Source organism: Mus musculus, chromosome Y (assembly GCF_000001635.26).
Source record: "Mus musculus strain C57BL/6J chromosome Y, GRCm38.p6 C57BL/6J".
Classification (NCBI taxonomy): domain Eukaryota; kingdom Metazoa; phylum Chordata; class Mammalia; order Rodentia; family Muridae; genus Mus; species Mus musculus.
The window spans coordinates 35625760-35697848 of record NC_000087.7 but is presented as its reverse complement, the minus strand read 5'-3'; the positions used below and the strand labels follow the sequence as shown (position 1 = coordinate 35697848).

General features: G+C 37.6%; 1 protein-coding gene across 1 annotated transcript; it reads right to left on the bottom strand.

Moving 5' to 3' along the window:
- Positions 1–52992: 52992 nt before the first annotated feature.
- Positions 52993–53676, bottom strand: Gm20798 (predicted gene, 20798). Its single transcript, XM_017318860.1, has one exon. It carries the CDS (start codon positions 53674–53676, stop codon positions 52993–52995), a length of 684 nt encoding a protein of 227 aa, XP_017174349.1.
- Positions 53677–72089: the final 18413 nt, after the last annotated feature.

Genomic DNA, 72089 nt, shown 5'->3' with positions numbered 1-72089 from the left:
AGAGTTCTATCAGACCTTCAAAGAAGATCTAATTCCAGTTCTGCACAAACTATTTCACAAAATAGAAGTAGAAGTTACTCTACCCAACTCATTTTATGAAGCCACTATTACTCTGATACCTAAACCACAGAAAGATCCAACAAAGATAGAGAACTTCAGACCAATTTCTCTTATGATTATCGATGCAAAAATCCTCAATAAAATTCTCGCTAACCGAATCCAAGAACACATTAAAGCACTCATCCATCCTGACCAAGTAGGTTTTATTCCAGGGATGCACGGATGGTTTAATATATGAAAATCCATCAATGTCATCCATTATTTAAACAAACTCAAAGACAAAAACCACATGATCATCTCATTAGATGCAGAAAAAGCATTTGGCAATATCCAACATCCATTCATGATAAAAGTCTTGGAAAGATCAGGAATTCAAGGCCCATACCTAAACATGATAAAAGCAATCTACAGCAAACCAGTAGCCAACATCAAAGTAAATGGAGAGAAGCTTGAAGCAATCCCACTAAAATCAGGGACTAGACAAGGCTGCCCACTTTCTCCCTACCTTTTCAACATAGTACTTGAAGTATTAGCCAGAGCAATTCGACAACAAAAGGAGATCAAGGGGATACAAATTTGAAAAGAGGAAGTCAAAATATCACTTTTTGCAGATGATATGATAGTAAATATAAGTGACCCTAAAAATTCGACCAGAGAACTCCTAAACCTGATAAACAGCTTCGGTGAAGTAGCTGGATATAAAATTAACTCAATCCAGTCAATGGCCTTTCTCTACACAAAGAATAAATAGGCTGAGAAAGAAGTTAGGGAAACAACACCCTTCTCTATAGTCACAAATAATATAAAATATCTCGGCGTGACTCTAACTAAGAAAGTGAATGATCTGTATGATAAAAACTTCAAGTCTCTGAAGAAAGAAATAAAAGAAGATCTCAGAAGATGGAAAGATCTCCCATGCTCATGGATTGGCAGGATCAACATTGTAAAAATGGCTATGTTGCCAAAAGCAATCTACAGATTCAATGCAATCCCCATCAAAATTCCAACTCAATTCTTCAACGGATTAGAAGGAGAAATTTGCAAATTCATCTGGAATAACAAAAAATCCTAGGATTGTAAAAACTCTTCTCAAGGATAACAGAACATCTGGTGGAATCACCATGCCTAACCTAAGCTTTACTACAGAGCAATTGTGATAAAAACTTCATGGTACTGGTATAGAGACAGACACGTAGACCAATGGAACAGAATTGAAGACCCAGAAATGAATCCACACACCTATGGTCACTTGATATTCGACAAGGGAGCTAAAACCTTGCAGTGGAAGAAAGACAGCATTTTCAACAATTGGTGCTGGCACAACTAGTTGTAATCATGTAGAAGAATGTGAATCTATCCATGCTTATCTCCTTGTAATATGGTCAAATCTAAGTGGATCAAGGAACTTCACATAAAACCAGAGGCACTGAAATTTATAGAGGAGAAAGGGGGGAAAATCCTTGAAGATATGGGCACAGGGGAAAAATTCCTGAACAGAACAGAAATGGCTTGTGCTGTAAGATCGAGAATTGACAAATGGGACCTAATGAAACTCCAAAGTTTCTGCTAGGCAAAAGACACCATCAATAAAACAAAAAGACCACCAACAGATCGGGAAAGGATCTTTACCTATCCTAAATCTGATAGGGTACTAATATGCAACATATATAAAGAACTCAAGGTGAACTTCAGAAAATCAAATAACCCCCATACAAAAATGTGGCTCAGAACTGAACAAAGAATTCTCACCTGAGGAATACCGAATGACAGAGAAGCACCTGAAAAAAAAAATGTCCAACATCCTTAATCATCAGAGAATTGCAAATCAAAACAACCCTGAGATTCCACCTCACACCAGTCAGAATGGCTAAGATCAAAAATTCAGGTGACAGCAGATGCTGGCGTGGATGTGGAGAAAGAGGAACACTCCTCCATTGTTGGTGGGATGGCAGGCTTATACAACCACTCTGGAAATCAGTCTGGCAGTTCATCAGAAAATTGTACATAGTAATACCGGAGGATCCAGCAATACATCTCCTGGGCATATATCCAGAAGATACCCCAACTGGTAAGAAGGACACATGCTCCACTATGTTCATAGCATCCTTATTTATAATAGCCAGGGCTGGAAAGAACCCAGATGCCCCTCAACAGAGAAATGGATACAGAAAATATGGTACATCTACACAATGGAGTACTACTCAGCTATTAAAAAGAATGAATTTATGAAATTCCTAGCCAAATGGATGGACCTGGAATGCATCATCCTGAGTGAGGTAACACATTCACAAAGTAACTCACACAATATGTACTCACTGATAAGTGGATATTAACCCAAAACCTAGGATACCTAAGATATAAGATACAATTTTCTAAACACATGAAGCTCAAGAAAAATGAGGACTGAAGTGTGGACACTATGCCCCTCCTTAGAAGTGGGAACAAAACTCCCTTGGAAGGAGTTACAGAAACAAATTTAGAGCTGAGATAAAAGGATGGACCATGTAGAGACTGCCATATCCAGGGATCCACCCCATAATCAGCATCCAAACTTTGACACCATTGCGTACACTAGCAAGATTTTATTGAAAGGACCCAGATGTACCTGTGACTTGTGAGACTATGCCGGGGCCTAGCAAACACTGAAGAGGATGCCCACAGTCAGCTAATGGATGGATCACAGGCCTCCCAATGTAGGAGCTAGAGAAAGTACCCAAGGAGCTAAAGGGATCTGCAACCCTATAGGTGGAACAACATTATGAACTCAACAGTTCCCCGGAGCTCTTGACTCTATCTGCATATGTATCAAAAGATGGCCTAGTCGGCCATCACTGGAAAGAGAGGCTCATTGGACATGCAAACTTTATATGCCCCAGTACAGGGAAACGCCAGGGCCAAAAAGGGGGAGTGGGTGTATAAGGCATTGGGGGTGGGTGGCTATGGGGGACTTTTCGTATAGCATTGGAAATGTAAATGAGCTAAATTTATAATAAAAATGAAAAAGAAAAAAAAAAGAAGAGATGTATATGGCAAACAGTTACCGGGGACAGACTGTCATGATAAGGACAGCATTGGAGGAAACAACAAGTTGATCTGTGGCATTGAGAGCCTGAATGGGCCCTTCTCACATTTGGTTGGATTTAGAAGCCAAGATTTAGTTCAGAACCACCCAGCTCCCTCCATCTTGTCCCAGTGATCTACTTCTGCTAGGGCACAGTCACAAAGATTCCACAACATTTCTAGACAGTTTTCCCAGTTTGAGACAACTGAGAATGTGGGAGATATAACCCCCCCCCCAATCTTAATTAAACTAAGCCACACAAGTGCAAAATATTTTTGAAAACTATTTAATTGCAATTTTGTAAAGAGAACAGAGAGCTCTACTTGAAATGGACTGAATTAGTCTTTAGGTTCCATTGTGCACCCTAAATAAAATATAGTGTAAAAGAATCCATTTTCTATGTAGCAAGTGAGGGCTGAAAACAACACAGTAATGGAGATAAAATGCAAAAAAAAAAACTGGGATATATAGTAACAATTCAAACTGACAGTGTGAAAAACGATGTATTTATACATGTTAACTGTCCTTTTGACCACAGTGTCATTCATCATTGTGTTAGGGGATCCAATCTAGTGATTAATCATCAGGGTTTGACAGTAAAATCTTTAGGCTCAATACACCAGACATTAGCTGGAAAATGATTTACAAGAATGTAATGCCCTTTGGTGTCTTCTCTGTGAATCTGTTGTATGGATGCCTTGTCATTGGTTGTTTTAGTTGTTGGTGTTGTTTTAAAATAGAAATATTGAATGCAAAAGCAAGTGGCAGGAGCCCAAAAGGTCTTTGCATCCTCTCTTTCTCCTTCCCATAACTTTCTAATTTTCCCAATCCCCACATTCATTCAAAAATTCAGAAGTTCAAAAAATACAGAGACTCATTCATCATCTTTACTTTGTGCTTCCATGCTGGTTGCAATTATCTTGTAAGCATTAAAATTCAGGCTAACATACTGCCCATGTTCAATAGGGTTTCATTGATGTGAAGAGATATCATGACTCAGGAAACTCTTATAGAGTCAGTACATTATTATATTGGTAGGAAGCATGGCAGCATCCAGATAGAGGAGGTACTGAGGAAGGAACTAATTGGTCTATATCTTAGACTGAAGGCAACCAGGAGGAAGCTTGTGGCCACAGGTAGCAAGGAAGAGGATCGATTTTCGTCACTGGGCAGACATTGTGCACTACATAAAAGCAAGCCTACACAATGATACACTTCCTCAAACAAGCCATCACCTTGCAATAGTGCCACATCCCATGGGCAAAAGATATTCTAATAAACACACTGCATCATAGGAAAATGGCAGAGAGACATAAAGAAAGATACTGCATGATTGCATTCCTCTGGTCACAAGTGCTACATACCTACATGCTTATATGCACACACAAACACACACATACACACACAAACACACACACACATGCCTATCTGATATGCATAATAATAATGTGCAGTCTAGGGTCCTGCACGATTGGATTGGACCAGGCGCTGTGTTCCACTCACCAGAGGGCTTAGGATCCCATGGAGTATCCTGTATGGGTCCTTGCGGGTGTCCGAAGAATCCCCCGGGCCAGGGACCATGGTGTCCCTTGATCTACTTCTGTTGTCCAATTGCTCTGGCTAGGATTTCAAGTGCTATATTGAATAGATAGGAAGAAAGTGGGCAGCCTTGTCTAGTCCCTGATTTTAGTGGGATTGGTTTTAGTTTCTCTCCATTTAGTTTGATGTTGACTACTGTTTTGCTATATACTGCTTTTATTATGTTTAAGTATGGGCCTTGAATTCCTGGTCTTTCCATGACTTTTATCATGAATGGGTGTTGGATTTCCTTAAATGATTTCTCAGCATCTAAGGAGATGATCATGTGGTTTTTGTTTTTGAGTTTGCTTATATATAGTGGATTATGTTGATGTGTTTCCTTATATTAAAGCATCCCTGCATCCCTGGGATGAAGCCTACTTGATCATTATTGATGATCTTTGTGATATGTTCTTGGATTCAGTTTGCATGGACTTTATTGAATATTTTTTGCATCGGTATTCAGAAGGGAAATTGGTCTGAAGTCCTCTATTTTGTTGGGACTTTATATGGTTTAGTTATCAGAGTAATTGTGGCTTCTATAGAATGAATTGAATAGAGTACGTTCTGTTTCTATTTTGTGAAATAGTCTGAGAAGAGTTGGAATTAGTTCTTTTTTGAAGGTCTGATAGAACTCTACACTAAACCCATGTAGGTGTTCCTGGGCATTATTTGGTTGGGAGAGTATTAGTGACTGCTTCTAATTCTTTAGGGGATATGGGGCTGTTTAGATCTTTATTCTGATCTGTATTTAACTTTGGTACTTGATTTCTGTCTAGAAAATTGTCCATTTTGTCCAAGTTTTCCAGTTTTGTTTAGTATAGCCTTTTGTAGTAGGATGTGATGATGCCTAGGATTTCCTCAGGTTCTGGTCTTATGTCTCCCTTTTCATTTATGATTTTGTTAATTAGCATACTATCCCTGTGCACTCCAGTTCATCATTCTAAGGGTTTATCTATCTTGATACTATTTTCAAAGAACAGGCTCCTGGATTGTTTGATACTTTGAATAGTTCTTTTTGTGCCCACTTGTTTGATTCAAGCCCTGAGTTTGATGATTTTCTGCTATCTACTCACCCTTGTAAATTTGCCTCCTTTTGCTCTAGAGCTTTTAGGTGTGCTGTCAAGCTCTTAGTGTGTGCTCTCTCTGGTTTCTTTTTGGTCGCACTCAGAGCTTTTGGTTTTCTTTGTGGGACTACATTCATTGTGTCCCATAAGTTTGGGTATATTGTCCCTTCATTTTCATTAAACTCTAAAAAGTGTTTAATTTCTTCTTTATTTCTTCCTTGACCAAGTTATCATTGAGTAGAGGGTTGTTCAGCTTTCACGTGAATGTTGGCTTTCTCTTATTTATGTTGTTATTGAAGATCAGCCTTCGTCCATGGTGATGTGATAGGGTGTATGGGATACTTTCAATATTTTTGTTGAGTCCTGTTTTATGACTGATTGTGGTCTATTGTGGAGAAGGGACCATGAGGTGCTAAGAGGAAGTTATAACCTTTTGTTTTAGGGTAAAATGTTCTGTAGATATCTATCAAATCCATTTGTTTCATAAATTCTGTTATCTTCAATGTGTCTCTGTTTAGTTTCTATTTCCAGGATCTTTCTATTGATAGGAGCGGGTTGTTGAAGTCTCCCACTATTATGGTGTGCAGTGCAATGAGTGATTTGAGTTTTACTAAAGTTTCTTTAATGAATGTGGATGCCTGTGCATTTGGAGTATAGATATTCAGAATTGAGGGTTCATCTTGGAAGAGTTTACCTTTCATGAGCCTTAACTGTCCCTTCTTGTCTTTTTTGATAACTTTGGGTTGGAAATTGATTTTATTCTATATTAGAATGGCTACTCCAGCTTATTTCTTCAGACCATTTGCTTGGAAATTTTTTTTCCAGCCTTTTACTATGAGGTAGTATCTGGTTTTGTCCCTGAGGTGGGTTTCTTTTATGCAGCAAAATATTGTGTAGTGTTTATATAGTCAGTCTGTTAGTCTATTTGTTTTTAATGGTGAATTGATTCCAGATTAAGGCAACTTCAGACCAACTTCTCTTATGTATATCAATGCAAAAATACTCAATAAAATTCTCCCCAAACTAAAAGGGCTATTAGGTCATTTTCTGATAGTCAAAACTACAATGAGAACTGCCAGTTTTCCAAGTGTCACTGGATAATTGCTCTTAGATAGTAACCAGACTTTCTCCTACTCAGAGCACATTCCAAGAGGTTGTATAACAATTAACCAAAGGTCATCAGAAGGGAACTAAAGATTTATTATAGGTTCTAGGGTAAAAGATAAAATATTGATTGGGTTTACCTATACAAAACTTCACTAATATCTTAGTTATTGTTTGATACCTTCAGTGAACTTGTTGATCTGAGACAGTTGATGAACTTTGTAGCATGTGGTCATGTATTCTGAAATATGTATAAGTGCTGAGGACAAAGAGACGAGGAAAATCAAGAGAGAAGTTTTTGTTTTTTCTTTTCTCCACTTAGACTTTTTTTTTATTTTTTTTTTCCTTTTCCCCACTTAGAAGAATTTTTCCCTTTCCGCACTTAGGATCTTTCTGCTTTTGCCCTTATATAACTTTCATAGGAAATTTTTTATAACTTAGTAATAACTTCTATAATGACTTCTCTAAATTCCTTCTCTTCCAGTGACATCTGGCTAGTAAGCTCAAAATTAGAGCCCAGTAATTCCTGCTGAGCTAGAAAAAAGTCTGCTTTCCTTAATCCTCCTCTGTTAGGCTACAGGTGTTAATCACCTAACCCAGCCTACCCTCAGAAAGACAAAGTACTTTTTAGAAGTTATCATCAGCATTTCAGTACAATGAGAGAGCTAGAAAGCCCTGGGACACTTAGATTTTAAAGCCATTGCCAGGGTTCTACTCTGTGACTCCACTGTTATCCTGCCTCAGAGCAATCCTGGCCCTCAAACTCTACTATACAGCAAAAGTGATTAAAACAAAACCAAAACAAAACAAAACAAAACAAAACAAAACAAAACAAAACAAAACAAAAAAAAACTACATGGTATTGATACAGAGACTGACAGATGGATCAGTGCACTAGAACAGAATAACCAGAAAGAAAACCACACATTTATGGATACTTGATATTTGACAAAGAAGCAAAATATATATGTATATATATACGATGGAATAAAGAAAGGATTTTCAATAAATTGTGCGGTTCTAATTTGCAGTCTGTATGTTGAAAAAAAAATCCATATTGATCACCTTGCACAAAGCTCAGTTTCAAGTTGAACACGATTATCAACATAAAATAAGATACACTGAATCTAATAGAAGATGAACTCATTGACACAGAGAGGGAAATGTCCTAAAAACCTCTCCCGTGATTCATGCTCTAAGATCAACAATTCATAAATATGACCTCATGAAACTGGAAAGCTTCTGTAAGCAAAGCATATAGGCAATGAGACTAATCATCAACCTACAGACTGGAGAAAAAAATCTTAACTAACCTCACATCCAATAAACGGCTAATATCCAAAATATATAAAGAACTCAAGAAACGAAATAAACCAATCAAATATGGAGTATATATCTAAATAGAGATGTCAAGTCAAAAGAGTCTAAAATGGCTAAGGAGCACTTAAAGATCATAATAGTGCCACTTAAAGATCATAATAGTGCCACATCCCATGGTCAAAAGATATTCTAATCAACACACTGAATCATAGAACATAAAGAAAGATAGTGCATGATTGCATTCCTCTAGTCACAGGTGCTACATACCTACACCCTTATATGCACACACACACACACACACACACACACACACACACGCCTATCGGATATGCATGTGCATACAAATATATATTTTTTTATTTATTTGTTTACATACTTACTTACTTACTTTGTTTTAAATTTGTTGGGTAAAAACATTCTGCATACATATAAATGAGTTTTAGCAAATCCATCCCTATCTTCTCCTCCTTGAATTGTTCCCCATTTCTCCTGTATCACTTTTATCCTTAATTACATTTTCATTTTTATATAGACAGCTGTGTAGTGCCATGTCCCAAGCAATCGCGTGCGTGCCACAAGCAATTGCTGAGAAGAGCTTGCGTGCCACGTGCAATCGCCATTATAAATCAGTATTTACATATTTCCATTGACACCTGCAATGGTGTAATGTTTGCCATACCTTTAACAGGGGAAAAAGCCTCTCATGTTATACAGCACTGCCTAGAAGAGTGGAGTGCTTTGGGCAAGCCCACAATTCTTAAAACGGATAACGGGGCAGCATATACTTCTACTAAATTTCAACAATTTTGTCATCAAATGGATGTCAGTCACTTGACTGGCCTTCCTTATAAACCTCAAGGACAAGGCATTGTGGAATGTGACCACCACACACTCAAGTCTTATCTTATAAAACAAAAAGGGAGAGTTGATGAGACTCTGCCCTCAGTGCCAAGAGTATTGGTATCTATGTCACTCTTTACACTTAATTTTTTGAATCACGACGAGCAGGGATGTTCTGCAGCTGAGCGACATAACTCAGACCCTGATAAACCAAAAGAAATGGTCAAACAGAAGGATGTTTTAACTGGTCTGTGGAAAGGCCCAGATCCTATCTTAATCAGATCCTGGGGAGCTGTTTGTGTTTTTCCACAGAGTGAAGACAACCCATTTTGGCTGCTGGAACGACTCACCCGCAGGATATTCATCAAGGATGGTGCAGAAGATGCTGACATCCCCAGGACTGTTCCTGATCCTGACAATGCTGAACTTGTATCAGTTTTCTAGTATAACAGAGATGGGCTATTCTCTTGACTTTCCCTAAACCAATGTCAGTTCGTCATGATGCTATACTTTTTCCAAAATTCTTTACTACTAATAAAACAGTGGATTTGCCATATTTAACCTATGATCCCACTCGAGCACCATTAGGAGAAAATCACTCCTTACTAGAACAGGGGTCTTTATGTTTTCAAATTAATGGAAAAGAAATTGTATCAACCTCCCAGCCCGAGCTTTAGGGAAGTTTAATGAGCACCGAGGAGGTTGGGTGAGCACAACCCAAGATACTTCCAATGTAGATATAACCTTTATAAATCGGACCTTTTGGCAAGAGGCAATTTGGGTTAATGGTACAATTCTACAACCTAACTTTTCAGAAAAAGAACATCCCCACCAAACAAAAATAGCCCCTCATTGTGTCTTGGAAGATGAAAGGCTGATCCTGTCTTGATCTGATTGTCGATCCTCCATCATTTGTTGGGCAGATCAGAGTAAAACTTTTTCCTTTTCTTCCAACATGACAGATGACCCAGAGAAGGAATTTGTTATGAAAAAGAGATTTGTCATACAGGACTTTAGAATGCATCCCTTTCACAAGTGGTTGCTTTGTGGAGTCAATGGCAGTTGTACAGAACTAAATCCTTTGAATTTTATCCAGGGAGGAACAGTTGTAAAGGCTTCTTTTACTGGCATCTCAAGATTTGCTCAGCATTGGGGAATATATGATGCCTCCCAGGACTCTTATGGACATACTAATATCAGTGTAGAGATCACTGGGTTCAATAAAACTTTGGTAAACCAGATTAATTATACATCTCCCCCAGTCTGTGTTTACCCCCCCTTTCTTGTTTATATTCTTTCAAGTGATTCATTTGAAGTCTGTTCCAATGATTCTTGTTGGATTTCTCAATGTTGGGATGTAACAAAGAACACCCATGCCATGGTGGCACGGATCCCACTTTGGATCCCTGTTCCGGTGGAAACACCCTCCACCTTGAAAGTAAATGGGAAAAATGCAGTAAAGATACATGAAGTACACACTAGATTAGTTGAAAAATGGAAAAATTAGCTGATAAGAGCAACTGCTGTTTGGGCAGTGGTGGTTTATGCCTTTAATCCCATCACTTGGGTGGCAGAGGCCAAGAATTTGGGAGTCCGAGACCAGCTTGGTATACAGAGTGAGTTCCTGGACAGCCAGGTCTACACAGAGTAACCCTCTCTCAAAAAATAATAAAACAAACAAACAAACAAACAAACAAAAAGCACCTTTTCTATGAAGAGGACCGGGCACAATGCTCCCACATAGTGGCTTACAATTTATGCACAGCCAAAGTTTTAGAGAATCACTGCTCTCTTTCAGCCTCTGTAGGCCATAGAGGCATAAGTGAGAGAATAGGCATGAGCACTCTAGCACATAAGGGAGAAAAAGGGGCTGGGCAGCCTAGCACATAATTGAGGGAGAGAGGGCCTGCACATCCTAGCACACTATTGTAAACAAGCTCAGTACTAGGAAGGTGGAGGTGGGAGTTTACCAGGGATTGTAGTGAATCTGGATGTTCTCTTCTGATCTATTAGGACAGCATGGACTCTTCTGTTGTGGGAATGTACATACAGAAAAAGTGCACACATTTTAATTTTTATGCACATAAATAAATAACAAAAAATATTACAGTTGAAATTAGTAGTGCCATTTCCAGTGCTTTCATATGTTACACATTTGTACATGTTTTTCAAGTCTGCAAATGCTTTTCAACCTAGAAATTCGAAATCATTTGTCTTAAAGATGGTAGCTCTTTTCCACCTCCTGAGAACTCCCTTCCAATCAATGGTGCCTGGTACTCCATGACAGCATACACAGGGTATATTCAGCCAAACAGTGAAATCCCTGGATGAGACCTGTTTTCTCCATCTGGCATCACAAAGGCTCCTCAGAGTACTCCATCTGGGTCTCTCCTGATAACGTTTTGTTTGTTTGTTTGTTTGATTGTTTGTTTCTTTTTGTTTTGTTTTGTTTTTCTTTTTCTTTTTGTTTTGTTTTTGTTTTTCTTTTTGTTTTTGTTTTGTTTTTTTCTGTTTTGATTTTGATTTTTTTTGTTTTGTTTTGTTTTTTGTTTTCGTTTTTGTTTTGTTTTTTGCTTAGTTTTTTTGTTTGTTTGTTTGTTTTGTTTTGCTTTGTTTTTTTTGTTGTTGTTTTTGTGTTTTGTTTTGTTTTTTTTTTTTTTTTTTCATTGAGCAGCCAAGCAAGGAAGGGTTCAGTTGTGAAGGTGTTCACTTTTGAATGACCTGCTACTGATAACCAGCTCTGATCAGGGTAATTGGACTATTAACAGATGTGTGACTGGTGGGAAATCTCAGTCTCAGGAGGCCACTCTGTGAGGAAAAGCCTCCCGATCGGCATTTCCTATGGCTTCTGAGGGTAAAATGAAGGAGGAGGATCATATTCATTGCACAGGATTGAACAGGACAGGGGCTTAGAGGATTGAAAACCCTTGGAGGACACAAGCTTGGGGCCTAGGGAGAGGATCAGAGAGCCGGCTGCAGGACTGGGGGTCAGGGGATCAGGGTGCCATTGGTGAGGAGTCTTGGCGATTGTCCTATGTGCTGAAAGAGACCTTAGGGTTGAAATTGGCACTTGTCCTGTGTGTAGTCCAAAATCTATTAAAGACACACTGAGCATTCCTCTACCCTCACTGTCTTCTCTAGTGTGTATTTCTTTGGTAGAGACTGTATGGATACTACAGAAAGGGGAGTGGCATAGGAAGAATAAATGAAAAGAATAAGAGCAGACAATGCAGAAGATTCATAAGTCTTCTAAGATGGATTCTGACCACAGATCCTCCCCTCTCATTCCCCAAGTATTTCTATTAAAGACTTGCACCACGGAGATCAGCCTTTTCTCTCCGTTTTCCTTCTGTAGGATGGGTTCTTCGTTTGTAGCTCAGGCTGTCTTGGTTTGGGCTGGCCTTGGACTTACAATATCCAGATATTTGAAAACCAAGTCTTCCCCAAATCCCTGCTTTCTCCAATAGAAGGTCTTTCTGTGTGGGTGCTGGTGCTGTTGGGTGTTTATTGTAGAGGGAGCTTTGGGTCTTCTCAAATGAATATACAGTTACCATATTCATTCTCTATCTTGATAGCAGTGTGAGTTTATTTAAAGACAGAGACACACTGATAAACAAAATTGCTAATGTTTTGTTTAAAAAGAATCTGTGGGAAATAGGAACAAGAATCAGATGACTCAGAAATTAAATGCAAATACATTTTCCTCATCGTCTTTGGGTAGTTAAGAAGTCTCACATACTCAAGGCTGGCCTTTTTCCCCTTATTTAAACTGGGATCTGACATATTGTTAACTCTGGTTCTAAAGGAGTTTTTTATAGAAGTAAGTTAAAGAAGATTTTAAAACAATGTTGTGAGGGAGAGGGACATAATAAATGGGACACATGGAGGAACTGGAAAGAGGAAGTGCATATAATTATTTCATTTTTGATATTTTTAACTACTTAAATGATACCTTTGGATTCAGATTACTAAGATTTTTTTCCTTGTTTTCCATTTTTTTTAACTAAGAAGACATTACAGTTTTTAAGAGAAGAATGGCTGTTAAGAAAATGATGGTGATTCCAAAGGAGATTACTTATTACTTTTGGACTTTGATGATGAAGAAGATGACATAAATATTTCGGAGGAGTCTCTTTCTGAAGGTTATTGCATATTCAGGGTTGGGTATTAATTGCGTGTCCTGCAGTTCACTAGACTTTTACCTAGTCAGCTGAATTGGAAGAAGTCTTTTCTAAGAGATTTTGTATAATTCATTTGAAATTTTACCTATATCTATATATTCCTATACCAGAGTTTTAGCAACTAATATATAACTATTCTTGGCACTGCAGTCACAATATGTTGATAAAAAATAACTTGTTATTATTTTGCCAACGGAAAATACCTGAACATTGTTCCAATGATATGTTTGTAAAACTTGAATTTATTTCAAGAATACTACGAATAATTTATTTCATTCTTTTTTTTTATTATTTATTTTCTTTTTTCTTTTTTTTTTTTTTTTACATTTCAAATGTTATTCCCTTTACTATTTTCCCCTCCAAAAATCCCAGTCCTCTCCCCTCTCGCCCTGCTCTCCTACACACCCACTCCCAATTCCTGGCCCAGGCATTCCCAAAACTTGGTCATAGGAACTTTACAAGAACAAGTGTCTCTCCTGCTATTGATGACTTACTAGTCCATCCTCTGCTACATATGCAACTTTTGAGGGAAAAGTTCTGTTTTCCATCAGAGCCTGAATTTGCCCATCTAATGGTAAAAAGGCAAGTTGAAGCTCCCTATCAGTAGTAAAGAAATGTGGAAACACTTGTGCACTGTGCATGACAGGCATGGGCAGAGGAAAGGTGGACATAATACCCCAACACAATTTCCCCTATATACTAGGAACCAGGGTCTCCAGTAGAAGGGTCAGTAGCCTTCTTTGTTTCAGTATTCCCTCTTTTGTCCACATCTTCTGAAGGGGAGATCCTTTAGATGAGGCATCCCGGAACGCAAAGAGGATTGTCTTCTTCCTGTGGAAAGACACAAATAACTACCTTGGATCTTATTAAAATAGGATCCGGGCCTCTCCATTTTCCGGTTAAGATATCTTTCCATTTGATCATTTCTCTAGATCTGTTTGGTTCTGAACAGTGATGATCAGCCGCAGTGTGGCCTTGTTCATCAATATTCAAAAAATTAAGAGTAAAGAGTATCATGGAGATGGCCACTCTCAGTGTTAAGGGCAGGCCCTCATCGACTCACCCTTTTAGTTTGATAAGGTAGGTTATAAGAGTGTGGTGGGCATGTTCCACAATGCCTTGTCCCTGTATGGCAAACCAGTTAAATAAGATACATTCATCTGGAGACAGAACTTTTGAAATTTTTGAGAGGTGTAGGCCAGTCCATTATCTGTTCTAAGAAATTTGGGTTGTCCCCAAGCACTCCAAGCTTCAAGGTAACGTTGAATTACATATGAGGCTTTTTCTTAGTAGAGGGATCAGTTTTACTGCCCTCTTTTCTCCATCCCTTCTTTCTGAATCCTGGGGAGGGCCCTTTTTCGTGACGTGTCTTTCTTTTTTCGAGCTCCCTTTCTCTCATTCTGTTAGGTTTCTGACATACTGTCCTGATCCTCTTCTAGTATTCCCTGTCCCTCCACATTGGCTGGTCGGCAGGTTTCATCCTCTAGACAGTTTTTTATCAGCTTCCAAATTGCTTTGGTGCCCAGGCATAAGTCTTCCTCTTCATGCTAATGGTCAAGGTCCCTTCCTAGCTTATTCTATAAGGCTACAGTTAGAGACCCCGAATAGGCATACCAGGGAGAAATGTGATCCACCTCCTTAACAAAGTTCTGCAGCATACGGGAGGCAACCTGCAGGTCACGTTGCTTTAGCACTGACTGTAATGTGGTGATCACTGACTGTGAGGAGCCCATGATAGAGTGAGTGCCTGCGGCTGATCTACACCCGACTTATAGTATTCCTTTTGCAAAGTGAAAGTAAACACAGCACTTTGCTCCCTTATCTATGGAAAGCTTAGAAGATACCTCAGTGCTGCCACTTATCTACATTGGACTGACAACACCTCATTTTTCCGCACCAGCCGCGATTTACCTCAAATTTCAGCACCAGCCTCGATGGACAGAATAAGAAACAGAATGAGGGCCAGGGCAACCAAAACAAGAGCTTCTACTGCCCCTTCCTAAGTTGCATCTAGATTAAGACCGAAATCAAAAGGGATAAGAGGTTCATGATCAGACATACTTCTCCGAACTTACCTTTTCCATGCAGTTCTGAATCCATCCCTTCTTCAGGGGTTCCCCTCAATGCCAGCAATGTTGATCCTGGGTTTCTGGCACCAGATGACCCACGCTACCATCTTGCCAGCAAGAACGCATCTAGGACACTCGGATCTTTCTGTAGTAAAGCTGTAATACATCTCGAGATATAGATGAACAGCTTCAGGACAGGAGACTTAGAAAGCAGAAAACTCCTCCCTTATATTGGCTGCGAAGTATGGTTAGAAGTAAGGTTGGGGATGTGCACCATGGGATTGGCTGCCCACTATCAGCCTGATGACACCATGGGAGAGGCAGGGCTCAGGTAATGGAAAGATATTCTGACACCCGCGCGCACTCACCATGAGCAATGGTGACAATGGTGTTGTCAGCACCATATTGTAATGGCGACCATGAGGGCGGCTTTTCACAGTGGTAGAAGTAATTACAGGGTTTATCTGATCCTGATTTGAATTTGGTACCTGATATCTGTCTAGATAAGTGTCAATTTTATCCAGAATTTTCAGTTTTGTTGAGTACAGCCTTGTATAGTAGGATCTGATGATATTTCAAATTTACTAAATTCCTGTTGTTATTTCTCCCTTTTGATTTCTGGTTTTACTAAATTGGATACTGTTCTTGTGTTCTGTATTCATTCTGTCTAATGGTTTGTCTATCTTGTTGATTGTCTCAAAGAACAAGCTCCCAGTTTGTTTGATTATTTTTGTATTGTTCCTTTGTTTCCACTTGGTTGATTTTAGCACTGAATTTGATTACTTCCTGATTTCAACTCCTTTTGGGTGAATTTGCTTCCTTTTGTTTTATAGTGTTAAAGTGTGATATCAACCTACTCCTATATCCTCTCTCCAGTTTCTTTTTTAGAGGCATTCAGAGAGAGCTATGAGAGTCCATCTTAGGGCTATTTTCATTGTGTCCCATAACTTGCAGTATGTTGTAGCTACATTTTCATTAAACTCTAAAAAGTCTTTAATTTAGTTCTAGATTATTTCCTTGACTGTTTTGTCACTGACAAGATTTTTATACACATTCCACGTGTATGTGGGTTTTCAATTATTCATATTATTGTTGAAGATCAGCCTTAGTCTGTGGTGATCTGTTAGGAAGCATGACATTATTTCAATAATTTTATATCTGTTGAGGCATGTTTTGTGACTGAGTGTATGGTCAATTTTGGAGAAGGCATTGTGAGGTGAGGAGAAGAAGGGACATTCGTTTGTTTTAGGATAAAATGTTCTATAGATATGAACTAAATGTATTTGTTTCATAAATTCTGTGAGTTTCACCATGTATCTTTTTAGTTTTAGTTTCCAGGATCTGTCCATTAATGAAGGAGGGGTGTTGAAGTCTTCCAATATTATTGTGTGTGGTACAATGTGTGTTTTGAGTTTACTAAAGTTTCTTTTATCAATGTGGATGTCATTGCATTTGGAGTATAAATGTTTAGATTTGGGAGTCCATTTTGGTAAATATTAACTTTAATGAATATGAAGTTTCCTTCCTTGACTTTTTTTTATAACTTTGGGTTGAAAGTCAATTTTATTTGATATTAGAATGGCTGCTCCACCTTATTTCTTCGGATCATTTGCTTGGAAAGTTCTTTTCCAGCCTTTTAGTCTGAGGTAATGTCTGACTTTGTCCTTGGTGTTTGTTTCTGGTGTGCTGAATATTGCTTACACATCCATTTTGTTATTCTATGCCTTTTTACTGGTGAACTGAGTCCACTGATATTAAGAGATACTAAGGAAAAATTCTTGTTGCTTCCTGTTATTTTTGTTATTAGAGTTGGAATTTTGTTCATGTAGCTATCTTCTTTTAGGTTTCCTTCAAGTTTAATTTCTTGCTTTTTCTTGAGTGTAATTTCCCTCGTTATATTGGAATTGTCTCTTTATTATCGTTTGAAGTGCTGGATGCATTGGAAGATATTTTGTAAATATGGTTTTGTCACAGAATACCTTGTTGTCTCAAGCTATGTTAAAAGAGTTTTGCTTCATATAGTAGTCTTGGCTGGCATTTTTGCTCTCTTACATTCTGTATGACATCTGCCCTAGATTTTCTGGCTTTCTTAGTCTAAGGGAAAAGTTATGTGTAATCCTGATAGATCTTGCTTTATATATTACTTGACCATTTTCCCTTACTGCTTTTAATATTCTTTCTTTGTTTTGTGCATTTGGTGTTTTGACTATTATGATGGCAAGATTTTTTTTTCTGGTTCAAATAATTTGGCGTTCTGTAGGCTTCTTGTATATTCATGAGCATATCTTTATTTAAGTTAGGGAGGTTTTTTTTCTATAATATTGGTAAAGATATTCAATGGCCCTATAATTTGGAAAACTTACTTCTCATCTATACCTATACCGAATATCATGTATGTAATTACGTCATTTCTCAAAGCTGTTTAAAAAATTCACATTGGCAGTATTTCCTGAGAAATTCAAATCATTAAAACTTTATTCCCTCTACTAATATAGCATATTATGTTTCCATTTTCTGTTGTCCATATAGTACAGAGCCCAGCATTTGACAAAGATGAGAATATATCACCTCAGGTAGAAACAGATGAAGATACAGTACAATATTTTCAATTTTTTCCCATTTCAATAGAGTACTTCAAAAGTGGTGTTTGTGATCCCTTGACTGGAGAAGTCGATTCAGGAAAAAGAGCAATTCAGGGTCAGATGCTCTTATATGTGTAGTTGAAGACCAGATTGTGGTCCTTTAGACCTTGTGATCACAAAAAAATAGCAACGAGTACAATACAACCACCTTCATGAGATGTTTCCATATATACACACAAAGAAAAGGAGAACCATTATAAAAATAAGAGAGGGACCATTTGGGAAGAAGAAGGATCTCAGCAAGGGTAGTACAGTTATGAAGAAGTGCTGTGGGGTGTAAATGTATAAATTGTTTAAAGTAAATATTACAAGTTTTTTGGAATACTACCATGTATTTTATATGGATTTAACATTTGGTTCAAAACAAATATTATATATTTATTATAAATAATTGAAATAATTTTCTGTGTAAAGTTTTGTGTGTTGTAGAAAAAATATCCTACTGGGAGATTCTAACTTAAAGTATATCTCCCAGTAAGGTAAAGCCCCTAGACATTCCCCAAGCTTGTTTTCCCTGATCTATTTAAATACAGCTAGGAAGAAACTCTTTGTTCTCTATAGCCAGCAATAAAGCATTTTTTTTTATACTTTACAACCAGAGATGCCTGCCTTTCTTTGCCAAGGACAAGGAGATAAAAATTCAGAAAGAAGTCACTCCCCAGTTCTGAGGAAGTTCCAGGGATACCTGGAGATCTCCTATCAGGGTGCCAAGTGAGAGTGTGCTCACTCGGCTGTCTGTTTCTGTTACTGGGTGCCAAGTGAGTGTGTGCTCTCTCGGCCATCTTATTGGGGCCTGTTCTTGGTTATTGTAATCTTTTTGTGTGTATATATTGGTTTTTCCCCTGTATGTAACTCTGATGATGGGACCGACTATTAGCATGCCCCTTGGACTGACCCTAGTGCACAGTACTGAAATTAAGACTAAGACTCACATTTTCTCGGTGGATGTCTGAAATAGATTTTAGAGAACTTTGTGCTCTACGGAATGGCCAGCTTTGATGTTAGTTGGCCACTAGAGGGCACCCTTGGTTTGGTTCTGTTTTCAGCTCTTAAAGTTGTTTTACAGAGGGGACCAGGGTCTCAGCCAGATTGAGTGCCCTACATTCTCATCTAGAAAAAATTAGCACAGGATCCCCCCTCTCCTATCGTGTTTAAAGCCTTGGGTTCAAAAGAATAGTCCAGGCTCCCCAGTCCTGGCCCTCTGCCATCCAGAGAGGGAAAATAAAAAGTTAAATCTGGCACCGGTTAAACTGCAGCCATCGGTTTCTCCCAAGATCTATCCAGAGTTAGAAGAACCTCCAAAATGGCACTGCACCCCACCCGCATATTCCCAACTGGTCCCCCCAAGAACTCTCAACAGGGTGCCACTAGATATTTGGGGAGGGACCAGTTGCTAAAGCCCAAGACCAGCGAGCTCAAAGCCCAGAGGGACCAGACTCAACCATCGCACTGCCTTTGTGTACTTATGACCCTCATCCAGCGGACCCCAGACAACTGCAGCCCCTTCAGTAATGGCCTTTTTCCTCCTCTGATCTCTATAACTGGAAGGCAAATCACAATCCCCTTCGTTGAAAACCCCTCTAGCCTTGCTAATCTAAAGGAATCTCTCATATTCTCTCTTCAGCCTATTTGGGATGACTGTCAGCAGCTTTTACAGGTTCTTTCACCACAGAGGAGAAGGAGAGGATTCTGAGAGGAAAGAAAGAGCATACTGGGGGCCAATTGACTACTAATAAAACTTCTGAATGAAATAGATGCAGCCTTCCCTCTGACATGTCCTGATAGGACTGACCATATGGAGCAATTGACAATTTTCTGCTGGGCTCTGATAATAGGACTGAAAGGGGCTGGCAGGTGCCCCACCAATTTGACCAAGGTAAGAGAGATCCTACAAGAGAAAAAGGAGCCCCCAGCAGTGTTTTTAGAGTACCTCTTAAAGGTATAGAAGTGTTACACTACCTTTGACCCTACTTCAGTGTGCCAGCAGGTGACAGGTGTCATGGCTTCTATAGGGCAGTCCTCTTCTGAAATTAGGAAAAGGTTACTGGGTCTAGAGAGTCTGAAAACATTATCTTTACAACATCTGTTTAAGGAGGCAGAGAAAGTGTACCATAAGAGAGAGACTGACAAGCCAGCACAAGGGCACATTGGGCTCGGAGTCTGCAGACACCCCTAAGGTCCCCACAAGACCCTCAATAGGATCATAAGACCTCTGTTGAATGTAACACAACCTCTGCTCCAATCCAATCTCACAGGATCTGAGACTGCATTAATTAGGGAAGCAGAAAAACTGGCCTAAAAATGGTCTCAAGTCCCTCTGATCTGTGCCAGCACCTGGGCAACATATTGGGCAGAGTCTGAGGACAGCCCCAAGGTCCTCACAGAAACATCCATGAGATCTTAAGACCTTTGGTGAGTGGAAAACAACTTCCGCTCCAATCCTATCATGCAGGACTTGTGACTGCATTCATTAGGGAAGCAGAGAAACCGGTATGATCAGGGTCACAAGTCCCTTCCAGTCCATGACAGCATCGGGCACCTTGTGGGCAGAGTCTGTGGACACCCCAAAGGTCCCCACAGGACTCTCCACGGGAACTTAGTACCTCTAGTGAGTGGATCACAACATCTGCCAGGAGGAAGGTTCGAACACCAGATATCTGGGTCCCTTCTCTGCAAGTGGAGATCTTGCCTGCATAGAGTACTCTGAACACTGAAACTCAGGAGAAAACTAGTCTCCCAGGTCTGCTGATAGAGGATTACATAATCATCTGAGGAACAAGATATAACCAGAGACAATTATAACAACTAACTCCAGAGATTACCAGATGATGAAAGGCAAACATAAGAATCTTACTAACAGAAACCAAGACCACTCACCATCATAAGAATTACAGCACTCCCACCTCATCCAGTCCTGGAAACGCAAAAACACCCGAAAAGGTAGTCCCATATTTAAAAGCATATCTCAGGTTGAAGGTAGAGGACATCAAGAAGGACTTTAAAAACTCACTTAAAGAAATACAGGAGAACACTGCTAAATAGGTAGAACCTTAAGAGGAAGCACAAAAAAAAAAAAAAAAAAAAAAAAAAAAAACTTAAAGAATTGAAGGAAAACACGACCAAACAGGTGATGGAATTGAGTAAAACCATCCAAGACCTAAAAAGTGAAGTAGACACAATAAAGAAAACCCAAAGTAAGGCAACACTGGAGATAGAATACCTAGGCAAGAAATCTGGAACCATAGATGCGAGCATCAGCATCAGAATACAAGACATGGAAGAGAGAATGACAGATGCAGAAGATTCCATAGAGAATATTGGAACAACAATCAAATAAAATACAAAATGCAAAAGATGTTATCTCAAATATCCAGGAAATCCAGGACACAATGTGAAGTCCAAACCTACTGGTAATAGGAGTAGATGAGAATGAAGATTTTCAAGTTAAAGGGCCAGCACATATCTTCAAAAAAATTATAGAAGAAAACTTGTCAAACCTAAAGAAACACATGCCCATGAATATAAAAAAAGCCTACAGAATTCCATATAGACTGGACCAGAAAAGAAATTCCTCCTGACACATAATAATCAGAAGAAGAAATGCACTAAATAGAGATATACTGTTAAAAGTAGTAAGGGAAAAAGGTCAGGTAACATATAAAGGCAGGCCTATCAGAATTACACCAGACTTTTCACCAGAGACTATGAAAGACAGAATATCCTGGACAGATGTTATACAGATACTAAGAGAACACAAATGCCAGCCCAGGCTATTAAACCCAGCCAAACTCTCAATTACCACAGATGGAGAAACCAAAGTATTTCACCATAAAAAACAAATTCACACATTAACTTTCCATGAATCCAGCCTTTCAAAGAATAATAACAGAAAAAAAAAAAAACCAATACAAGGACAGGAACAACGCCCTAGAAAAAGCAAGAAAGTAATCCCTCAACAAACCAAAAAGAAGACAGCCACAAGAACAGAATGCAAACTCTAACAACAAAAATAATCGAGGCAACAATTACATTTCCTTAATATCTCTTCATATCAATGGATTCAGTTCCCCAATAAAAAGATATAGACTGGCTATAAAAACAGGACCCAATAGTCTGCTGCTTACAGGAAACCCATCTCAGGGAAAAAGACAGACACTGTCTCAGAGTGAAAGGCTAGAAAATAATTTTCCAAGCAAATGGTCTGAAGAAATCAGCTGGAGTAACCATTCAAATATCGATTAAAATTGATTTCCAACCTAAAGTTATCAAAAAAGACAAAGAAGGACACATACTCATCAAAGTTAAAATCTTCCAAGAGGAACTCTCAATTCTGAATATCTATGCTCCAAATGAAAAGGCAGTCCCATTCATTAAAGAAAGCTCAAAGCACACATTGCAGCTCACACAATAATAGTGGGAGACTTAAAAAACCACTTTTATCAATGGACATACCTTGGAAACAGAAACTAAACAGGGACACAGTGAAACTAAAAGAAGTTATTAAACAAATGGACTTAATAGATATCTACAGAACGTTTTATCCTGAAACAAAAGGATATAACTTTTTCTCAGCACATCATGGTACCTTCTCCAAAATTGACCATATAATTGATCATAAAACAGACCTCAACTGATAAAAAATATTGCAGTTGTCCAAAACATCCTATCAGACCACCAAACACTAAGGATGATTGATCTTCAATAACAACATAAATAATGGAAAGCCAATGTTTACGTTGATAATGAACAATAGTCTTATCAGTGATACCTTGGTCAAGGAGGAATAAAGAAGGAAATTAAAGACATATTAGAGTTTAATGAAAATAAAGCCAGAACATTCCCTAACTTATGAGACTCAATGAAATCATTACTAAAAGGGAAACTCACAGATTTGAGTGCCTCAAAAAGAAACCAGAGAGAGCACATACAAGCAGCTTGAAAACACATAAAAAATCTCCAGAATTAAGGAAGCAAATTAACTCAAGAGGAGAAGATGTAAGGAAATAATAAAACTCAGTGGTGAAATTAACCAAGTGGAAACAAGAACTACTTAAAGAATCAACCAAATAGGAGCTGGTTCTTTGAGAAAATCAACAAGATAGATAAACCCTTAGCTAGCATCCCTTAAGGCACAGAGACAGCATCCTAATTAACAAAATCAGAATTGAAAAGAGAGACATAAAAACAGATCCTGACGAAATCCAAAACACCATCAGATCCTTCTACCACAGGCTATACTCAACAGAACAGGATAACATGGACAAAATGGACAAATTTCTAGACAGATACCAGGTAACAAAGTTAAAACAGGATCAAGTTAACGATATATACAGTCCCATATACCCTAAAGAAATAGAAGGAGGAATTAATAGTCTCCCAATCAAAAAAAAAAAAAGCCCAGGAACAGATGGGTTTAATGCAGAGTTCTGTCAGACCTCCAAAGAATATTTAATTCCAGTTCTGCATGAACAATTCCACAAAATAGCAGTAGAAGATGCACTACCCAACTCATTCTATGAAACCACATTACTCTGATACCTAAACCACAGAAAGATCCAACAAAGATAAAGAACTTCAGAACAATGGCCCTTATGAATATCGAAACAAAAATACTCAGTAAAATTATCCCTAATCATATCCAAGAACACATTAAAAATTTCATTCATCCTTACCAAGTAGGTTTTATACCAGGGATACAGGGATGGTTTAATATATGGCAATCCATCAACATAATCCATTATATAAACAACCTCAAAGACAAAACCACATGATCATCTCATTAGATGCAAATAAATCATTTAAATATATCCAAAACCCGTTCATGATAAAAGTCTTGGAAGGATCAGGAATACAAGGTCCATACATAAACAGGATAAAAGCAATTTACAGTAAACCAGTACCCAACATCAAATGAAATGGTATGAAGCTGGAAGCAATCCCACTAAAATCAGTGACTAGACAAGGCTGCCCACTTTCTCCCTACCTTTTCAACATTGTTCTTGAAGTCCTAGGCAGAGCAATTTGACAACGAAAGGAGTCCAAGGGGATACAAATTGGAAAAGAAGAAATCAAAATATCACTTTTTGTTGGTGACCTTTTTTTCTTATTGAAGGTGTCTTTTGCCTTACAAAAGATTTGCAGGTTTATGAGGTCCCATTTGTCAATTCTAAATCTTACAATACAAGCCATTTGTCTTTTATTCAGGAATTTTCCCCTGTTCCCATATCTTTGAGGCTTTTCCTCATTTTCTCCTCTACAAGTTTCAGTATGATTTTATGTGGAGCTCCTTGGTCATTGATATGTTTGATTAATTGTATATCCAGCTATTTCACTGACGTTGTTTTTCAAGTTTAGGAGTTCTGTGGTGGAATGTTTAGGTTCATTTATATATACTATCATATCATCTGCAAAAAAGTGATATTTTGATTTCTTCTTTTCCAATTTGTATCCCCTTGGACTCCTTTCGTTGTCAAATTGCTCTGCCTAGGACTTCAAGAACAATGTTGAAAAGGTAGGGAGAAAGTGGGCAGCCTTGTCTAGTCACTGATTTTAGTGGGATTGTTTCCAGCTTCATACCATTTCATTTGATGTTGGGTACTGGTTTACTGTAAATTGCTTTTATCCTGTTTATGTATGGACCTTGTATTCCTGATCCTTCCAAGACTTTTATCATGAACGTGTTTTGGATATATTTAAATGATTTATTTGCATCTAATGAGATGATCATGTGGTTTTGTCTTTGAGGTTGTTTATATAATGGATTATGTTGATGGATTGCCATATATTAAACCATCCCTGTATCCCTGGTATAAAACCTACTTGGTAAGGATGAATGAAATTTTTAATGTGTTCTTGGATATGATTAGGGATAATTTTACTGAGTATTTTTGTTTCGATATTCATAAGGTCCATTGTTCTGAAGTTCTTTATCTTTGTTGGATCTTTCTGTGGTTTAGGTATCAGAGTAATGTGGTTTCATAGAATGAGTTGGGTAGTGCATCTTCTACTGCTATTTTGTGGAATTGTTCATGCAGAACTGGAATTAAATATTCTTTGGAGGTCTGACAGAACTCTGCATTAAACGCATCTGTTCCTGGGCTTTTTTTTTTTTTTTTTGATTGGGAGACTATTAATTCCTCCTTCTATTTCTTTAGGGTATATGGGACTGTATATATCGTTAACTTGATCCTGTTTTAACTTTGTTACCTGGTATCTGTCTAGAAATTTGTCCATTTTGTCCATGTTGTCCTGTTCTGTTGAGTATAGCCTGTGGTAGAAGGATCTGATGGTGTTTTGGATTTCGTCAGGATCTGTTTTTATGTCTCTCTTTTCAATTCTGATTTTGTTAATTAGGATGCTGTCTCTGTGCCTTAAGGGATGCTAGCTAAGGGTTTATCTATCTTGTTGATTTTCTCAAAGAACCAGCTCCTATTTGGTTGATTCTTTAAGTAGTTCTTGTTTCCACTTGGTTAATTTCACCACTGAGTTTTATTATTTCCTTACATCTTCTCCTCTTGAGTTAATTTGCTTCCTTAATTCTGGAGATTTTTTATGTGTTTTCAAGCTGCTTGTATGTGCTCTCTCTGGTTTCTTTTTGAGGCACTCAAATCTGTGAGTTTCCCTTTTAGTAATGATTTCATTGAGTCTCATAAGTTAGGGAATGTTCTGGCTTTATTTTCATTAAACTCTAATATGTCTTTAATTTCCTTCTTTATTCCTCCTTGACCAAGGTATCACTGATAAGACTATTGTTCATTATCAACGTAAACATTGGCTTTCCATTATTTATGTTGTTATTGAAGATCAATCATCCTTAGTGTTTGGTGGTCTGATAGGATGTTTTGGACAACTGCAATATTTTTTATCAGTTGAGGTCTGTTTTATGATCAATTATATGGTCAATTTTGGAGAAGGTACCATGATGTGCTGAGAAAAAGTTATATCCTTTTGTTTCAGGATAAAACGTTCTGTAGATATCTATTAAGTCCATTTGTTTAATAACTTCTTTTAGTTTCACTGTGTCCCTGTTTAGTTTCTGTTTCCAAGGTATGTCCATTGATAAAAGTGGTTTTTTAAGTCTCCCACTATTATTGTGTGAGCTGCAATGTGTGCTTTGAGCTTTCTTTAATGAATGGGACTGCCTTTTCATTTGGAGCATAGATATTCAGAATTGAGAGTTCCTCTTGGAAGATTTTAACTTTGATGAGTATGTGTCCTTCTTTGTCTTTTTTGATAACTTTAGGTTGGAAATCAATTTTAATCGATATTTGAATGGTTACTCCAGCTGATTTCTTCAGACCATTTGCTTGGAAAATTATTTTCTAGCCTTTCACTCTGAGACAGTGTCTGTCTTTTTCCCTGAGATGGGTTTCCTGTAAGCAGCAGACTATTGGGTCCTGTTTTTATAGCCAGTCTATATCTTTTTATTGGGGAACTGAATCCATTGATATGAAGAGATATTAAGGAAATGTAATTGTTGCCTCGATTATTTTTGTTGTTAGAGTTTGCATTCTGTTCTTGTGGCTGTCTTCTTTTTGGTTTGTTGAGGGATTACTTTCTTGCTTTTTCTAGGGCGTTGTTCCTGTCCTTTTATTGGTTTTTTTTTTTCTGTTATTATTCTTTGAAAGGCTGGATTCATGGAAAGTTAATGTGTGAATTTGTTTTTTATGGTGAAATACTTTGGTTTCTCCATCTGTGGTAATTGAGAGTTTGGCTGGGTTTAATAGCCTGGGCTGGCATTTGTGTTCTCTTAGTATCTGTATAACATCTGTCCAGGATATTCTGTCTTTCATAGTCTCTGGTGAAAAGTCTGGTGTAATTCTGATAGGCCTGCCTTTATATGTTACCTGACCTTTTTCCCTTACTACTTTTAACAGTATATCTCTATTTAGTGCATTTCTTCTTCTGATTATTATGTGTCAGGAGGAATTTCTTTTCTGGTCCAGTCTATATGGAATTCTGTAGGCTTTTTTTATATTCATGGGCATGTGTTTCTTTAGGTTTGACAAGTTTTCTTCTATAATTTTTTTGAAGATATGTGCTGGCCCTTTAACTTGAAAATCTTCATTCTCATCTACTCCTATTACCAGTAGGTTTGGACTTCACATTGTGTCCTGGATTTCCTGGATATTTGAGATAACATCTTTTGCATTTTGTATTTTATTTGATTGTTGTTCCAATATTCTCTATGGAATCTTCTGCATCTGTCATTCTCTCTTCCATGTCTTGTATTCTGATGCTGATGCTCGCATCTATGGTTCCAGATTTCTTGCCTAGGTATTCTATCTCCAGTGTTGCCTTACTTTGGGTTTTCTTTATTGTGTCTACTTCACTTTTTAGGTCTTGGATGGTTTTACTCAATTCCATCACCTGTTTGGTCGTGTTTTCCTTCAATTCTTTAAGTTTTTTTTTTTTTTTTTTTTGTGCTTCCTCTTAAGGTTCTACCTATTTAGCAGTGTTCTCCTGTATTTCTTTAAGTGAGTTTTTAAAGTCCTTCTTGATGTCCTCTACCTTCAACCTGAGATATGCTTTTAAATATGGGACTACCTTTTCGGGTGTTTTTGCGTTTCCAGGACTGGATGAGGTGGGAGTGCTGTAATTCTTATGATGGTGAGTGGTCTTGGTTTCTGTTAGTAAGATTCTTATGTTTGCCTTTCATCATCTGGTAATCTCTGGAGTTAGTTGTTATAATTGTCTCTGGTTATATCTTGTTCCTCAGATGATTATGTAATCCTCTATCAGCAGACCTGGGAGACTAGTTTTCTCCTGAGTTTCAGTGTTCAGAGAACTCTATGCAGGCAAGATCTCCACTTGCAGAGAAGGGACCCAGATATCTGGTGTTCGAACCTTCCTCCTGGCAGATGTTGTGATCCACTCACTAGAGGTACTAAGTTCCCGTGGAGAGTCCTATGGGGACCTTTGGGGTGTCCACAGACTCTGCCCACAAGGTGCCCGATGCTGTCATGGACTGGAAGGGACTTGTGACCCTGATCATACCGGTTTCTCTGCTTCCCTAATGAATGCAGTCACAAGTCCTGCATGATAGGATTGGAGCGGAAGTTGTTTTCCACTCACCAAAGGTCTTAAGATCTCATGGATGTTTCTGTGAGGACCTTGGGGCTGTCCTCAGACTCTGCCCAATATGTTGCCCAGGTGCTGGCACAGATCAGAGGGACTTGAGACCATTTTTAGGCCAGTTTTTCTGCTTCCCTAATTAATGCAGTCTCAGATCCTGTGAGATTGGATTGGAGCAGAGGTTGTGTTACATTCAACAGAGGTCTTATGATCCTATTGAGGGTCTTGTGGGGACCTTAGGGGTGTCTGCAGACTCCGAGCCCAATGTGCCCTTGTGCTGGCTTGTCAGTCTCTCTCTTATGGTACACTTTCTCTGCCTCCTTAAACAGATGTTGTAAAGATAATGTTTTCAGACTCTCTAGACCCAGTAACCTTTTCCTAATTTCAGAAGAGGACTGCCCTATAGAAGCCATGACACCTGTCACCTGCTGGCACACTGAAGTAGGGTCAAAGGTAGTGTAACACTTCTATACCTTTAAGAGGTACTCTAAAAACACTGCTGGGGGCTCCTTTTTCTCTTGTAGGATCTCTCTTACCTTGGTCAAATTGGTGGGGCACCTGCCAGCCCCTTTCAGTCCTATTATCAGAGCCCAGCAGAAAATTGTCAATTGCTCCATATGGTCAGTCCTATCAGGACATGTCAGAGGGAAGGCTGCATCTATTTCATTCAGAAGTTTTATTAGTAGTCAATTGGCCCCCAGTATGCTCTTTCTTTCCTCTCAGAATCCTCTCCTTCTCCTCTGTGGTGAAAGAACCTGTAAAAGCTGCGGACAGTCATCCCAAATAGGCTGAAGAGAGAATATGAGAGATTCCTTTAGATTAGCAAGGCTAGAGGGGTTTTCAACGAAGGGGATTGTGATTTGCCTTCCAGTTATAGAGATCAGAGGAGGAAAAAGGCCATTACTGAAGGGGCTGCAGTTGTCTGGGGTCCGCTGGATGAGGGTCATAAGTACACAAAGGCAGTGCGATGGTTGAGTCTGGTCCCTCTGGGCTTTGAGCTCGCTGGTCTTGGGCTTTAGCAACTGGTCCCTCCCCAAATATCTAGTGGCACCCTGTTGAGAGTTCTTGGGGGGACCAGTTGGGAATATGCGGGTGGGGTGCAGTGCCATTTTGGAGGTTCTTCTAACTCTGGATAGATCTTGGGAGAAACCGATGGCTGCAGTTTAACCGGTGCCAGATTTAACTTTTTATTTTCCCTCTCTGGATGGCAGAGGGCCAGGACTGGGGAGCCTGGACTATTCTTTTGAACCCAAGGCTTTAAACACGATAGGAGAGGGGGGATCCTGTGCTAATTTTTTCTAGATGAGAATGTAGGGCACTCAATCTGGCTGAGACCCTGGTCCCCTCTGTAAAACAACTTTAAGAGCTGAAAACAGAACCAAACCAAGGGTGCCCTCTAGTGGCCAACTAACATCAAAGCTGGCCATTCCGTAGAGCACAAAGTTCTCTAAAATCTATTTCAGACATCCACCGAGAAAATGTGAGTCTTAGTCTTAATTTCAGTACTGTGCACTAGGGTCAGTCCAAGGGGCATGCTAATAGTCGGTCCCATCATCAGAGTTACATACAGGGGAAAAACCAATATATACACACAAAAAGATTACAATAACCAAGAACAGGCCCCAATAAGATGGCCGAGAGAGCACACACTCACTTGGCACCCAGTAACAGAAACAGACAGCCGAGTGAGCACACTCTCACTTGGCACCCTGATAGGAGATCTCCAGGTATCCCTGGAACTTCCTCAGAACTGGGGAGTGACTTCTTTCTGAATTTTTATCTCCTTGTCCTTGGCAAAGGAAGGCAGGCATCTCTGGTTGTAAAGTATAAAAAAAAATGCTTTATTGCTGGCTATAGAGAACAAAGAGCTTCTTCCTAGCTGTATTTAAATAGATCAGGGAAAACAAGCTTGGGGAATGTCTAGGGGCTTTACCTTACTGGGAGATATACTTTAAGTTAGAATCTCCCAGTAGGATATTTTTTCTACAACACACAAAACTTTACACAGAAAATTATTTCAATTATTTATAATAAATATATAATATTTGTTTTGAACCAAATGTTAAATCCATATAAAATACATGGTAGTATTCCAAAAAACTTGTAATATTTACTTTAAACAATTTATACATTTACACCCCACAGCACTTCTTCATAACTGTACTACCCTTGCTGAGATCCTTCTTCTTCCCAAATGGTCCCTCTCTTATTTTTATAATGGTTCTCCTTTTCTTTGTGTGTATATATGGAAACATCTCATGAAGGTGGTTGTATTGTACTCGTTGCTATTTTTTTGTGATCACAAGGTCTAAAGGACCACAATCTGGTCTTCAACTACACATATAAGAGCATCTGACCCTGAATTGCTCTTTTTCCTGAATCGACTTCTCCAGTCAAGGGATCACAAACACCACTTTTGAAGTACTCTATTGAAATGGGAAAAAATTGAAAATATTGTACTGTATCTTCATCTGTTTCTACCTGAGGTGATATATTCTCATCTTTGTCAAATGCTGGGCTCTGTACTATGTGGACAACAGAAAATGGAAACATAATATGCTATATTAGTAAAAGGGAATAAAGTTTTAATGATTTGAATTTCTCAGGAAATACTGCCAATGTGAATTTTTTAAACAGCTTTGAGAAATGACGTAATTACATACATGATATTCGGTATAGGTATAGATGAGAAGTAAGTTTTCCAAATTATAGGGCCATTGAATATCTTTACCAATATTATAGAAAAAAAAAACCTCCCTAACTTAAATAAAGATATGCTCATGAATATACAAGAAGCCTACAGAACGCCAAATTATTTGAACCAGAAAAAAAAATCTTGCCATCATAATAGTCAAAACACCAAATGCACAAAACAAAGAAAGAATATTAAAAGCAGTAAGGGAAAATGGTCAAGTAATATATAAAGCAAGATCTATCAGGATTACACATAACTTTTCCCTTAGACTAAGAAAGCCAGAAAATCTAGGGCAGATGTCATACAGAATGTAAGAGAGCAAAAATGCCAGCCAAGACTACTATATGAAGCAAAACTCTTTTAACATAGCTTGAGACAACAAGGTATTCTGTGACAAAACCATATTTACAAAATATCTTCCAATGCATCCAGCACTTCAAATGATTATAAAGAGACAATTCCAATATAACGAGGGAAATTACACTCAAGAAAAAGCAAGAAATTAAACTTGAAGGAAACCTAAAAGAAGATAGATACATGAACAAAATTCCAACTCTAATAACAAAAATAACAGGAAGCAACAAGAATTTTTCCTTAGTATCTCTTAATATCAGTGGACTCAGTTCACCAGTAAAAAGGCATAGAATAACAAAATGGATGTGTAAGCAATATTCAGCACACCAGAAACAAACACCAAGGACAAAGTCAGACATTACCTCAGACTAAAAGGCTGGAAAAGAACTTTCCAAGCAAATGATCCGAAGAAATAAGGTGGAGCAGCCATTCTAATATCAAATAAAATTGACTTTCAACCCAAAGTTATAAAAAAAAGTCAAGGAAGGAAACTTCATATTCATTAAAGTTAATATTTACCAAAATGGACTCCCAAATCTAAACATTTATACTCCAAATGCAATGACATCCACATTGATAAAAGAAACTTTAGTAAACTCAAAACACACATTGTACCACACACAATAATATTGGAAGACTTCAACACCCCTCCTTCATTAATGGACAGATCCTGAAAACTAAATCAAGGTCACCAACAGATTGTGAAAGGATCTTTCACTATCCTAAATTAGATAGGGGAGTAATATCAAATATATATAAAGAACTCAGAAGGTGGACTCCAGAAAATCAAATAACTCCATTTAAAAATGGGGCTCAGAGCTAAAGAAAGAATTCTCACCTGAGGAATACCAAATGGCTAAGAAGCACCTGAAACAATGTTCACCATCCTTAATCAGCAGTGAAATGTAAATCAAAACAACCCTGAGATTCCATCTCACACCAGACAGAATGGCTAAGATCAAATATTCAGATGACAGCAGATGCTGGCAAGGATGTGGAGAAAGCAGAAAACTCCTCCATTGTTGTTGGAATTGCAAGTTTTAAATCAACTCTGGAAATCAGAAAATTGGAAATTGTACTACCATAGGCTCACACAATACCTGTCCTGGGCATATATCCAGAAGCTGTTCCAACTAGTAAGACACATGCTCCACTATGTTCAGAGCAGCCTTATTTATAGTAGCCAGAAGCTGGAATGAATCCAGATGCCTGTCAACAGAAAATGTTTACAAAATTGTGGTACATTTACACAATGGAGTACTACTACTAATAGTACAGCTATTGAAAAGAATGAGTTTATGAAATTTATAGGCAAATGGTTGGACCTGGAGAGCATCATCCTGAGTGAGGTAACTCAATCACAAAAGAATGCTAATGATATGTACTCACTAATAAGTGGATATTAGCCCTGAAACCTAGAATAACCCCAAGGTATAAGACACAATTTGCCAAATACATGAAACTCAAGAAGAACGAAAACCAAAGTGTGGACACTTGCCCCTTCTTAGAATTGGAAACAAAACACCCATGGGAGTAGTTACAGAGACAAAGTTTGGAGCATAGACAAAAGGATGGACCTTCTAGAGATTGCAATATGCAGGGATCCATCCACTAATCAGTCTCCAAACACTGACACCACTCCATACACTTGCAAGGTTTTGCTGAGTGGACCCTGATATAGCTGTCTCTTGTGAGATTATACCGGGGCCTAGCAAAGAAGTGGATGCTCACAGTAATCTATTGGATGGATCACATGGCCCCAATGGAGGAGCTAGAGAAAATATCCAAGCAGATAAAGGGATCTGCAATCCTCTAGGTAAAAAAACATTATGAACTAACCAGTACCCCAAAGCTCTTGACTGTAGCTGCATATGTATCAAAAGATTGCCTAGTAGGCCATCCCTGGAAAGAGAGCCCGATTGGGCATGCACACTAATTATGCCCCAGTACAGGGGAACGCCAGTGTCAAAAAGTGGTAGTGAGTGGGTAAGGGAGTGGGGGAGGGGGAGGGTATGCGAGACTTTTGGGATAGTGTTGGAAATTTAGATGAAAAAAATACCTAATAAAATATATTAAAAAGAGATTGAGACTGAAAAAGAAAAAAGACAAATAAAAAAGAGAGAGGCTGAGGAAAGAGAAAATTGACGAGATAGAAGCCTTGAAAAAAATGTAACTAGGTTTGCGGCTGTATTCACAGGTGATAAAGAAGTTTATAGAAAAGGTAGATATCCTTGGTCTGTCTGATCTTCTGGGAGTCAAGTTGCCTTTGGGACCATGAAATCCTGGTGGGACCAAGTTCCTGGGATCCTGAGATCCTCTGCACCTGGCCATGTTAGAACTCTGGGTGTTATGGGGCTGGCTGCTGAGTTTTCTTCCAAGGACTGTTCAGGGCCTTGGCCAAGACAGAATAGAAATAACCCATGCCACTTGTCCGGCACAGTTCCTGCATGCCTGGATCCTTCTGATTCCAGCTACTCCATGTGTTGATGACAGATGTTCTTCCTCCTGTCTGATTATCTGATCCTTAGAATGTTGGAGTACCTTGGATTGAAGCAGCCTCTCGGTGTTGTGGGGCTGCCTTCAGAGTTTGCATGCATGGCCTGCTCAAGGCACTGGCTCCAGAAGTATTTTTAAATGATGCTTCTTGCAAACTTGCCTGTCTCCAAAAATATCTGACATATTTTTATAGGAATGGATTTAATCTTATAAATATATTAAGGAAAAATGACATCTTGATGATTTTAAAATATCCTAACAAGAAAAAATAATGGACCTTCTCCACTAAGTCTAAAATAATTTTGAAGCCACGTGGTGGGGGCACACACATATTTCGAAGTTTTTGGAGGGAGAAGTAGGCAGATCTCAAATTGAGACCAGTCTAGTTTACAAAGTAATTTCCAGGACTAATAGATATACAAAAAAAAAAAATACTTATAATAAAAAACAAACAATACAAAACAAACAAACAAAACAAAAAACAAACAATCAAACAAAAAAGACAGTCCTGGAAAGGAATGATAATTTTATATTATGTGGTTGTTAGCCACATATCCCTGTGCACATATGTAAATACACTTATGTTTTTTTAAATTTTTTTTTAATTTTAGTAGTTATTTTCTCCATTTACATTTCAAATGCTATCATAACAGTCACCTTTAGCCTTTCCCCTCCCTTCCCCCTGCCCTGATCCCCTACCCACTCACTCCCATTTCTTTGTCCTGGAATTCCACTGTACTGGAGCATCAAGTACAATGGGAACAGAGAGTAGGGGCTGGTCCTGGGAAAGAGAAAGGGGCCAATCAGTCATTTTATCCTTCCTCTCAGGTAGCAGTTTATTTTGGTTCAAGAAACAAATATACTTTCTTTCAATGAATTTTATAAGTGAACAGGAAATATTTCCATCTCTCAGAACTGCCTGTGGAAATTTTATTGTGGTTATAGGAGTTTTTTTGGGTCTATTTTCCGAAGAACAATTAAAGCCAGGTATGTTTAAACATACCTGTATTAGCACCAACACGGAATGCTGAACCGCAACACTCTATCACTTCCTAGAGGATACATAACATACTAAGTGCCTACCTCAACACTAAAATGAAGTGAAATAAAATCAAACAAATGTACCTTCGATAATTGTATCTAGGGCATTGGGAAGTTTATAAGATAATGAATCAAAAAATTCAATTATCTTTATGATAAAAATAATTAGAAATGTTAAGAAGGTTAAACAATTACTACAAGAAGGGGGAGGGAGAGACCTGGGTGAGAAACCACACACGGAGGGGAAGAGATGAACTTGATCAAGTACTGTGGGGGGTTGTGAAACAGGAGTGCATTGATGAAGATCAGCAAAAAGAATGTAAACAGGCAACTTTGTGAGGTAGGAGGTGAGAAAACCCTCTAGAATGTACCAGAGACCTGGGAGCTGAGAGACTCACAGGACTCAAAGGGAGTGACCTTAGATGAAATGCCCTCCAGTTGGGAAAGGGGACTTGTAGAGTTCTCCCAGCAGTCCTCTTCTGTATGTGTATTGGAGGCCTCATATGAGCAGGTGAATTCTGTATCTTTGAAGGGTCAGAGTTTCAGACTTCATGGTTGAACAGTTTAAATGAGACTGTGGGTCTTCCTAGAGGGATACCCTTGTTTTTAACATTTTTTAAACTTTGTTAATTCAACAACAAGCGTCAGATGCTCCAGTCCATTAGTTGGTTGCAAATATCTGCAGCTGAATCCTTCACCTGCTAGTTCCTAATGAGGTACATGTCTTAAACTTGTTGTAGTGTATGTACTAGATAATGAATCAAAATAATATCAAAAATATATTGCATATTGTAACTGAGAAATATAACGTTGGTTCTAAGGGACCTATTCACATTCAGTTCAAGATATAGGTAATAAACAGTGTTTCTCAATGTTTCTTAAAATGACTGTGGGTAACCTAAAGAAACAAAGCTAAACCAAACTAAACCAAAAGAAACACCCTCTTCTATACATTGTCTCATCTTCTTCCAATTGACCAGTTCTTAAAAGCCATGCTCTTGAGTGAAACTACACATTGGAAGTGCCCTTCCCCTACTCTGATTCAGAATATCACTTTACATGAGCTCAGATATCTTATTTTGTAATCTGAGTGAATGTGTGACTTTGATATTAGTTGATTGATAATAGAAAGCACAAATTGTGTAGGAATGTGAATGAATGTTACAGATGCCATTCCAATATCATTCCCATTGGAGGGAATAAGATAAAAGAATCATAATTCATAATAAGTATTAGAGAAGTAGAAATTGAGAGAGAGAGAGAGAGAGAGAGAGAGAGACAAACAGACAGACAGACATAGAGATAGAGACAGAGACACAGAGACACAGAGACAGAGAGAAAGAGAAATTTCATCACCTAGAATATAATATTGTAGAGCACTGATAGATATTTCAGTACTTTTATCATCTATTGCTTTTGCAGAATACCTTCTTGCAGTAAGCAACCTCTGCAGTTTTCTGAATTCACACATTTGTAATATTAATACTACCATGACTGTACTTCTTAAGAACTAACAAGTAGGTGAAACAATCAGATGAAGTTGTATGCAACCAACCAACGGACAGAATATGTTGAACCATTGGTTTAATTGGAGAAAAACTGAAGGAGACTGAGGAGGAGATCAACCCTGTAGGAGGACTAGATGTCTCCATTAATATGGACCCAGAATTCTCCCAAATGCTAGACAACCAAAATGGCAGCTTACACCAACTATAGTTAGAAGGTCCCCAAAACATACACAGAAAAAAAAAATTCTTGGTCTCTGTTCAATCAGAAATGATGCAATGATTCTCAAGAACCTAGAGACCCCAGGGTGTTTAGAAATCAGATGGAATGGGTACATGCTCTTGGAGACAGGGGATGGCCAGTCGATATGGCATGTGGAACAGTAGGAGGGTGGACAGGGTTCAATGAATGAATTAATTAATAAATAAAAAAGAATACTGCCAAGTAACCACGCCCCATATACTCTAATTCTTTAATCATAATCCAAGAAAACTCACATGTTCACATAACAGCACACTCAAAAATATAACTAAAAAATACACACACACATATAACTGAAATTCCATGATTTTGAAGTTCATTTTACAAAGAAATACAGTGGAACAGAGTTTTTCTTTTGTTCCATTAATTTACATACATTTGTTCTCCTAATCTACCCAAAATATGGATTGTTCTCCATATAAAAGGCCAAAATCTCCTAACATAGTTTTTATCTGGGAAAATATCCCAACATAATTTTATCTAGATCCACACCAACTATACCTTTCATTAGAATATAATCTGGATTCAGTTAGATATACATTAAATTTATATTTAAACTTCAGTTATTTGTTGTAACATGGATGTAAAGTAGAATATCAGGGTAATGTCTTTTTCATTTCTCTACTGATATGGGCATTGGTTTAAAAGAACAATAACCTGCTGGGCACTGGAAAGAAGGCTCCATGGAGAGAATATATTCTTGGCACCTCTGTAAAATTCCAGGCATTTCTATTCATGTCTGCAACACTGTGGGTGGGAACAGGTAGATATCCCAATAGTGTACTGGCTATTCAAACTCGTCAAAATGGTGGGTGTAATACACTCTGAGAGACCAAACGGTGAGGACATTCTACTCATATCTGAACATATGTGTATGTTCATGGTGTGACCTCACAATTGGGAACAGACACTCCACTCATATGAAGCCAGGAAACCCTCTTGCATACCACACATGAAACCTTGAGTTCAGCAGTTCCATAACCTATGTGTCTCTAAGTATGAAATGGGAAGATTTATATTCTCATTGTCTTGTTAATCCTGTTTTCTCTTAAATTCCAGAAATTAAACCAATGTATTCTCAGATTCAGGATGGTAGAACACAACATTTTGTCTTTCTGGAATAGCATCCAACTATCATCAGAAAGACTTTTCAACTTACCCTCAGGACAATAAGTATCCATTTAGAGGGTTTTAACAGGATAACAAATGTATTTAGTTTTCTATTTGAGAAATAGACTGTCTAGAATGTACAACAATGTACAGGTAAAAAATGAACTTACCTTGGAGCCTGGCAACAGTGAACTGAAAATAATTGTCAGTGGTGTTCTCTGTATATGGAATATGTCAAGGGAATAGATCTTAGAGTGACAGAGACAGAGTGGATATGGACAGAGACAGAGACATAGAGAAATAGAATGGGGTGATGAGATGATGGATGGTCTTGATTTTAAAACGTAAATGAAGAAATTATCTAATGTAATATTGAAAGAAAGAAAAAAAGAATCATTTTTACAATATTTCTTTTCTTCAGAACCCCATGCCTCATACACCAAATTCATACAGTTTCCGTTTGTGAAGCATGCTTGATACATCTAAAAAGAAAATGTGACAAAGAGTTGCAACAGAGAGTTTTGGAAGGGGCTAGACTGAAAGCCTAGCAGTTAATCACTTGCTCCCTACAAAACTAACATAAATGCCCTGTGGATGTAGAAATCATCTATTAGAGGATCACAGAATGCAGGGGAAGGATGCCCAGAGAAACCTGTCTAGAAAGATGACCCATACCAAGAAGCTTTTCCTCTAATTGAGAGACCTTGCCTCAGTGAAAAGATAGACAACACATTAGGGTCATTTCCTGAATCCACTTTGGGCTTCAACAAGTGTCTGCATGCACATGTAGAGGAAAAACCTTCATATATACTGTTCTTTCTCTTATAATTGCCAACACGCATGGTATCTCTTAAACACACACACACACACACACACACACACACACACACACACACACACATAAACACATGCAGAAAAGAAAAAAGTTCTGGAATAGGGAAGACTAGACAGAATGGCTAAAATAAGAAATAACAAAAGCCAATGCCACTGTTGCAGATTCTTGAAGCCACAACCAAAGCTTAGGTACTGCTTTTAATGGATGGCCTGCTGCAGACTGGCCTCAATCAGCCCTCCTCAATCTCTGGGAGAAATCGTTGTCCTGGTATAGGTGGGCAGGAAGCTGACATTTAAGTGTCAATCAGATACAAACACAGAGGGGGTGCTGTATCTGAATGTAATTTCTCAAAGAAATCATCAGATTATTAATATAGAAACAAATAGGGAAGTTGGTTTTCAAATCAGCCAGGTAAATGAGGTTACTGAATTCTTAAAGACTCATGTCCAAAATAGAGCAATAAAAACATAATGACTGGCAGGGACTGAGCAATAAAATAACTGAAATGAATTCTTCTCTAAAGTCAGCTATATTCTTTGAAGCTAGGTTTGAACACTTTATGATCACACCATGCAAATGGATTTCACACTCAAGCCATGGTTCTAATTAGGGAGTTTCTTTCTAGCTAATCTTCTCATGAATAATTCAAAACTGTTGTTCCCCCTCAAACCACAGCACAAGTTATTTCCTAAACCATTGTAAATTCCTGTATATGAGAGGGATTGTATGGGGGAATCTTTCTACTAACAACTAATGTAGCCTGCCATGCATAAGTATAACAAATATTCTAAACATACTTTCCTAAAGTTGTCCTGAGATTTCTAACTCTATGTAGTATATAGCAATGGCTGACACAATCTCTCTTATAATACTAGAGGTAACTCTGGTTGTTACAGGTAACATTCTTACTGAATTCCAAGCCCAGGATCCGCTCAAGGACTACCTAGAATATTGGTGAAGGACAGGGAACAAAGTTGGATATTGCTTAGATATTTGCCAAGTCATTACTTGGAGGCACTTATAATAAAACAACATTGAAAGAAGTCACAAAGTTTCAATCACTTACTAATGTAAGGACAAGTTTGATGCATTTTTTCCAGGATGGTTCCTGAAGACTTAGTTTCCATGAACTTTTTGACTAGGGACTGTGTCTAAATATTTAGATCTGTCACGAGAGTCACTACTGGGGTTTGTGTTCCAATGGCTGGTGTGCGTTTGTGTGTGTGTGGGTGTGTGAGTGCGTGTGTGTTTGTGTGAGTGTTGTGTGTGTTTATGTGTGTGTGTGTGTTTGTGTGTGTTTATGTATGTGTGAGTGTGGGTGAATATGACAACAAGCTAATGTTCATCTCTTAGTGATACTGTGAGCACTCTGCTGCCTATCTTAAATCATCACAGCTGTCAGTGTCTAAAGCTAACTGAATTCCAGAAAGCAATTTAGTAGATTTGATTAATGTCTCCTTACATCACATAGATATTTTTTACAGTGCATATAAGCACATATATTTTAGAATATACTGAAACTTAAAAATGTAAATTAAAAAAAAAAACAAAAACCTCTACCAACTTCAAATTAAAAAACACATTTATTTTAGAATTCTCTAGCATACTCGCAATTTCCTGTATTCCCTACTCATGATGTCCATATGTTAGCATCTTACAAATTTGTATGACAATAATGAGGAGAAAATAAAATTTGTAAGGAAAAAAAAAAGACAGTTTTGTCTTAGACTACTTATTAACAAATGCCTGGGCCACAAACTGTGGCTTATTCCCAGAATAACGTATTTAACACATTCAAAATATTTTATGTTTTGTACATTTTTAGTTACCCCTTTATCTATTTACTTAGCATCTTCCTAAATATCTCCCTTAGCATATGTGCCAGCATCTGTCCCTGAATCTGTTTATTCTCCTAATATTTCATAGAATACTCTCTTTTTGAAAAGTCTCACCTCATATTTTCTTCCTCAGCTCATTTGTCATACACATTATTTAATTGCAGATGATGTTTATAAGAGAGTCTCAAAATTTGGGGCACTAATAACAACTAAATATCTCATTTAAAATATATAAAGTAGGTTTTGTGTATGCCACATGGCTGCAGTACCTGGAATGGCCAGAAGAAGAAGTCAGATCTCCCAGACTTAGAGACAGATGCGAGGGTGCAAAGGGTTCTGAGCCATCTCTCCAGCCCCTCAATAACAAAGTTTTGTCACAGAAAAGATAAAAACGGACATTGCCATTTCTAAATTCTTTCACACTGTAGATATCAGTCCACACTCCTTTTAGTAGTCAAGAGACCTGGAGTATATTATCGTTTTCTTACTCCCACTTTTGAGGGTACTTACACCTGAATTTTCCCTAGTATAAGATTGTGAAGGAATGAATGGCAGATTTTCCAGGCTATTTGCTAACGGTATACCTGTTTTGGTCTACAGAGCTTCCATACACTATCCTGCATGCCCTTAATCTCTGACAACCCCCTTACCTTGTGGATTCTTACCTTTGGACACTGATTTACACTTTTTTTTTGTGCAGCCATCAGTGTTTTGGCACTAACGGATTTTGTTCAGTAGGTGCTATTTAACACATAAAGATCCACTGAATTTTAAAATATTCATTGTTATAATCTAATTTTATACAGATAGTATTAAGATCTCGTATGGAATTCAAATGTTTCAACAAAAATGAATTGAATTTTGGACGTTGTGTAAACTTTTAAACAATCCTCTGGTTTTAAAATTTGGTGTGTATGTGTGTGTGTGTGTGTGTGTGTGTGTGTGTGTGTGTGTGTGTGTGTTTGTGTGTTACTCACCGTGGCTAAGTTTCCATCAACAAAATTTTCACAGACAAATCCAAGAATAGATTGGGGAGACTCAGAAACTTTCACCCCCAACAAAGGAGTTATTGGAAATTAATGGCTTCAGGTGAGAGGGCCAGTTTTCTTCATGGATTTGGCTAGTGAAAGGTTGCCCGTGTTCCAGTATATATTTGTCCCTACCCACACATATGTAGTCAGGACTAAATGGACTCAACTATCTATATAAAAATGCACATGGACTTAAGGATAAGAGTGATACAGGAGAAGTGGGGAACATTTCAAGGAGGAGAAGATAGTGATGGATTTGCTCAAACTCATTTACATGTATGTAGAAAGTTCTTCACAAACAAATTTAAAACAAAGTAAATAAGTAAGTAATTAAATAAATAGACAAATAAATTTGGATGGACATACATATCAGATAGGATGTGTGTGTGTGTGTGTGTGTGTGTGTGTGTGTGTGTGTGCACATGTGTGTGCATATAAGCATGTAGATATGTAGCACCTGTGACTAGAGGAATGCAATCATGCAGTATCTTTCTTTATGTCTCTCTGCCACTTTCCTATGATGCAGTGTGTTGATTAGAATATCTTTTGCCCATGGGATGTGGCACTATTACAAGGTGTTGGCTTGTTTTAGGAAGTGCATCATTGTGTAGGCTTGCTTTTATGTAGTGCACAATCTCTACCCAGTGACAAAAATCGATCCTCTTCTTTGCTACCTATGGCCACAAGATTCCACCTGGTTGCCTTCAGACTAAGATATAGACCAATCAGTTCCTTCCCCAGCACCTCCTCTACCTGGATGCTGCCATGCTTCCTACCAAGATCAAAATGTACTGACCCTCTGAAACTGTAAGACAACATCAATTAAATTTTCCCTATAAGAGTTTCTTTCCTGAGTCATGATGTCTCTTCACATCAATGAAACCCTGTAGAACATACGCAGTATGTTAGCCTGATTTTAATGCTCACAAGATGATTGCAACCAGCATGCAAAGACAAAGTAAAGATGACAAATGAGTTTCTGTATTTTTTGAACTTCTGAATTTTTGAATGAATATGGGGATTGGGAAAATTAAAAAGTTATGGGAAGGAGAAAGAGAGGATGCAAAGACCTATTGGGCACCTGTCACTTGCTTTTGCAATCAATATTTTTATTGTAAAACAACACCAACAACTAAAACAACCAACAACAGGGCATCCATACAACAGATTCACAGAGAAGACACCAAAGGGCATTACATTCTTGTAAATCATTTTACAGCTAATGTCTGGTGTATTGAGCCTAAGGATTTTACTGTCAAACCCTGATGATTAATCACTAGATTGTATCCCCTAACACAATGATGAATGACACTGTGGTCAACAGGACAGTTAAGTAAATAGATTGTTTTTCACACTGTCAGTTTGAATTGTTACTATATATCCCAGTTTTTTTGCATTTTATCTCCATAAGTGTGTTCTTTTCAGCCCCATTTGCTACATAGAAAACGGAATCTTTTACATTGTATTTCATTTAGTGTGCACAATGGAACCTAAAGACTAATTTAGTCCATTTCAAAGTAGAGCTCTCTGTTCTCTTTTCAAAATTGAAATTAAACTGTTTTCAAAATGTTTTGCACTTGCCTGGCTTAGTTTAATTAAGATTGTGGGGTGGGAGGGATTTCTCCCACATTCTCAGTTGTCTCAAACTGGAAAAACTCTCTAGAAAGGTTGTGGAACCTTTGTGAGTGTGCCCTAGCAGAAGGAGGTCACTGGCGCAAGAAGGAGGGAACTGGCTAGTTCTGACCTAAATCTTGGCTTCTAAATCCAACCAAATGTGAGAAGGGCCCATTCAGGCTCTTAATGCCACAGATGAACTTGTTGTTTCCTACTATGCTGTCCTTATCATGCCAGTCTTTCCCTGGTGAGTTTTTGCCATATACATCTCTTCCTGTACATTCATTGTGTCAGGAGTTTTGACAACTTAACTTAAAAATAATTATTGTAAGTGTACATCTGTCTCTCCACCTCTTCCCCTACCCATACCCCTCTCCCCTCCTTCCTTCCTTCCTTCCTTCCCTCCTTCCCTTCCTCTCTCTCTCTCTCTCTCTCTCTCTCTCTCTCTCTCTCTCTCTCTCTCTCTCTCTCTCTCTCTCTCTCTCTCTCTCTCTCTCTCTGTGTGTGTGTGTGTGGGTGGGTGTGTGGGTGGGTGTTGTGTCAAATAGATTGCTGTCAATTTTGCCTACATGTATTTTTTTAATGTGTGTGTGTGGAATGATTTTTCACGTTTAAAATTATTCTCACATTTCATAAATTTCAGTGCAATCTTTACTTTTATGGAGATAAGCTTCCAAATGGCTTTTTTTCTGGAACTCAAGAAATTGGAATGCTCCATAGTTTTATGACCTGAGTGAGAATTGTCAATAGGTTCCCAGTGATGCTGTGGGGCCATACTTAAGATCTGTGTAGCAGCTAGAGGAGCCTCTGTGTTCTTTGAGCCCTGCATTTAGAGAATAACTACGAATTGTTTGTACAGTTGGCTCTAGCATAGAGACTCTTTTTTTAAATTGTTTTCTCTTTGTCACTAGATGCCATGCTTTGGAAAGTCCTTCCACATGGAAACTACTGACCATATTGAATGGTGGAGAAAGGAGATTCACAGTAAATTATAAATGAAGAAAACAAATGTTACAGCCCTATAACTGATACTCCCACAGCTAAAGCTGTGTGGAAGCATGGAGAATGTTGGAGGACTTGCAAAATTTATTTTGGATCTCATTCCTCCTCATTGCTCACATAATTTAGTACTTAATATCCTCGTGATTTCATAGATATATTTTTCTAAATACTTCTTAATTAAGTTGTGTGAATGTGTGTAACTCTGTGAATGTCTCTGTGCATGTCTCTCTTTCTATGTATATTTTTCTCTGTCTCTGTGCCTACTTGTGTGTCTCTGTGTGAATGTTTATGTGCATGTCTCACTCTGTATTTCTAAGTTTCTCTGTCTTTCTGTCTCTGTCTGTCTATCTATGCCTCTCATCTTTTCTCATTTCTTCTCCTTGTTTACCTTCTTCTTCTATTGTTTCTCCTTCTTTGCCTTATCCTTCTCCTCCTTATTCTTTTCTCCTTCTGCTTCTCCTTTTCCTTCGCCTTCTCCTCCTACTCCTGTTTCTTCTTCTTCATCATCTTCTTCTTCTTCTTCTTCTTCTTCTTCTTCTTCTTCTTCTTCTTCTTCTTCTTCTTCCTCTTCTTCTTCTTCTTCTTCTTCTTCTTCTTCTTCTTCTTCTTCTTCCTTATTCTTCTTCCTTATTCTTCTTCCTTCTTTGTTCTTGTTCTTGTTCTTCTTGTTCTTCTTGATATTGTCTTTGGTCTCCTTCTCCTCCTCATTCTTCTTCTTCTTCTTCTTCTTCTTCTTCTTCTTCTTCTTCTTCTTCTTCTTCTTCTATGCCTTTGACTTCTCCTTCTCTTCCTCCTTCTCTTATTCTCCTTCTCTCCTTCTCTCCTCCTTATTTAACCTTCTCCTTTTCTACTTCTCCAAGTCCTCCTCCTTCTTTTTGCTCTTCCTCTTCTTTTGTTCTTCTTCCTTCTCCTTCTCCTTGTCGTTCTGCTCCACCCATTCCTCTTCCTTTCCTTCTTCTCTCTTCCTCTCCATATTCTTCTCCTTCACTTTCTTTTTCTTCTTCTACATTTTTCTCTATCTCACCCTCCCTGACTCCCTCCTACCCTTACCCTACCCTCCCTGATGCATTCACAGACTCTCCTCCAGTACTACTGGTCATTTGAATTTTGTCTTGCCAAGCTATGAAAACAAGGATGGTCTCCTGAGGCATCCCCTGTTACTGGTCTTTTCCATATGTCTTTTCAATTGTCCTTTCACTGTTTTACAGATTTCTTCTAAGATCATTTTACCCCACCCCACCTCCATGCCTTGATTTCTTATGGTGGGAGTGTCCAGAGTTTCAAACTCACATCCTCTTTCCTGGTGTTCTGCCTGAGAAACCACAAAATCTGGAGGCTAGAGTTAAATTTGATCATTGAGCTTGGGGCATTATGCTATGTACAAAATGCCTGGTCTCCAGTCATGCTGAAGTCCTTAAACCTGATGAAGCCTAATGGGTCGTAATTTTCACCTACATGGGAAGGAAGGCATTTACTCAGTGTTTCTGGAACCCTGGCTCCTGGTAAAGTTACCAAACCCACAAGCACTCCCGCCCAGCAGTGGCTAATGGCTAGCAGTCACATACAAAATGACCAAAGGTTCTGATCTTCGGGTTAGATAACTTCTAGTTACCTAGCAACAGCAAGATAACAAGCCCAATATATGAGAGGCTACTTAGCCCTACATCAGTCTCTCCCTCTCTCTCTCTCTCTCTCTCTCTCTCTCTCTCTCTCTCTCTCTCTCTCTCTCTCTCTCTCTAACTTTTACAATCCTTACTCTTTGTAAACTTTTACCTCTTTCTCTAAGTGTTCACCTTTCTTACTCTCTAACTTGCTTTCTGTCCTTCCTTCTATGTCTTTCCCCATCTCTCCTTTTGGCCATGGCAAGTCTAACAATCTTTTTACCCTTTGTTTTTCTCACTGCTGTCTAAAATAAAGCTCTAAAACATTAGACTGTCTATGTTTTTTTAAGGCCCTATATGGGATGCCAGAGACTAAGAATCTGGTACCATTGTCTTCCCCTAGTTCACCCCCATCCGTGTAGTGTCAGTGGATTTACACAACCAGATGCACAACCAGGGATGCATGGTAATTATCCTTCACTCCTCCCATGTCAGCCTTCACAGAGCACAGAACCTTCTGCTGGCCATATTCTCTCTCTCTTCATCAACTTCCCCTAAACCCACAGTTTCACACTGGACACTTAACATTACTACGAATTATTAAAATGTAACTGCATTTAAATTTAAAAATCATCTCCTCATTTGTGTTGGTAACAATCCAATGCTTAACAGATATTTGTTAGTAGTGCTTACCTGTTGACATTGATACCATGAACTTCTTATTACTTCTGGTGCTTTGTGATTTTTTTTTTCCAAGCAAGATGAGGACTTGAACAATTTATGAAGTCATGTCTTTGGACTCACAGCACTTACATGATGTAGTTCTAGTTTCCCAGAGACTTCCAGTATCTGTGATGAGCCATAAACTTGGGACATCTGCAGCATGACCCAGAGTTTCATTGTGCTGAGCAGAGAGATCCCAAGATTTGATTGCTTTCTCTGTCCAAAGTATATATATGCGATTAAATTACAATTGCATAGTGGTTTTTATTACTCTGTGTTATTATCATTTCAAATCCTCTTATTTCTTGGCTGAGTTGCTAAATGATACCTTGTTCTGTGAACCAGCTGCCACTTTTGTTCTAAAGCGATTGGATGAATCTTTTCAGCTTTCCTAGTTCCATTTACTGAGAAAGGTAGCTTCCCTCTGAGGTTATGGTCTCAGAAGTCGTTGGATGTTTCAAACCCTTCCCTGGAATGTCTGGGACTCTGCAGAAAAGGAACGAAGACTTTTGAAACAAAAGCGAGAAACTACTTGGTGACTTCTTCTTGTCTTGTGAAAATTCTGAGATCCATTCTTGCAACTGGAAATATTCAAACACATTAAAATTATTCTACAATGAGAAAATCAACTGCATTATAATTCTGATACTTACTGACAAATGAGTTATAAGGATGTTCTTTATTAAAAAAATCAATTAGTTCTTACACTCTTTATTTCGTTCTAGAACACATATTCCCCCTTTTAACAGCTAAAAAAATCTATTTTAATTCAATTTCATTTTTAAAAATCCATATTATTTTAAAAACTTTAGTGGTAATTGTAATAAGTATCTATAAAGTGTTGCAGATGGATCATGCCCCCTCTTTCTGAGGCTAATGGAAGGTTATTAAAAAAAAAATTCTTTCTAATGAACATCTATTCTTGTTGTTGTTTTTGTTGTTGTTGTTATTGATGTTGTTAGAGGTTATTACTTGACTTCAGGAATGTTAAATTCTAATGAGGGTCTTATTGTTCTCCAGATGTCTCCTTTCACCCCCCCTATATATATATATATATATTTGTAAAAATGTGGTGAGTCCCTGAATGCACAATATCAAATGTTTCTGATTCAACTTGTGCACAATGCAATCTAGATTCTGTCTTTTTACATTGGTTTTCCTTTGCAGGGAAATGAAATACCAAAGCCTATCTGAAATTAAGGATTTTTCAAAAGTCTCATTTCCTTGGGAATTCTAAATAAAAGTTTATATTCATTATGGAGAATGTATTATGAGCTTGTCAAGGGCATTTTAATATGAATTTCTTTCCTGTTATGTTTATTTTTCCTTGGTGATTTGAAGTCGAAGCTACTCAAATGAAAAAAAAAAGAGGTATCTTAAACTACTTCTCATTATCTCACTTTCTTTAAATTGAGATTTCTGATGTTGAGGAGGAATGAAGTGAGTGTGCAGATTTTGTCCACATAATTCCTAAAAGAAAGAGCAATAGTCATGTTCCACAAACACCTGTATTCGACACCCTAATTAAATTGCATGGGTACTGGCTGAATCTAAAGTCCCTGTAAATGAATGTGTTTGTGTGTGTGTGTGTGTGTGTGTGTGTGTGTGTGTGTGTGTGTGTGTGTGTGTGTGTGTGTGAATATTTCCATGTGTGTGTGTCTGTGACTCAGTATATCTAGGTGAATATGTACATGTGTGTGTTAGGATTTTATTGCTGTAAACAGACACACTTATCAATGCATGTTTTATTAGAAAACCATTTAATTGGGGCTATACAAAATATACACTATATTTTGATGGAATTTACTTTCCAATTCTTTTAGTAACTCCTCCCAGAAAAAAACCTGGCCCATTCCCACCTAACTCCTCCTGCCAACTTCATATCTCGTCTTCTCCCCTTTGTTACAACCCATTCAAATCATTTGTGTTTCCCATAAACTCTTGGGCATCTGGCTTCCAGTAGAGAATGAACAATCTATCACCTTCAAAGTCAATACCTTTGATGAAAACTTACTATTCATCCTTCATCAACTGTCTATACCTTATCAGATAGTGATAAGTGATAGTGAGCCTTCCCGTTCAGTGATGGAAGACAGAATGGCCTGATTTTGTGCAGAAAGACACAGTTTTTCTCTTACCTCTGTGCCTTACAAGATTTTCATTCTCTTCCTTGAGGATTTCTAAGATTCAGCTCCTCTACTTCTTGCCTCTTTCTGTGAGTATTTGTGAATATGCATGTGTGTCTATATTACAGATGTCTGAGTTTACATACAACTCAACTCAGAGTGGGATTTTGCAATTAACTGCTGGCACTATCTCACACTAGACTATATTCCTTAATGCAGACTTGGTGTGGGTAAGTACCAGAAAGGAACTGGAGATTGCTAGATATCTTCAGAGTTAGTTGTAGTATAGGTGAAGTTTAGACTTCTGACCTTACATTCTGGCTAGAACCTATGGGTTTAAATGCATGGATAGGTGATCAATATCCTGAACTTGCATTGCATTTTTGTTCTTTTTGAACAAAACGGAGATATCCTTGAAGAGATAGATGGATCCTATCACTTTGTTTCAAATAAAGAATTCTGTGGTTAAATTGTTTTGAAATGTCAGTCATGGGTCTTTGATGAAGGCTTTGGTCCACAGTACAATGTTCATAGGTAGTACAATATGCTCTCTGAAAAGTGATTGGAACCTGAGGGCTTTAATCAATGAGTTAATCAATCAATGGATGTGCATGGAATGGGTAAAAAACTTGTAAATGAACGTGGTCATTTGTACATGTCTTCAAAGCTGTTTATTGTCTTTGTCCCTTCTTGTGTTAATGCTGACTAGCTGCCAATAAGTTGAACAATTTTGCTGCTTCATGCCCCTTTCATATTCATGTGATCATGGATCCTTCTTTCCTTTGTGATAGTAACATGTCAGGTTCAGAGGAAACATGGCTTAATTCTTTATTTTTTTTTCTAGAAACGGCATGCTAAGTGTAGAACCAATGTTACCTAGTTGTTGTAGTTGGAATATTCAGCCACGGTATCTGTTGTCTTTGAGACTCAAGAACTTTGCTGCTACCCACACCACTGGTCTTTTTTCTGAATTCACTATTGTATTTTAGTAGATTTCAATATCATATGAAGTACCAGAAAATGAGTGAAAAATGACAGTGGTGAGATGTGTTTAGAATCATTAAATTACACACTTAAAAATAAATAAATCAATGGATTTATATAGTACATAAATCAAACTCCAATAAAACTTCTGAAAAGGCTTAACACTCCATTCCCTCTGGAGAAATAAATCAATTAAAAGTCATTGGATTAATTGATGAGAATTTTTTCTGGTTAAAGCTGACTTGGCAGGAAGTTGGACAGATTGGAGTGTCTCCCAGAAAGTGTAACACACATTAGAATGTAGGTGTTGTGAGGCTATAAGACATATTCACTACTTGTCACCTATTATTGAGTATTCTTGCTGTTGGAGGTACTTACCCTTCACTTCTGCCATGGAGGGAAGTGGGTCTATACCTAGTCAGAAGGAGGAGATTGGGATGAATAATGTTTGTGTGGGTTATGGAGCAGGATAAACCTTAATGTGCTGGGATTTTTTTTTATCTCCAACTTGACAATCTAGCGTCACCTTAGGAGAGAGAACAATTGAAGAATTGTCTCTATTCACTTGGTTTTTGGGTAAGTCTATGGGACATTTTCTTCCTTGATGGTCGATGTGTGAGGGTAGGCAACTGTGGGTAAGCTCATCAGTAGTCATTTATAAAAGGGAGGCTTTTACTCTGTATTTAAATAAAATATTTGATCAAGCCACATGATTTTTGGTGGTTTGAATAAGAATATCCCCTATAGATTCATATATATGGATATTTAGTCACCAGGGATTTGCAGTGTGTTTAAGGATTAGAAGGAATGAGAGAAGATGTGGCTTCATTGGAGGAAGTGGTAGTGTCAATAAGGGTGGTCTTTGAGTTTTCAAGAAACCAATGTAATGGCAGAATATCTGTCTCTGTCTAAGGATCAATAGTTCTATTGCTCCAGTGCTGCGGTCACTAACTTGATGTTGGACTAAACTTCTGTAAGTGTATTCAAGCCCCCAGTTAATGCTTTGTTTCATAATAGTTGTTTTATCCATGATGTCTCTTCACAGCAATAGAACAATGACTAAGATAGGGTCAAGCAATAAGCACTCTTTCCTGGTAATGCTTCAAGTTCCTGTTTTGCCTTCCTTGGTAATAGTCTGTAACATGTAAGCTAATAACCCTTATATTCCCAAGTTATGTTTGATGTTAGTATTCATCAGTGTGAGAAAGATGCAAACTAGAACAATTGCATGTCATTATATACATGAGAATATCTTACCTTTAAATTAAAATAAAACACCTACACATTATTTGTCCTTATAGGATAAGTGACAGTGGTACTATTAGATATTTTGTTTCTCTAAGAAATTGTCTTACTTAAAATTTCTATTGTTGTAAGGACATACCATGTCCAAAGAGCTATTTCCATAGCAAAAGTTTTATTCAGCTTATATTCCACATTGCTGTTCATCATCAAAGTAGTTGGGAAAGAAACTGAAACAACACAGGTTCTTGGATTCAGAAGCTCATGCATAGGCCATGGAGTGGTGATGCTTATTGACATGCTCCTTAAGTCTTGCTTCCATGAGGAGCACAAGACTACCACCACAAGGGTGTCACCACCCACAATGAACTGGGTCCTCTCCCACCAATTAAGAAAATTCCTTACAGCTTGATCTTAAAGAGGCATTTTCTCAACTGAGGCTCCTCCTCTTTCAAGACTCTAGATCTTGTCAAGTTTCTATGAAACCAGTATGGCACTCTGAATGTAGTTGGACTACGAGGAGGTGTGGCCTTATAGGAGTAGGTGTAGCCTCTTTGGAGGAAGCATATAACTGTGAGGCTTTAAAGCTCTGCTCAGTGTGGAAGACACCATCCCTGCATGCAGAAGACTCTAAGCTTCCTCTCCACCACCACATATTCCCAGCCACTTGCATGTTTACTTCCTTGATGATAGTGGACAGAACCTTTGAAACTGCAATGAAATGTTGAAAAGCACTAATGAAATGTTTTTAATGAGTTGCCTTAGTCATAGTGATTTTTCACAGCATTGGAACCCTAATTAAGACATCCAGCTAGCACAAAAACTCTCTTAAATACCAAAATTAATCAACAATAGAGAGTATTTTCAAGTCATTTGGCATTTAAACTTATTCTAGAGAAAAAACACAAATGATTGAGTCCATGACAAGCCTGACTAAAAACAAAAACAAACAAAAAAAAACAATACAAAAACAAAAACAAAAAAAAAACCAAAGAAAACAAAAACAAAAACAAAACTACAACAACAATAAAACCAAACAAACAAAAGAAACACTCAGAGTGCTTATGGGACCCAGTAAGACCCCCATGAAGCACAGGGGCTACTCAGGAGTAGTGACCAACATATTGGGCAACCTCATAGAGTTTGAAACCCATGAGAACTGGCATAGAAAAGAGGTCAGCACATATGCATTGAGTATACCTTCACTGTTTTATGAGAATGAGGTCACACATAAATTTAAGACTGGAATTTCCAGGGAATAGACAGGCTGAAATGGTACATAGGTATGTTGGGAGTCAGATGTTTGGAGGAGAGCCAGGGGAACAGGCCATGGGGAACATTTTGATGGTCATCTGGGGCACTCCACAGAGACATCCAAAAGATCACAGGATTCATCCCAGGCAAAGAGTGCTCAGGGAAAGCACTCAGGATCCATGCCCCACCATATATTATCTCACCGTATACTCATTTTCTCTTTTAAATTACTATTTGACCTGATCAGCTGGCTATTTGTTAAGAAACCAAAGAACCTAATGTGGATATGTCCAATTTTAACTACTTGCAGAAAATTTCTATTCTTCCTGGGTCTCCTGCTTCACATTTTGAGAACTTCATCTTAGAATATTTTTGTTCCTCAGTGTCCTTTACTCCTTTGTGTGTCCTTTATTGTTTTTAAAGGTTACCATCAATTTAATCTTTCTTAACTTCTACCTGGTCTCTTTTCTGCATGTTAATATTGGATTTCTTAAAAAGATATCTTAATGGGAATAGAGAGATGACCATGTTGTCAAGAGTACTTTTGTACCACAAAAAAACTGGATTTGTTTTCTTGAATTCATATCCAATGGTTAACAATCAGCTTTAATGCCAGCTCCATGGGATCTGACAACTCATGTCTCTGTGGTCACCTATACTCTCAAGCTACTACCCACCCATATAAATAAAGATAATAAATCTTAAAATGAGAGACAAGTTTCATTTGGTTTCATTATTCAAATGAAACCTGATTTTGTCTGATTTCTGAGTCTCTTTGGATCAGTTTTCTGGGTTGCACTTTGTGTAACAAGGCCACATTCCTTTTATCTATCACTCTTTCCCCCAACTTGTTGTTTCTCCCTCAGACTTCATTCCAGAGATTCTATCTATGTCCTGTCTTTCTCCCCTTCTTTTTAAAAATCCATCTTTTGCTGCCATCCCTGCTCCTCTAAGTCATATCTCCAATTCCTTGCTCACTATGCAGACCACAGAATCTAAGTCCTGTCCATTTTAGCCTGTGTAATATTAGATGTATGCACTGTTCACAGCCTGAGTTGCAACTTTCATCTTGCTTTGATGTTCTTTCCACCATAGTCCATCTCTTCCAACAATGTGTTCACTAAAAGCATGTCATGTCACACGTATTAATTTTTAGAACAAAACAAATTTTATTGACAAAGATACTGAGGTTGTCAAAGACCCATAGGTACCCAACACAGGAAAATAAACATTTTTTTCAATCCTATAAGTTTACTTTTCTGTACTTTGTGATTTTTTTTAATTTAAGTGATATTTGACACCAGAGTATAGACATAGATATGTAGGTCACCAAGAAATTTGATAAAGTACACAGTAGAATTGGCTAGAACTTTGTAAACAACCTTTCCGAACTTTTTGGATCCATCATCTCTGGTGTACTGCACCCAGGAACCTATTAAGAAGTCATTGTCATCACCTGATCTCGCCTCAGCCAGAGGGGTCTCTGGAATGATGTGGAGGTTACCTTCCTTGTAGTCATCCAGGAGCTGATAGACGTAGAGGACCGGATCCTTCTTGTAGGAAATGTAAAAATAGTCCTGTAAGAATGGCACCTGGGCTAGCACCATCCCACTCCAGTTGTCCTCAGAGCCATCTTTCCCCTCAAATTTGTGTTGTACCTCTCTGCAAACCAGGGCGCTGGCGAGGTGGACATCCCTCACCTGAAGAAAAACTACTTTGTGAGGCAAGACCTTAAGATTTAAAATCCTCTCATCGCTGTGGAGCTCCTGTCCGTAGACACTGTCAATTCCGTCATACTTCACCAAATAAAGAGAAGGGTTTGTTGGCAGTTGACCTAGAATGATGGCCTTCCAATGGTTGACAGGCTCATTACCTTCCTTCCACCCGTGAGAAATTCTGCAGCCAACAATATTCCCCAGGGCCTGGGAAGAAGGCTTCCTCCTACTCTTCTTCTTGAGTGATGTCATGCTCAGACTCTTCAGAGGTATTGTCTTCTACCTGGCTGTAGACCTGTTGTGCTAGATCACACTGTCTAAGTGGCTTCCATTCTCTTCAAATATCATACTTGCCCATTGCCTGGGACTGAAGATCTTGCCCGTTTACGCCAGACACAATGCTGTTGCCTCTGTCATATATATGAATTCCTGATGGGCAATGGTTATGGGTTGGGAGTGAATGCTGGACCAAGACTCTTCTCTACGAGAACTTCTGAGCATGTGAAGAAGACTATGCTAAACAGATTTGAGCTCCTAAAATTAATTTTATAAAAATAAGAAGTTAATAAGTCAGCCATGGTGGTACACGCATTTAATCCCAGAACTCAGAAGGCAAGGACAGGCAGATTTCTAAATTAGAGACCAGCCTGGTCTACAAAGTGAGTTCCAGGGAAGCCAGTGCTATAGAGTGGAACCCTGTCTCAACAACAACAACAACAACAACAACAAGTAAAAGAAAACAGAAGAAAATCAAACGAAAAACAAACAAAAGAGAAATTCAAACAAAAAATAACAAAACAAACAATCAAATGGAGAAGTTAATAGGAAGTGGTGGTGACCCATAACTTTAATCATAGTACTCAAGAGGCAGAGTGAGGCAGACCTTAGTGAGATAAAGGCTAGTCTGGTCTACACAGTGAGTTTCCTGACAGCCAAATCTAAACATACAGAAACTCAAATAAAATTAACCAAGCAGGCAAACAAACAAACAAAGAAACAAAGAAATAAAAAAACAAGGACATAAAAATAGTGTAATTAACAAGTAATTCTCTAGAGCTCAGAAGAATATACTCAGATCAACATTTATTTCTTCAGCCCTGAGTTAATTTGTCTCTGATGAGGATCATCTCCTTGAAATTCTATGTCAATTTAGGTTGTGCTATGACTATTACACCCAATGATCAAGAAGAAGAGAGAAAAAAAAAAAATAAAAGGGCCAGAAGGGTCACCATGACTCTCTTGTACATGTAAGGACTGAGCTAAGTGCCTGCATTCACAAATATCTTCCCAGGGACACAGCACACCACTGTCCTTCTTTATTGTTTCTCCTGACCCAGCTTCAAAATTATTTGATGAAGCCATTGCATCAGTGAACTCAAGAACAACTCAACAATTTGAGGCAATATCAGCCATTTAGAACTAATATCTTCTAACATGCACTTGGACAAAGAGGAGATTTGGCATTTTAGTGGAATTGTGATCTAGATATTGTTAGCAAGGATAATAAATTCAGGAGATAAACTAACCTAGACCATTCATCTCCCTAGCTAATAAACATGGAGAAAGTAAATTGTACAGTAACTCTCTGTAGGAGAGAAAATTTTTAGCTTTCTGTAGCTATGAGGGTCCTAATTACTACATAAATATACTTACCCATAGAAAAATATCCTAGTTGTCAAGATTCTGTCTCCTGATACAGACCAGGCACCAAAAGCCTGTGGGAAAAAATGACCTGGCTTTGACACACCACTGTGAAGATAGTGAACTCACCTTCAATGGATTCTAGTGCCTCTAAGTGGAATAGATGCGCAACCTCCAGCCAGTGCTCTGTGACATCACCCTAGTTCAGCTTACATCATAAAACCCCTCTCAGGCTGGTTCCTTCCCTAGTTACACTCAGAAACGTTCAGCATCTCGAATTTACCTTTTCATATGGCCTCCTAGAAATAATAAATGAAATCCCAACTGAAAGGCCTGATGATCTGAGTAATATTCTGCCAAAGAATTTCACCCTTGCATTGTTTTTATTGTTTGGTTGTTGGATTTTTATTTATTTGTTTGGTTTGTGTTTTGTTTTGTTTCATTTTTGTTTTTATTTTCGTTCTGAGAAAGTCTTCGGTTTCTGACTTGACAACATCCATGGTGGTTATTTTTCATGTTCCAACCTTTCCCTGGTTATCTTTAAGCTGTGCTTCTTATCATAAATATTGCCAGACTCTTTGAGGCAGCACACTGGATAGCACACCAATTTTCACTTTATGAAAACCCACAGTTAGAGGAGGACTATTTTTATGCAAAAAAAACCTGGAATTTGACAGGGTTAAATGACATATATTGAAACCAATGGCAATCATGAATTATGGATTCTTTGGAAAGTAAGAGGAAAACATAGATCTTGGGCATGCTTACAAAGTTGTGATAAAATTAAAACAAACCTGATATCTCCCAGTCATATTTTAAAGGTTTTTAAAATTTACCAGCACTTCTGATTACAAGGAATTTCAGAGATTAAATGCAGTAAAACAGGATGAAATAGATGAGGTAATTTTAGTTTTGAAATATGTGTAGACAGAATACTGGACACAGGTATGTATAAAATTTACTTACAAATTAGAGGACACTTTAATTGTTCATGCCACATAGATCTTCAGTTCTTCAAAAAAAATCGCTTTCAGTACATTCCACGGTCCCCACCACACCCTGTACATCATCTTCATAGAATATGACACTATCCATAGAGAGCTAGATCCTTCAACAACAGTCATAAAAAAAATCATTCCTTAAGGTGTGGTCACAGGCCAATGTGATGGAGGATCTTTATCTGAGATTCTATCTTCCCAGGTTGATTTAAGTTCAAAAAAAAAAAATCTAAGAAGGACCACTACATATCCATATCATCAATATTGATTGCCTCACTGTATGAAACATACATGCTATGGAGTGATTTTAGATGTCAACTACTGGATGAATGCCTTAAAAAGGAGAGACAGAGAGAAAGAAAGAGAGAGAGAGAGAGAGAGAGAGAGAGAGAGAGAGAGAGAGAGAGAGATTTCTCATCTATGTGTATTAGTGCAGGGCTTTGTTTTCAAAAAAATGGATGGAACGTTAAAATACTATATATTAGGTTAGACAAGTAAAACTCAAAATGACAATTGTGAAAATATAAATTTAATAAGAGGCATTAAAAAATAGGAGGTATTTTGGAAGAGTAAGCGCAGCAGCAGGGGGAGATTTGATACCAATGGAGGATAGTGGGGAGGATGAAGATGGTAAAAGGACACTATAAACCTGTGCAAAGGGTCACAGAAAAGGCCTGCGACTTGTACACTTAAAAAACACTGGTATAAAGTAACAGAGTCCAAATAATATTTTGATTAATTTGGGGATTTTAGCTTCAAGACACTATAAAATATATTTGTATTTTTCAACTCAGGTGTGGTTCTTGCTATGTTGTACATGATATGGGTGACAGGATATGGTAAGGTGCTTCAATGTTTGTGTATCATTTATCATCAAATGCACATGTCACTCAGTGAGCTGCAAGGCTATCACAGGGAAGGAGGTATCTAAAGATATTAAGTGTACATGACGTAGGGAGAATAATGCCCCCACACTACTATAGATGTTGAAATAATCACATGTGTTTCCCAAAAATAATTTTCTGAAGATTAATCCCCAGGTGTGAATATATTTGGAAGAAATTGAATGGGTCAGGAGGGATATGACTTACATATAAAAATAATTTAATAATGCTGTTATAGAAAAGGTTTAATTATGAAAGGGAGTTTGGCTCTCTCTTTTCTCTTTCTAGCCCATTGGTTCCCTCTGTGATGACATCATCTCACAAGAATTCACTCATTTGCTGATTGTGTGTTCATCATTGAATATACAGACTCCTGAAAAGAGTCATACAAAATATGCTTCATTATATACTAGACAATTAGTGTCATTTTGTTTGGCAATACAACATGTATGATTATGCCTCAGAATCATGAGCAACTGGGCCATATGGGAAATATAATTAGTATATTTCTGCTGACTGAAGATCAGATGTGTTGAGTGTTATCATGTGTGCTGTTCATGAGAGGAAGCTGCATAGATGGTGAGTATAGATCAGAGAGGAACATCCAAGGAGGACACTATGTAAGGAACCCTAGGAAGAGCACCATCACTGCTTTTAGCTAGTACACATATTTTTAGAATCCTCACTTTCTAGGGTGGAAAAGAAAACTGTATTACTCTAATTTACTAAGTATGGTCATTTGATACATCAGTGATCATCATCAAGGTGAACAGGTGTTGACAGAAGTTTGGGGACTCAGAAGAAGCCTGTTCTGGGAAAACCCATTGCCTTCAAAGAACGGAGATCTGACCAGCAACACTGGATAAACAGTCTACATTGGCAGCAGTAGCCCCATTGTGTCCAAATTAGTGGTTTTCAATCCACTAATCCATCCATAAGCAGCCTCCAAACACTGACACCATTGCATACACTGGCAAGATTTTGCTGGAAGGACCCAGATTTAGCTGTCTCTTGTGAGGCTTTGCCATGGCCTAGCAAACACAGAAGTGGATGCTCACAGTCAGCTATTGGATGAATCACAGGGACCGAAATGGAGGAGGTAGAGAAGGTACCCAAGGAGCTAAAGGGGTCTGCAATCCCATAAGTGGAACAACAATATGAACTAAAGAAACCCCCCAGAGCTCATTTTTCTAGCAGCATATCAGAGCTCATGTTTCTAGCTGCAGTTGTATCAGAAGATGGACTAGCTGGTTATCATTGGAAAGAGAGCCCCATCAGTCTTGCAAACTTTATATGCCTTAATTCAGGGGTATGCCAGGGACAAGATGTGGTGGTGGTGGTGAGGGTGTGGTTGAGGTGGGTATGTGGGGACTTTTGAGAATGTATTGGAAATGTAAATGAAAAAATACCTAATTTTTAAAAAAATGAGGAAACCATTGTCAGAATCACCAGCAAGAATTTTAAATAACTGCCCTAAAATCTGGATTTAGGATTCCTTGAGAATCTTCCAAAACAAAAGGAAATGCAGAATCTTGGTGCTGTAATTGGAGAAGCAAGAGAAAAGCAAACAAGAATTCATCACATAAAAACAGACAGAAGAAGTAGGAATAAAGACATATTTAGGCAAGATGAATAGTGAAGTAGAGATTAGAGCAAGCAGAAAGGACTGAGGAGATAGCTCACTGCTTAGGCCCACTGATTGCTTTTGCACAGGACCAGGGTTCAATTTCTAACACCCACATGGTTGTTCACAACCACCTGCAATTCTAGTTCTAGACGATCTGATGACCTCTTTGGACAACACACACACACACAGACACACACACACGCACACACACACACACACACACACACACACACACACACACACACACACACACATATACTCACCCACAGAGAAAAAAAATCTTTTAGAAAACAATTATACAAACAAAAAGGAGTCAAGTATAGTTTTATTCCCCTTTAATACCAGCACTCAGAAGCAGGCTAAAATATGTAAGTTGAATGACTGCCTAGCTGATAGGTGTGTTTTCAGAATTTTCTTTTTCTTTTTCTTTTCTTTTTCTTTTCTTTTCTTTTCTTTTTTTTTTTTTTTTTTTGATTTTAGGACTATTTCAGTATTTGTTTAAAGATTCTAGATATTTTTTTCTATTTACTTCTTCTAATGTTTTAGGCTTTTTTTCGGGCTTTTTAGTATTTTACAGTTTTCGGGTTTTTTTTGGGGGGGGGGTGCAGGAGGGTAAAGCCCTTTGGGTTATTTAGAGTTTTAGGGTTTTAATGGTTTTAAATTTGGGTGGTTGTTTTGTCCTTACAAGTTGTTTGTTTGTTTGTTTGTTTGTTTGTTTGTTTGTTTGTTTGTTTTTGGTAGGGTTGAGGTTTGTTTGTTTATTTATGTATTTATTTATGTGTTTATTTATGTATTTATTTATTTATTTATTTTAGATCTTGATTTCTCCTAGAAATTTAAGGTATTTCAGGGTTTTAGGGCTTTTTAGGGTTTATGAATAATTTTAGGATAATTGTAGTTTTTTGTGTGTTTTTGATCTTCTTGTTGTTTTGTTTTGTTTTGTTTTTGTTTCTTTTTATACTTTTAGTGTTTTATAGGGCTTTAGAATTTTGTAAAGGTTTTTTGTTTTCTTGTGTGTGTGTTTGCTTTTTTTTTATGGGTTTAGGATTATTTTTGTATCTTAGGATTTTAGTTAATGTTTCAGGGTTTTGTAAGACTTTTGGGGGGGTAGGGTTGTTTTTATAGTCTCAGGATTTTAGTTAGTGTTTCAGGGTATTGTAGGTGTTTTGTTGTTGTTGTTTTTTGTTTGTTTATTTGTTTGTTTTTGTTGTTTTGCTTTTTTAAGCGGGTTTTCAAGGTTTTTTTTTGAGTTTCAGAGTTTTGATGTGTTTTTAGAACTTTTTTAAAAAAACCTTTTTTTAGGGTTTTACAGTTCTTTTGGGTCTTTTTACTGTTGTTGAGATTGTTTTAGAATTTTAGGGTTTTTCTTTATTTTTTAGTTTTGTTTTGTTTTTTAATTTAATTAAGGAATTTTTAAAAATTGTTTTAAGCATTTTTTTAATAAGGTTTGTAAAATGATTTTCTTTTCCAGTGTTTTTGGCGATTTTTTAAGGCAGAAGAATTTGTAGTTGTTGGGGTGGTGGTTTTGTATCTTTTCATTATCTTTTTTTTTTTTAATTTTTTTTTTTTTTATTGTCTCATTAGGGATCTAGACTTGTAGAGTTTTGGATTTTTTTTAGGGTTTTATAATTTTTTTAGGGTCTTTTTAGAGTTCTTGTGTTTTCTTATTTATAGAATTGTAGGGTTTTAAAAATGTTTATTAAGATTAAAAAAATAGCTTTTTTCGGTCATTTAGTGTTTGTTTAATAATTTTAGCGTTTTTAGGGTTTTAGGTTTTGCTTTATTGTTTTAGGGTTTTTTTTTTACGTTTTTTTAAATGATTTTAGGGTTGTTCTCAGTGTATTTGGCGAGATTTTTTTTTTAAGGCTTAGTGTGGTTATTGTTCTTTCCTTGTTTGTTTGTTTGTTTGTGGTAATGATTTTTTTGTTTTTTTGGGTCTTTGTAGAGATCTAGATTTTTGTTTGTTTGTTTGTTTGTTTGTTTGTTTAGAGTTTTAGGTTCTTTTAGTTTTATTTTTTCAAAAAAAATTATATTTTTTTATTGTTTGTTTGTTTGTTTTTAGGGTTTTTATTGTTTATTTAAAGCTTCAAGTTTATTTTCTTTTCTCCTCTTTTTTCTTTTTTATTTTTTAGAGTTTTTAGGGTCTTTAAGGTTCTATCTCTAAGAACATAGAAACTGAACCTATTGCTTTTAGATTATTTATAAAATGTATTCCATTCTGAAAACAAGAAACACTATAAAGTCATGTTTGTTCATTTGCGTGTATGTCCCCAGGAGCTATAGATTATGTGTGCCTAATGCAGAGCTCTACAATATGTCCTGATCATACAGATTTAATTGTCACATCATGAAAGTTCAAGAACTATAATATAAAGTTATATCTATGTATCCTAGTTCATTCATCTTTCAAACAAATATAGTAGAAATGTCACAGAGGGCAGAATTTATTAATCATGATTTCGAAAAAGGACCTCAAAAGTCATTAAATCAAGTATCTTATACTAGCCAAACTCTACCCATCTATCCAGTTCACTCCTGTAAGAATAATTGCACCTGGGTTTTGGTTAATTCTTATTAAATTCTCCAGTTAAAAAAGGTCTTTATTAGCCCCCTTCCAGCTTAGTGAAAAACTCCATTCACTCTCCTTCTGAAAGCAAAAGCATTTTTCTTGCACAGACTATGTTAATTTTACAACATTTGCCCCTGGATGGTTTCCATTTCCACAGTTTTGTTTGCCATGACTCAATATTTCATCTCTATTCAGACAACTCCTCTCATATATCACAGGATAATACACAATGCTCATTTGTGAGTCATGCCAAGAAAGCGGAATGAACTTGTGGGATACAGAAGAGGGAAAGACACAAGAGCAACAGAAGTATCATTAAGCTGGATACTACTCTAGAATACTGCATGCTATTCATGTATCCTGGGGATCCAGAAATTCATCTAGACTGGACCCTAGTTATCCATTGGAAGGATGTAGTCTGAAGCTTAGCCTATTAACTGGCAGCTCCCATAGCTTTGAACCGATCCAATGATTTTTATCTTCCACACACCAACCAGTAGTTTCCAAGCTACATTCCCTCTCACAGGCAAAAGCCCAGAAAAAGAATAGAAAGCACTGTAATGTGTGCTAGGGTAGTGCTCATAGAAGGTATTGGCAATCTGCACTGAATCTATTGCCACAACTGCAAAGGTATGTGGCACAGGCAATCCAAGGATCACCATGCTTCCCATTTTATCTCTCCAGTCTATATATCCACTCCCAACTCTACACACTATGCTCCTAATCCTAGGGATCATTTAGAGGTCTCATAAATACCACCATGTATAACCCCAGAAGATGAGAGATGTTTGAAGCACATCGATAGATTTTAAGTCTGACAATTGTTGATGTCATCAAAACAATTTTCTGAGCTGTGTTGTGCTTTTGTCAAACGATGGGGCTAGAATGGCCCTGCCAAGATCTAAAGCAGAAATAATAGTTTTTTATTTGTTTGTTTGTTTGTTTTTCTATTATTATATTGGAACATGTCATCATCAATTGAACTTCCTCAGTCTAAAAAAACAGGTGATACTTACAGTTATTTGCTGCCATCTCTAAAGTCTGGGCAAGGCAACTCCTGTGATTCTACAAGCCTTGCTTCTTACCATTTCTGGGCTATATGCTGTCAGGATAATGTTCTAAACAGGGAACTCTATGGATATCCAGATTTCAATAGTTTTCCCTTCAAAAATATAGTAAAAAAATTGCAATTGTACATTTATTTTAGTATTTCTGGTCAACATTTTCCTACTGAAGTGACAGAAATATTTACTTTTTTATATCTTTATACTAACATTAGATTTTTGTTTGATTTGTAGGGGACAGGCTTATTTGAGACAGTCCTACATTACTCATGCTGACCTCAAACTCGCTATGTAGCTATGGACAGTCAAAGGCCTTGATCCTCCTTCATTCAACTGCCAAGTGCTGGGATTACAGATTACAGTACCATAGCTATTAAAATATTTTCTGACTGATAAAAGAGGTGAGGATTTGACTTTAGGATTTGGGTATTTTTCTAATTGTAGTCATAGTTTACATTGAATAGAATCATTATGTGAAAGGTAACAGAGATTCTGGTCTTTCAGATTTCTACTCATTAGTAGATCAGTTAATACATTTAAATATCTGCTAAAAATGTCATGGCATAAGTGGGAACATTAGTTTAAGATCTTGCCTAGGGAGGTTTCTGATTTTTAAAAGATTCAATAAATAGGAGTAGATTTATGAGTTTAACATGAATGAGCATGTCTTATCTAATTTGCCAATGTTATACATAATAATACAAAACATAAATTTTAAGTTTTTAGAATTATTTTCCTAAAAACATATATATTTATGACCAAATGAGCTAGAATTACTCATAACAAATATTTATTATTATAAAAAGCCTAAATTTTTGTTGAAAGAAAATGAAACTTATTCTGTTGAATTTATTATAGTCTTTTATTTTGATAAGTATTTCTGAGGTTTTAAAAGATCTAAAGACAAACTATTCAGTGTATTTTTTTTATGATAATTTCCAAGTATGTTAGTATACTGAGACTAGGCTGCTAAGCCCAATGCCCACACTACAAAGAGGTTCTAGCTTTTGGTCTGTAAATGACTAAAGTGTTTTTTGCCATGCTATGAAAGGTTTAAAAATTGCCTTCATTTGGAGTATTTATTTATTTATTATCTGTAGTAGCTATCTGTTTCCTGAACTGACTCCCTCCACGTTGTTCGCAGGCAGGAAATGATCTCCTGTTCATTTCAAATTGAATACCCCCCAAACAATTAACCAACCAAATTAAAAAAAAATGGTTAATATGGTAATTGCCTCAAATCTTACATGGAAACCATTTGATGACTACAGTGATTGTTACATTAATGGGGAGATGATCTAAAATAGTTTATTATTTTACATTTATGAATTGTTGATCTTAGAGCATGAACCATGGGATATGTGTTTAGGACATTTCCCTCTCTGTGTCAATGAGTTTATCTTCTATTAGATTCAGTGTATCATATTTTATGTTGATAATCGTGTTCAATTTGAAACTGAGCTTTGTGCAAGGTGATAAGTATGGATTTATTTTTATTTTTCAACATACAGACTGCAAATTAGAACATCACCATTTATTGAAAATCCTTTCTTTTTTCCATCGTTTTTTTTTGTTGTTTTTTTTTTTTTTTTTGGTTCTTTGTCAAAAATCTAGGGTCCATAAATATTTGGTTTTCTTTCTGGATCTTCAGTTCTAGTCCACTGATTCATCTGTCAGTCTCTGTATCAATACCATGTAGTTTTTTTTTTAAATCACTTCTTCTCTATAGTAGAGTTTGAGGTCCAGGATTGCTCTGAGCCAGGATAGCAGTGGAGTCACAGAGTAGGACCCTGGCAATGCCTTTAAAATCTAAGTGTCCCAGGGCTTTCTAGCTCTCTCATTGTCCTGAAATGCTGATGATAACTTCTAAAAAGTACTGGGTCTTTCTGAGGGTAGGCTGGCTTAGGTGATTAACACCTGTAGCCTAAGAGGAGGATTAAGCAATGCAGCCTTTTTTCTAGCTCAGCAGGAATTGCTGGGCTCTAATTTTGAGCCTACTAACCAGATGTCACTGGAAGAGAAGGAATTTAGAGAAGTGATTATAGAAGTTATTACTAAGTTATAAAAAATTTCCTATGAAAGTTATATAAGGGGAAAAGCAGAAAGGTCCTAAGTGGGGAAAGGGAAAAATTCTTCTAAGTGGGCAAAAGGAAAAAAAAAATAGTCTAAGTGGAGAAAGGCAAAAAAAAAAATATTTTCTCTAGATGTTCCTCGTCTCTTTGTCCTCAGCACTTATACATATTTCAGAATACATGACCACATGCTACAAAGTTCAACAACTGTCTCAGATCAACAGGTTCACTGAAGGTATCAAACCATAACTAAGATGTTAGTGAAGTTTTGTGTAGGTAAACCCAATCAATATTTTATCTTTTACCCTAGAACCTATAATAAATCATTAGTTCCCTTCTGATGACCTTTGGTTAATTGTTATACAACCTCTTGTAATGTGCTCTGAGTAGGAGAAAGCCTAGTTACTATCAAAGAGCAATTAGTCAGAGACATTTGGAAAACTGGAAGTTCTCATTGCAGTTTTGACTCTCAGTAAAGAACCTAATAGCCCTTTTAGTTTGGGGAGAATTTTATTGAGTATTTTTGCATTGATATACATAAGAGAAGTTGGTCTGAAGTTGCCTTAATGTGGAATCAATTCACCAATAAAAACAAATAGACAAACAGACTGGCTATATAAACAATACACAACATTTTGCTGCATAAACGAAACCCACCTCAGGTAAAAAACCAGATTCTACCTCATAGTAAAAGGCTGGAAAACAATTTTCCAAGCAAATGGTCTGAAGAAATAAGATGGAGTAGCCATTCTAATATAGAATAAAATCAATTTCCAACCCAAAGATATCAAAAAAGACAAGAGGGACAATTAATGCTCATGAAAGGTAAAATCTTCCAAGATGAACCCTCTATTCTGAATATCTATGCTCCAAATGCAAAGGCATCCACATTCATTAAAGAAACTTTAGTAAAGCACAAATCACTCATTGCACTGCCCACCATAATAGTGGGAAACTTCAATAACCCACTCTTATCAATAGAAAGATCCTGGAAATAGACTCTAAACAGAGATACATTGAAGATAATAGAAGTTATGAAACAAATGGATTTAATAGATATCTACAGAACATTTACCCTAAAACAAAAGGATATAACTTCTTCTCGAAACACCATGGTATCTTCTCCACAATAGAACTTATAATCAGTCACAAAACAGGACTCAAAAAAATATTGAAAGCATCCCATACACCCTATCACATCACCATGGAAGAAGGCTGATCTTCAATAACAACATAAATAATAGAAAGCCAACATTCACGTGAAAACTGAACAACACTCTACTCAATGATAACTTGGTCAAGGAAGAAATAAAGAAGAACTTAAACACTTTTTAGAGTTTAATGAAAATGAAGGGACAATATACACAAACTTATGGGACACAATGAATGTAGTCCCACAAAGAAAACCAACAGCTCTGAATGCCACCACAAAAAAAACCAGACAGAGCACACACTAAGAGCTTGACAGCACACCTAAAAGCTCTAGAACAAAAGGAGGCAAATTTACAAGGGGGAGTAGATAGCAGAAAATAATCAAACTCGGGGCTGGAATCAACCAGTGGGAACAAAAAGAACTATTCAAAGTATCAACCAAACCAGGAGCCTGTTCTTTGAAAATAGTATCAAGATAGATAAACTCTTAGCAAGACGAACTACAGGGCACAGGGATAGTATCCTAAATAACAAGATTAGAAATGAAAAGGGAGACATAAGACCAGAACTTGTGGAAAACCTAGGCATCATCAGATACTACTACAAAAGGCTATACTAAACAAAACTGGAAAACTTGAACAAAATGGACAATTTTCTAGACAGAAATCAGATACCAAAGTTAAATCCAGATCAGAATAAAGATCTAAACAGCCCCATACCCCCTAAAGAAATAGAAGCAGTCACTAATAATCTCCCAACCAAATAATGCCCAGGACAGCCCACATGGGTTTAGTGCAGAGTTCTATCAGACCTTCAAAAAAGAACTAATTCCAACTGTCCCGAAACTATTCCATAAAATAGAAACTGAAGGTACTCTATTCAATTAATTCTATAGAAGCCAAAATTACTTTGATAACTAAACCACATAAATTCCCAACAAAATAGAAGACTTCAGACCAATTTCCCTTATGAATATCGATGCAAAAATATTTAATAAAGTCCATGCAAACTGAATCCAAGAACATATCACAAAAATCATCAATAATGATCAAGTAGGCTTCATCCTAGGGATTTAGGGATGGTTTAATATAAGGAAACACATCAACGTAATCCACTACATAAGAAACTCAAAAACAAAAACCACATAATCATCTCGTTATATGCTGAGAAATCATTTAAACAAATCCAACACCCATTCATGATAAAAATCAAGGAAAGATCAGGAATTCAAGGCCCATACTTAAACATAATAAAAGCAATATATAGCAAACCAGTAGTCAACATCAAACTAAATGGAGAGAAACTAAAACCAATCCGACTAAAATCAGGGACTAGACAAGACTGTCCACTTTCTTCCTATCTGTTCAATATAGCACTTGAAATCCTAGCCAGAGCAATTGGACAACAGAAGTACATCAAGGGAACACCGTGGTCCCTTGCCAGGGGTGTCTCTGGACACCCCCAAGGACACACACAGGATCCACCACGGGATCCTAAGACCTCTGGTGAGTGGAACACAGCACCTGGTCCAATCCAATCGCACAGGACCCGAGACTGCACATTATTATTATGCATATCAGATAGGCATGTGTGTGTGTGTGTGTGTGTGTGTGTGTGTGTGTGTGTGTGTGTGTGTGTGTGTGTGTGTGTGTTTATGTGTGTGTGTGTGTGTGTGTGTGTTTATGTGTGTGTGTGTGTGTGTGTGTGTGTGTGTGTGTGTGCATATTAACGTGTAGGTATGTAGCACTTGTGACTAGAGGAATGCAATCATGCAGTATCTTTCTTTTTGTCTCTCTACCATTTTCCTATGATGCAGTGTGTTGATTAGAATATCTTTTGCCCATGGGATGTGGCACTATTACAAGGTGTTGGCTTGTTTGAGGAAGTGTATCATTGTGTAGGCTTGCTTTTATGTAGTGCACAATCTCTGCTCAGTGACGAAAATCGATCCTCTTCCTTGCTACCTATGGCCACAAACTTCCTCCTGGTTGCCTTCAGACTAAGATATAGACCAATTAGTTCCTTCCCCAGCACCGACTCTTCCTGGATGCTGCCATTCTTCCTATCAAGATAATAATATACTGACCCTCTGAAACTGTAAGACAACATCAATTAAATTTTCCCTATAAGTGTTTCTTGAGTCATGATGTAGCTTCACATCAATGAAACCCTATTGAACATAGGCAGTATGTTAGCCTGATTTTTAATGCTTACAAGATAATTGCAACCAGCATGCAAGCACAAAGTAAAGATGATGAATGAGTTTCTTTATTTTTTGAAATTCTGTATTTTGAATGAATGAGGGGATTGGGAAAATTAGAAAGTTATGGGAAGGAGAAAGAGAGGATGCAAAGACATTTTGGGCTCCTGCAACTTGCTTTTGCATTCAATATTTCTATTTTAAAACAACACTAACAACTAAAACAACCAACGACAGGGCATCCATACAACAGATTCACAGAGAAGACACCAAAGGTCATTACATTCTTGTAAATCATTTTCCAGCTAATGTCTGGTGTATTGAGCCTAAAGATTTTACTGTCAAACCCTGATGATTAATCACTAGATTGGATCCTAACACAATGATGAATGACACTGTGGTCAATAGGACAGTTAACATGTATAAATACATCGTTTTTCACAGTGTCATTTTGAATTGTTATGGTATATCCCAGTTTTTTGCATTTTATCTCCATTAGTGTGTTGTTTTCAGCCCTCACTTGCTACATAGAAAACAGAATCTTTTACACTATATTTAATTTAGGGTGCACAATGGAACCTAAAGACTAATTCAGTCCATATCATTGTAGAGCTCTCTGTTCTCTTTCCAAAATTGAAATTAAACTGTTTTCAAAAATATTTTGCATTTGCGTGGCTTAGTTTAATTAAGATGGGGGGGTTATATCTCCCACAGTCCCAGTTGTGTAAAACTGGGAAAACTGTCTAGAAATGTTGTGGAACCTTTGTGACTGTGCCCCAGCAAAAGTAGATCACTGGGACAAGGAGGGAGCTGGCTGGTTCTGAACTAAATCTTGGATTCTAAATCCAACCAAATGTAGAAGGGCCCATTCAGACTCTCAATGCCACAGATCAACTTGTTTCCTCCTATGCTGTCCTTATCATGACAGTCTGTCCCCAGTGTTTGCCATATACATCTCTTCCTGTACATTGATTGTGTCAGTTTTGACAACTTGACTAAAAAAAAAAAAGTATTGTAAGTATACATATGTCTCTCCACCTCTCCCCCTGCCCCTTCCCCTCTCGTGTATGTGGGTATTGTGTCATATAGATTGCTGTCAATTTTGTCTACATGTATTATTTTAATGTGTGTGTGTGGAATGTTTTTTCATATTTAAAATTATTCTCACTTTTCATAATTTTCAGCGCAATCTTCACTTTTAGAGAGATAAGCTTCCAAATGGCTTTTTCTCTGGAACTCAATACATTGGAATGCTCCATAGCTTTATGACCTGAGTGAGAATTGTCAATAGGTTCTCAGTGATGCTGGGGGACCAAACTTAAGATCTGTGTAAAAGCTAGAGGAGCCTCTGAGTTCTCTGAGCCCTGCATTTGGAGAATAACTACAAATTGTTTGTACAGTTGGCTCCAGCATAGAGACTCTTTTTTTTTAAAATTGTTTTCTCTTTCTCACTAGATGCCATGCATTGGAAAGTCATTCGACATGGAAACTACTGACCATATTGAATGGTGGAGAAAGGAGATTCACAGTAAATTATAAATGAAAAAAACAAAAGTTACAGCCCTATAACTGATACTCCCACAGCTAAAGCTGTGTGGAAGCATGCAGAATGTTGCAGGACTTGCAAAATTTGTTTGGATCTCATTCCTCCTCAATGCTCACATAATTTAGTACTTAATATCCTTGTAATTTCATAGATATATTTTTGTAAATACTTCTTAATTAAGTTGTGTAAATGTGTGTATCTCTGTGAATGTCTCTGTGCATGTCTCTCTTTATATGTATATTTTTCTCTGTCTCTGTGCCTACTTGTGTGTCTCTGTGTGAATGTTTATGTGCACGACTCTCTCTGTGTGTCTGTGTTTCTCTGTCTGTGTCTGCCTAACTATACCTCTCATCTCTTCTCATTTCTTCTCCATGTTCTCCTTCTCCTCCTTCTACTTCTTCTCCTTCTTTGCCTTCTCCTTCTCTTTTCTCCTCCTCTTCCTCCTCCTCCTCCTCCTCTTTCTTCTTTTTTCTTCTACTTTTCTTTCTTCTTTCTTCTTTCTTCTCCTTCTTTCTTCTTCCTTCTCAATCTTTTTCTCCTCTCCCTCTTTCTTCTTTTAGTTCTTCTTCCACATCTTCTTCTACTTCTTCTCCTTCCCCATCTCTTCCTCCTCTCTCCTTCTTCTTCTCTCCTTCTCTCCTCCTTATTTCACCTTCTCCTTTTCTCTTTCTCCTCCCCTCCTGCTCCTTCTTTTTCATTTTCCTCTTCTTTTTTTTGTTCTTCTTCCATCTCTTTCTCCTTGTCATCCTGCTCCACCCTTTCCTCTTCCCTTCCTTCTTCTGTTCTCCCTCTCCATATTCTTCTCCTTCTACTTTCCCTTCTCGTTCTCTTTCTTTTTCTCCTTCTACTTTTTTCTCTATCTCACCCTCCCTCCTAACACTTACCCTCCCCTCCCTGATGCATTCACAGACTCTCCTCCAGTACTATTGGTCATTTGAATTTTGTCTTGAGAAGCTATGAATACAAGGATGGTCTCCTGAGGCATTCCCTGTTGCTGATCTTTTCCATATGAGTCTTTTCAATTGTCCTTTCACTGTTTTACAGATTTCTTCTAGATCATTTTACCAAACCCAACCTCCATGCCTTGATTTCATATGGTGGAAGTCTCCAGAGTTTCAAACTCACATCGTCTGTGCTGTTGTTTTGCTGAGAAACCACAAACTCTGGATGCTAGAGTTAAATTTGATCATTGAGCTTGGGGCATTGGGCTATGTACCAAATGCCTGGTCTCCAGTCATGCTGAAGTCCTTAAACCTGATGAAACCTAATGGGTCATAATTTTCACCTACATGGGAAGGAAGGCATTTCCTCAGTACTTCTGGAACACTGGCCCCTGGTGAATTTACCCAACCCACAGGCACCCCTGCTCAGGATAGGGTAATGGCTAGAAGTTATATACAAAATGACCAAAGCTTCTGATCTTCAGGTTAGATTCCTTCCAGTTACCTAGCAACAGCAAGATAGCAAGCCCAATATATGAGAGGCTACTTGGCCCTACCTCAGTGTCTCCCTCTTTCTCTCTTTCTCTCTTTCTCTCTATTTCTCTTTTCTCTCTCTCTCTCCCTCCCTCCGTCCCTCTCTCCCTCCCTCCCTCCCTCCCTCCCTCCCTCCCTCTGTCTCTGTCTCTGTCTCTGTCTCTGTCTCTCTCTCTCTCTCTCTCTCTCTCTCTCTCAACTTTTACAATCCTTACTCTCTCTAAGCTTTCACCTCTTTCTCTAAGCTTTAACCTTTCTTACTCTCTAACTTGCTTCCTGTCCTTCCTTCTATGTCTTTCCACATTTCTCATCAGCTACTCATGTCACTCATGTTCCATTTTCTCATGCTCCTTTTTCTTCATTGGTCTTCCTAACAGAAAAATATGTAGCCTTACAACAAATCACTTTTGGAATTGTATTCATGGTGTCTGTTTCCACATTGCTTGCCAAAACAATCATTGTAGTTTGGCTTTCATAATCACAGAACCTGGAAGAGGTTTAAGGAACCTCCTTTTATCAGGTTCAATGAAATACATCCTTCTGATATGTTCCATATCAATGTATTCTGTCGGTAATCTGGCTCTCAGTTTCTCCTCCTTTTTTGATATTGATATTTGTTGATATTGATGATAATGATAATCATTTTGTGCAACAAGGGTTCAGTTACTACATTCTACTGAATTTTGGGATACTTGACCTGCCTTGCCCTTGGAAGCTTCACTGTGGATTTCGTGGCAAAGAATTTTCCTGAAACATTTAATTAAGCCAAGTTCCTGACCTTTGTCGTGCTAGGATTCTGCAGTGTTTATGTCACCTTCCTCCATGACTCACATAGGACTAAGGGCATGGTCATGGCTGCTGTAGAGGTCTTCTCAATCTTGGCATCCAGTACAGTGATGCTTGGATGCATCTTTACACCCAAGATCTACATCATTGAAATAAGACCAGACTTGAATTCTATCCAAGGTGTCAGATAGAAGTCAGATATCTGAACACATAGCTCAGGAATACTGTCAAATATTAATTTGGTACATCTCTTTAAATTATTGACTTACACTGCATTTATCTTGTTTTGGAATAATTCACATTTATTCATCCAGTGATGTCTAGAAATATTTATCCACCAATCTAATGTACATTCTCCATAAAATCTTTACTCATTTACTTTCGTTTTTCCTTTGGAAGAAATAAAGTTCTCAAATTTTTATTTCAATGTTATTCATCATTTTTTTTTCATGAAGATTTCTGTCCTGCTATTTTCCAATTAAATTGGATTTGGCAATTGAATCTATGACCTTGCATAGAAATTAAGTCCCAGGTCAAATAGGGCTATAAATAAAAGTATCAGAGAAAAAAATCAACCTAAAGAATCAACAAATATGAAATAAGAACACTTTTTCTTATTTCCAGTAGGAACATATTCATGAGAGAATACTC

Coding starts and splice junctions, on each gene's coding strand:
- Gm20798 (XM_017318860.1), bottom strand. CDS start 53,676: ATGACATCACTCAAGAAGAAGAGTAGGAGGAAGCCTTCTTCCCAGGCC.